The sequence below is a fragment of the Hypanus sabinus genome, unplaced genomic scaffold (genome assembly GCF_030144855.1).
Source record: "Hypanus sabinus isolate sHypSab1 unplaced genomic scaffold, sHypSab1.hap1 scaffold_1729, whole genome shotgun sequence".
NCBI classification, from domain to species: Eukaryota; Metazoa; Chordata; class Chondrichthyes; order Myliobatiformes; family Dasyatidae; genus Hypanus; species Hypanus sabinus.
In genome coordinates this window covers 1-70,866 of record NW_026779814.1, presented here as the reverse complement: position 1 = coordinate 70,866, position 70,866 = coordinate 1, and the positions used below count along the sequence as shown (strand labels likewise).

Here is a 70,866-nt window from a genome sequence, read left to right as displayed (position 1 = left end):
GAAACTTCCTCCAATAAGCCGAGGCCCGCTCATCGGTACGAGATCCACAATCGGCAGGGAGCGGGGCACTGCAGGAGCAGAAGGAAGTGCGATTGACAGGTGAGCTTGAATACATCCGCCGTTCTGCACATACTCATGGAGACTCTCGAAAGGCAATATACCTGACAGTAAATCAGGAGAAAGAAAATACAACTTCATGGCAAATAATACTCAGCCTGAGAATTTGCAGATTGTGCATAGATTTTACTGACTACATTTGTTCAAACTGAGAATGGATGGAGAAATACTAGTAGAATTGTGGCAGGTTTGACAATATCCTTAAATTCAAATAGAATGCATGACACGTCAAGAGTGAGGTGGTCAAGTCATTCACTGGCAGAGGTCAGGTTCCTGCCAAATGCCCCTTGTGTGCGCTGGAAAACATTGCTCTTGAAACTGTCCACGGCCCTCGCTAATTTCCCGAAGACACGGTCCCTCTTTAATCACAGGTCTCTGGAATATCGCTTTGGATCTTTTAAATTGTCTGAAGGAATAAGTGCAGTGTTACTGGAACACATGTCAACTGTCATTGTTTATTCCATCACTCACACCGCTCGGAATGTCTGGAACAAAAGAAAGAAAAGAATGAATGAATTTTCCCCTTTAATAAAGAAGTGATCTCCATTTCACCCGCCAGAACAAACTCCTTCCCTCAATTTCAGAAGCGAATGTGCTGCGTCAAATGTTACAAAATAAATGGAGTTCAATATGCATGCCTACTTTAAAAGCAACACAGATATTTTAAAAAATCCTATTTAAATAGCTCAAGCCATGTATCATGGAAAATAACATGGAAAAATCGCATCATATTTTGTTTTAAAGTACATAGGTTGCAATACTCCTTGAGGAGACAAATTAACGACACGGGAGCAGTAAGTAAAAATAGTTTAACGTAAGTGTTTGTGCAGCTGGTTATCACTAATGTCCCTGACGTGATAACCACGCTAATTGCCTCAGTTGAATTGCTCTCACCTCAATAAAAGTCTGCTAAACCGATCCCTAGTCCATCTGAGCAGCTGAAACGTTCCGTACAACTGAACGCAGTTCCTGACGGAATATGGGATATTCGACGATTTACTACATCGCGGCCATTTTCTATCCCACACTTGTAGCGGTTGCTGTCCCCGGTAAGATGCCAGAGCTGGTTACTTTATTTATGGTGCTGTCGTTACTCTGCTGCGGTATCCGCAATGTTACTGGGCACAGATGCTACCACCGGCTGAAACTTGTTTCCGGAATGGAGGGTTCAGGCATCTGATTGTTCTATTTCCATTTTGCATATTTTGGTAGAAGTGGTTTTTTATTTCTTTTGTCAATTACGTTGGTTCAGATATTGGCAATGTTTCATAATTTCACCTCGTTAGGCTTTCTCAAGTGATGATGGTCTCTGCTTTTCTAGGTCCGAGTTTCTGTCAGTGCAGACACTTCGAACTTATAACAACGTGGCAGCTTATTTAAATGACGGCCCAGTCTATTTTCAACACGCAGATCAGTTCTGTAAATGAGAACGAGTTTTGTACCTTTTGATTACACTTTCTCACCGCTGCAAACAATCCCTTCAGCTATTTCACCTTTAATAATGGAAATGGTGTTGTTGACAAGAGCGATCGAGTGCCCATCGGTCCGTGAGTCGTGGAATCGGATGCTTCGCTCTAAATTGGTCGCAAATCCACTGACTCTCACATCCGTCATTGTCCAAGCTGGAGTGCAGCGACCAGATCACACACATTGGATTCTCTCTTTCCACTTCCAAGCAGACTATACCACGGGGGAATTCAGAAAGTTGCTGCTGACCATATTTCTATTTTGTTTTCAAATTTCTTGCAGTTACCTGTTTAGAATGGCAACAGCGGATCTGACGGTGGTTATTGTTGTTGCTGTATGGAACAGACCAAAAGCATATACATTAATTACGTTTATATTTCCATTTTTTTCCAATTTATTGTAGTTAATTTAACGGCGATTGTGATCCTTTCTCGGGGAAAATGCGGACTCTCCAAATGCATCACCCGTTACCTGGTTGGAATGGCCACAGCGGATCTGATGGTGGTTATCATGTTTGCTTTAGTGGAACAGACCAACAATATCTACATTTATTCGAGATCCCTGCTCATCACTCCTATATGCGCTCTGACACTTGTATTTGCGGCCGTGACGCGGGACTCTTCTGTTTGGTTCACGGTCAGTTTTACCTTCGATCGCTTCATCGCAATATGTTGCCGAAAGCTGCGGGACCGATACTGCACCGAGAGAACTGCAACGGTGGTTATCGTGACCGTAGTTATACTGAGCTGCGGGAGATGTGCCCCGTTTTATTTTGCCATTGAACCTTACGTCATCATTGACAACATGCCGTGGCGGTGCACCGGCACATATGAATACGCTACTTCACCTGTGTGGAAGGGATACGAATTACTGGACTGTATTTTAACACCATTGCTACCAATCGGATTAATTATAGTGTTTAACGGGTTAACCGTACAGCATATCGTTGTGGCAAATAGAGTCCACAGAAGGCTTCGGTACAGCAGCGACAATCAGAAAGATGCTGAGGTAGAAAGACGCAGAAAATCGATTATTTTGCTGTTTTCTATATCTGCTAATTTCATATTATTTTGGCTGCCCTCTGTAGCCCATTCCCTAAAATGGCAAACGCAAAATTATTTTTATCAGGACAGATATTTGAGTTCCCCGGTATACATCCTACAGCAATTTGGTTTCATGTTGCAAATGCTCAGCCTGTGCACCAATACACTGACACAGAGGAAATTCAGAGAGGAGCTGAGGAATGGAATGAAGTATGTGTTTACATTAAATGGCCATCTGTGTAGATAACGCCCACGTCTAATGACAAATCAGCGGAGTTTTCAAATAAAGCCGTTTTACAATGAACAGTTTTGGCTAATATGTCATGAATTCAAACAATCATATACCTGGTCATCCGGAAATTGCAGAATTGGCGGAGATTGTATGCTTCATACAGTTCAGGTAGGTAGCAATACAAACGCTCAATGCTGCTGGCGTGATTGTTACATTGGTTGGAGTATGTTCCAATCTATCACAGACTCTCGACTGTCACAAGGGCAGGGATGGCTGCAGGACTTCCGGGTTTTATATGTTGAAAAATGGACAGGGTCGGGTAACAGAGTGTAAAGGAAGTGCGATGAGAAACCAGGGACAGTATCGCAGCTGCAGAAAGGGGGGACAACGTGGAGCGTTCGTTTGTTAATAGGTAGTGAGCGTAACACAGAAACATGAAGGGCGCGAACACCCTATATGTACATCTGTACATCGGCCCACCAGTTTAACAAAGAGACTGCAACGGGAACATGAGGAACCGATCGGGAGTGGAACTTGGACATGTACCATGTTATTGAAATGGAAAACTAAAACTCCCACAATATTATTTGGCACCTCCTCAGGGTAAAAGGTTTAGGTATGGCATAATTTCTCAGTTGTAACCAGGAAGGAGTCATGTTACTACATGAAGAAAGGCAGACTCGCAAACAGTCCATACCGTATCTAGTGTTAGAAAAGGGAACGGATCAGGTAACAAATCTCTCCGCGGTTCAGCATTTCAGAACGACAGATCCGAACTTCCCGACTTTCACCTTGCACAGGGATCGGTCAAGGGAGCGTGGAATGTGTTTAGTTGGGGGTCTGCGATGCATAGTGCTACCGGGCAGGAACTTGGGAACGTACATTGGGAAATGAAGTACTCAGGGAACTGAGCGACAGATACGTGGAGATTGTTTAGGGAGCACTGACATGGGGTACAGTATTGGCATGACTGTAATAGTCCGGTCCATGAAATCCGTATTCCGGTTCACTGTCCGGTCCACGTTCCTTTTTCCAGTGTTTCCGCTTTTCCCTTGTTCTGTAGGGTGCTCTAATTGAGGCACCTGATTCTCATTTTGGGCTGGCTACATAAAAAGCTCCTGGGTTCAGCTTTCTTAGCTGGACTGTTCCCTTCCCTTCCCTCTGAAGCCTTGCCTGCGTCCTCGCCTGTATCGCTGTCAAGTTCTACCGCCGGAGCAAGACCGGAGCCTTGCTGTGTATAGATACGGAATTGTCTGTCGTTGTTTGGAACTGTCTCTTTGTGTCCCCGCCTCCGCTGGGTAGGTCCGGCCGTTTGCCGCAACCTTTACTTGGGAACTGTCTCTCTGTGTTCTGTGTACGAGCCCCGGCCCTACGTCCCGCTCCCTAGGAGAGGTCTTGACTCTGTGTAGAGCCCCGGCCCCGTCCCCTTCCCAAGGAGGGGTCAAGGCTCAAGATCAAGGCTCTATGTACGTATCCTCCCAAGACCAAGGCTCAGTGTCCCTGTCCTCCCAAGACCAAGGCTCAGTGTTCTTGTCTTCCCAAGTCCAAGGCTTTGTGTTCCTGTCCTCCCAATACCAAGGCTCAGTGTCCCTGTCCTCCCAAGTCCAAGGATCTGTGTTCCTGTCCTCCCAAGTCCAAGGCTCAGTGTCCCTGTCCTCCCAAGTCCAAGGCTCTGTGTTCCTGTCCTCCCAAGTCCAAGGATCTGTGTTCCTGTCCTCCCAAGTCCAAGGCTCTGTGTTCCTGTCCTCCCAAGTCCAAGGCTCTGTGTTCCTGTCCTCCCAAGTCCAAGGCTCTGTGTTCCTGTCCTCCCAAGTCCAAGGCTCTGTGTTCCTGTCCTACCAAGACCAAGGCTCAGTGTTCTTGTCTTCCCAAGTCCAAGGCTCTGTGTTCCTGTCCTCCCAAGTCCAAGGCTCTGTGTTACTGTTTTCTCAAGACCAAGGCTCCGTGTTTCTGTCCACACAAGACCAAGTCAGGGCTTCGGGTTCTTGTCCTGTCCATGTGCCTCGTCCTTTGCCGGAGTTCCATGTCTATTCCTGCAACCAAGCCTCGAAGAACCCATGCCTTGTCCAGTCCTGTAGCCACGTCATTTCCTCGCCTAGTTCCAGAGTCCAACCCAAGTCAAGACCCAGGTTCCTGTTCCTTGTACAGCCTCTGGCTTGGAGTCCAGGCCCAGGCTCCTAGTTTCCAGTTCTTTGTCCAAGTCCCGCTTTCCTAGCTAAAGTCCTTGCCTATGTCTGTGTTCCTGTCCCAGATCCTTGTCTGTATCCAGTCCCGTCGCTTACTCTAATCTAGCCCAGTTCCCATACTTCAGTGTCTGTGTCTTGCATTTGGGTGCTGTCCCAGCGCTTCCCCCTCCCCCCCCGTATGACATTGTCTCACTGAGGCAGGGAAGGGATGATAGCGTTAAGTTACCCTGGGTGACAAGAATTTTCGAACAACTCGTCAAGAAAAAGAACGATACTTAACGTTTAGGGAGGATCGATCAGGTAGTGTTATGGCGAGTCACAATGTCGACAGAAAACAATTTAGCAATGGACTTCAGTGTCAAAAGGGGAGCAGGGAAGGCCTTGGCGAGATGCACTGTGAAGAACAGGAGGAGACTGGGGAGAGTGTGGGCAGATCAGAGGAAAAAGAGTAAAACTTGTGTCTGGAGTCCAAGGAGGCGGTGAGGCTCCTCACTGAATACATTGGTCAAAGGCAGGTATGCCAGAACATGCCGCCGCTCAGAAAGAGGATGCGCTGGAAACTTGGAAAACATTGTGATGGACGGTTCCCAGGTTCCGGAAGGGATATAATCCAGGTGATTTGGGAAAGTGAGCGAAGGAATTGCTAAGCTTCTGGACAGGATATTTGGGTCTTCGCTGGCCACGGAAGTAGAACTAGAAAATTGAAGCCCGGTAAATGTTATTCCTTTATTGACGAAAGATAATGAGGATACTTCTTGGAATTATAGACCCGTGAGTCTTACGTCAGTACAGGGTAGACTGTTGGAGAGGTTTACTGAAGAAGGAGTTTAGGAGAATTTGGGGAAACGTAGTCTGGCTGCGGAGAGACAACATGGCATATTCCCTTAATGAGCGAGATTGAATTATTTGAAAAAGTGAAAATAAAACAAACAGATGAATCAGAACAGTCGATGTGGGTGCATTAATTATGGTCAGATGTTTGATCAGTTCCCCATATTAGACTCATTGAGAAAGTCAGGAAGCATGGGATCGAAACTTGGCTGCGCTGATTCAGATTTGGTTTACTAACAGAAGGCAGATGATATAGTAGACAGAGTGAATTCTGGCTGGAGGACACTGGACAGCCGAGTTCCGCAAAGAGGGTCGAAATTGTGGTACACCTTACAATCTGAACCTATCTGAACTCTGCAGTTACAGTGCTCCGAGAAATAGGGCTAAGGGAAATAACAGATTTAATCTGAACATCCAGCAGCAGCTACTCACTCCATTCTACTACCTTATCGTGAAAGCCAAGCGACTGTACCTTCTCCAGCATCCTCCCCTACGGAACCTTGAGAAATTCCTTGCTGATGTCCCTGTAGACGGCATCCACTGCCTTGCCTTCCACACCATTCCTGGTAAATACTTCGTAAAGCTCTGTGAGATTGGTTAGACATGACCTACTACGCACTGGCCCATACTGACTATCGCTAATGTTCCTGTATGTCCAGGTACTTCCCGTCATACCCCATGACCAGGGTGGCCTGAACATCGAGGACAACACCTCATTTCATAGCTCCTGACGAGTCATTTTGCGAGCAGAACTATCGATATCATCCAGCTGTTGGCACTCACATTTATGGCCGATTGCTGTTAAATTCTCCTGGAGACACATTGAGAGTAATCTGGAAAGGGAAGGCGTCGCAGCTGTAAATAATTAATCGACTGTACTTAAATAGTGAGATACGGAACACTAGATAGAATATTGAACAGAGAATATTACAGCACAATGTAGCCCACCGTCTCACCAGATTCTGACAGACTTTCAACTTATTTAAGTTCAAGCACATTCCCCTCCCCCGCAACTGAAACAGAATCGGAACCAGATTTAATATCATCGGGATATGTGGTGAAGTCTGTTAACTTTACTGTACAGTACAGTGAAATGAAGAATGGATAAATTTGGAGAAAAACAAACCTGAGTTGCAGGTGGCGGAGGGGGAGTGTCTGTTCCTGAATCGCTGAGCCTGAGCTTTCCGGCTTCTGTATCTCCATCCCAATGGTAACACTGTGTAGAGGGCGGGACCTGTTGGTGGGCAATTTTTATGATGAACGCCACTGTTACAAGAATCACCCCCGGTAGTAATGATCAGTGAGGAACAGAGAATCTGTATTTACTGACAAGCAACTTTTATTATTTCAATTATAAAATACGTAGGTTCAGAAGTCATCTTCACTCCACGACACTCCATGAGCAGTCAATGAAGAGAAAAGGTATTACCCGGGAAAGGAGTCGACTCTGGCCAGAGAGACGAGGGACTGGGGTGAAAGAAACAGGGACAGAGATTGGTGAGGTAGCGAGAGAAAGAGGAGGGTAGAAACAGACCATGGGGTGGGAGGCGAGGGAAGTCGAGGGAACTGGTGTGGAGAGAGTTCGGGGGTTGGGGAAAGATTTTAGATGTGGAGAGGGTTCGGAGTCGTTTTGCGTCGGTAGAAAGCGGGAGGGGGATAGACGGGACAGAGAAACGCGGACGGAGAAGGGGCTTTGCAGAGACCGGGGTCCGAGACAGTGAGAAACAGATGGCTGAGGGAAAGTCCGGAAGAGGGCGAGGGGTTGCGGTAGGCACTGGGAGAGGCTGGGAAAGAGAGATCGGAGCAACGGAGAGATGAGGTAGAGAGAATGTGAGAAACGGGTGGGAGAAGAAAGAGACTGGGGCATGTAGAGAGACGGCGGCGGGAGTCTGAGAAGAGTAAAAGAGAAAAACTAAAATAAAATAAAACTCTTTTTAAAATATATTTTCCATGGTTAATTACTAAGAGATTGGGAAGTCAGTCTCCATTTGTTACTTGGAATATGTGTTTCTACATTTAACCGTTATTAAGGTACCCCTGATCTCTATGTATTGGTGTTAATATGTTTATTGGAAACTTAATAGAAAGATTGAAAAAGAAAGAGAGGAAAAGGAGAGAGAGTGCGAGAGAGAGGAGAGAGAGAGAGAGAGAGAGAGAGAGAGAGAGAGAGAGAGAGAGAGAGAGAGAGAGAGAAGGGTATCCGAGATTCTAGGAGAGGAGAAACGGCAGAGGGTGAGAGAAACTGAGTGGGACAGAGTGGGGGCGGGGTAGAGGGAGAATTGTATGACAGATCTGAGGCAGAGAGATGAGGCACAGACTTGGGACGGAGGGACACGGGGGAGAGTCTCGGAGAGAGACCGGTGAAGTAGAGAGAGATCGAGGGTTTAAAGAAAGACGACGGGGAGGGAGGCCGGGGAAGTCGAGGGATCTGGGATGAGGAGAGATATTTGGGAATCGGAATAAGGAGGGAGATTGGAAGAGAATTCGGAAGAGGAGACCCCGAGACGGAGGTATATAATGGGTAGGGTAGGAGTGACGGCGGATAAGAAGAGAAACTCGTGTGAAGGAGAGTCCGGGATTAGGGAGTAATTGGAGGGAGAGGGCGGTAAATTTAGGTACTGGTGACCGGAGGGGTTGAAGAGACTGGTAGATAAGAACAGACGGTAGTAAATGACTGGGCGTTGAGAGGGATAGTGTGGGATGAGGTAGGGAAGTGTGAGTCAGAGAATACTGTCCATAATTGCACCGAGCGATTAGTTCCTTCCTGCAGGGCATTCTGGGATTACAGCGCTTCCATTCTATAGTCCCTCTGAAACAAGCAAGGAGTTCATTCTCGCAGTCCTCTCCCACCCCGCCTGCTTGATTCCACTCCTTCCCGCCTCATATTCGCGATCCCCCTTTCCTTAACATGTCTTCGCAATCTTCACTCTTCCCTCCCCGTTTCTGTTCGCTCCTGTTACAAACGCGCAAAGTAGTATGATGAAATACTTATACTGAATCATGTGAATAATGGAACATTCTGGGTAGATTACAGTGTGGGACCGAACCGAACCCATCCGAGACGAAAAAACATGGACCCTGGAAAGCACTCGCGGAGACAACGCCTCGTATGCGCAGGGGGTCCAGTGGAGAAACCCCGCGCTATCAAGCAGCCGCATGCGCACCTGTCATATTATCGCAAACGATCTGACAGAGACGTTCACATCCTTCCCCTGCACTTCTTTCCATCTCCGCGACACCTCCTCTTCCCTCCGACCTGACCCTCGCTCCCTCTCTCCACAGGGATCACCCTCCCTGCATCCGAACCCTGCGCTGCTCGGACCGTACTCTTTCACTGCCTATCGGCGAGATACGAAGGTTCCCCAAGAGGATTAAGGGGGGACATAGCCAGCCTCTTATCCAGTATAGAGTCGCGGATGGTGCTCACTGCACCCTGGAGTCGGCATGTAATAGACCTCTGAGTGTCCTACAGGTACCTTCCCCCTTGGCCAGGATCTGCCCGGCTCCTGCTCGTTCATACCCTGGAGCATCCCAACCCCTTTCGTTCCCATCTACCTCTCTTCAATAGGGAGGCCCGGCGGTGCTTAGCCTTGTTTCCCGGCCCAAAACACCCTAACCTCTTGTGAGGCCTTACGGAGTAGTACAATACACGCTCCACTACGTATCTATAAAAGTTCGTTAAAGTTTTAGATGTCATGCCAAATCTTCGCAATCTCCGAAGGATATCGAGGCACTGGCGTGTTTCCTAGGTAACTGTATTTGCTTGCTGGGTCCTGGACAGGTCATGCAAATAATAATGCGAAGGAACTAGATCTCTGATCCTCGATGAGCACTGGCTCATGGATCTCTGCTTTCCTCCTCCTGAATTTGTAATCAGCTCCTTGATCAACCCCCTTCCCATATGCTGATTTGTTACCACTTTGGATATAATAAGATTTATTAATTTTCTGTTCAACCAACGAAAAATTGTCATGAGCCTTCGCGCTCAGTCATTATATTAGTTTTCTCCAATTGCCATTGATTTCCTTGTGTACGTACTAATGCGCACAGGCCACTCGGCCCCTCAAACCCGCTACTCCTGATTGAAACCTGATTTAAACTTTGCCTGTCATGTTTGCACTTTCCTCCCACATCCAGCACGCCCAGCACCATAGAGCTCTTCAGACCCGCGTTTATCAAACATTTGGCCCTTGAAAGTAATCGAAAACTTTCTTCCCATTTGGCCACTGCGAGAAATTATATGCACTCATAATCTACCCAGAATATATATATATATATATATACGTGTATTCATCTGAAATGAGACATTTTAAAATCCTAGCAGGCGTTGGCTATTCCCCAAGAATATTCTGAATTGTTGATGTTTTCGTGTCTTGCTCACTGGACCACACGAGCTCTCTCGGGGATATTTGGGAACCACGGCAATACCGAAAATCATGCAAGAATTCAGTAGGTCAGGCAGCATCCATGCATGGAAGCGAACAGTCGATGATTGAGTCTGACAACTTTCATGGTGAAGGGCGAAGAGGGCAGATGATTGAATTGATTTGTCAGGCGCGGGTTGTTGTTCTGTGAAACTCGGAGCTCAGGGTCTGTGTGTGAGCAGCTGCGTGTCCGAGCACGTTTGTTAGAACAGAGACCGACTTTCCACCTGATGTCGTCTAATCGGTTCGGCAAAACACTTACATTCAGATGTGAACAAAGTCGCTTTAATATTGCATTCCGGCATTCCTGCTGCAGAGACGAACAATTCATCCCCTAACGTAGTTTTTAATACCCTGTGTTAATTTATATTGGACTGCAATTATAACCATATAACCATATAACAATCACAGCACGGAAACAGGCCATCTCGGCCCTCCTAGTCCGTGCCGAACTCTTAATCTCACCTAGTCCCACCTACCCGCACTCAGCCCATAACCCTCCACTCCTTTCCTGTCCATATACCTATCCAATTTTACCTTAAATGACACAACTGAACTGGCCTCTACTACTTCTACAGGAAGCTCATTCCACACAGCTATCACTCCCTGCGTAAAGAAATAACCCCTCGAATGTCCCTTAAACTTTTGCCCCCTAACTCTCAAATCATGTCCTCCCGTTTGAATCTCCCCTACTGTCAATGGAAACAGCCTATTCACGTCAACTCTATCTATCCCTCTCAAAAATTTAAATACCTCGATCAAATCCCCCCTCAAACTTCTACGCTCCAATGAATAGAGACCCAACTTGTTCAACCTTTCTCTGGAACTTAAGTGCGGAAACCCAGGTAACATCCTAGTAAATCGTCTCTGCACTCTCTAATTTATTGATATCTTTCCTATAATTCGGTGACCAGAACTGTACACAATATTCCGAATTTGGCCTTACCAATGCCTTTTACAATTTTAACATTACATCCCAACTTCTGTACTCAATGCTCTGATTTATAAAGGCCAGCGTTCCAAAAGCCTTCTTCACCACCCTATCTACATGAGACTCCACCTTCAGGGAACTATGCATTGTTATTCCTAGATCTCTCTGTTCCACTGCATTCCTCAATGCCCTACCATTTACCCTGTATGTTCTATTTGGATTATTCCTGCCAAAATGTAGAACCTCACACTTCTCAGCATTAAACTCCATCTGCCAACGTTCAGCCCATTCTTCTAACCGGCATAAATCTCCCTGCCAGCTTTGAAAACCCACCTCATTATCCACAACACCTCCTACCTTAGTATCTTCGGTATACGTTCTAATCCAATTTACTACCCCATCATCCAGATCATTTATGTATATTACAGACAACATTGGGCCCAAAACAGATCCCTGAGGCACCCCGCTAGTCACCGGCCTCCATCCCGATTAGCAATTATCCACCACTACTCTCTGCCATCTTCCATCTAGCCACTGTTGAATTCATTTTATTACTCCAGCATCAATACCTAACAACTGAACCTACTTAACTAACCTTCCATGTGGAACTGTGTCAACGGCCTTGCTGAAGTCCATATAGACTACATCCACTGCCTTACCCTCGTCAACATTATTCGTAAATTCTTCAAAAGAATAAATAAGGTTTGTCAAACATGACCTTCCACTCACAAATCCATGCTGGCTACTCCTAATCAGATCCTGTCTATCCAGATAATTATAAATATTATCTCTAAGAATACTTTCCATTAATTTACCCACCACTGATGTCAAACTGACAGGCCTATCTGCAATTTCCTCAACCAAATATTCTTCACGATTCCTTTCAAGTAAATCAGCCCACTGCATCTCAATAGTAACATTCCTCAATATATAAAACAAACAACATCACCTAGATTGTGGACCCTGCACGTTTCCCAGTTACAATTGTCATTTACATTTTAAATACTGTAGATGTACGGGTGAGGACGAGGAATAGGCTACGTTTTATGGTAAGGGGACAGAGAAGATGAGGGTGAGTGTGGGGGATGAGGGAGGTGAGTGTGAGGGAAAGGGAGGGAGTAATTGAGAGCGTGAGTTTGTGGGTGAGGTTTAAGGTGAAGTTTGGAGTTAGGGGAAAGACAGGGAGAGGGCCACTAGGAGTACAACGGGAGGGTAAGAGTGTGTGTAGTAGAGTGAGGGTGAGGACGAAAGAGAGGGGCAAAGGAGGGATGAGGGGAAAGCTGACAGGATGTGTGAGTGGAAGGTTAATGATGCGGTTGAGGGTTATGCTTATGGTGAGAGGGAGAGTGGGGAAAAGAGGTCGAGTGAGGGTGAGATGGTGGGCGAGTGGGTGTGAACTAGGGCGAGTCTGAGGGCAGTGGACTGGTTGAGAATGGGGGTTTAGAGTGCTGTAGAGCGGAATGAAAAGTTGGAATATGAGTTGGAGGGTGTGGGGGAGGAGGAGTGAGAGAGCATGGGGTAGAGGTCCATGAGTGGGAGTTTGAGACTGGGTGATCCAGAATGGTAGGGAAAGGGTGCGGGAGGGCTGGGGAATGATGAGAGAGAGTGGGATAGGTTTGAGATTGAGTGTGATGAAGGGAGAGGGGAGAGTGTGATAGAGAGGGGGATCATAGGCGAAGATCTGTCCTTTATCATGGTCCTCACACTGATATTTCAACACTTTCAATGTTTTGGGTTTGCCTTCCCTGTCACATACCTAATCCCTCTAATATGTGCATTGTGTTCCCAATTAGCTTGTCAAAACTTATTGGTTAATTCGTCAGCCATTTTTCACCTTGTTGACAATAAAATTTTCCATTTTTCCCCTGAATTTCATTTCCAGATTGCCTCTTCTTCTTTAATGCATTTTTCCACATCCCAGGTCCCCCTAATGGCCACATTCCAATTCCCAGTCTCTTCTTTTTGAGGCAGATAATTTACGAAAATCATTCTCGTCTCCTTACAAATCTTTTACAATGGGGTATCCGGTCCTGACCTATCAAGGGTCCGACCCATTTTTCTTTAATCCGTTAATCTCTTACTGTGTCTCTTTGCACCCACTTCAGGATACTGACCTTCGTGCGGGGGATTTCCCTTCTTAACAACCAGTCTAAGGCAGAGTGCCCGAGACAGGAAAATTATCGTAAGCCTACTTCAAAACATATTTATACCAAAGTAAATCCCCTCGCTCTTCTTACACCAGGGCAAAACCTCAAGCCCATTCTTCTTATACCATTGTGAATCCTGAAGCCCACACTTATTATACCAGGGTGAATCTTCAAACCCATCGTTCTTATCTTAGTACTCGGGTAATCCTAATGGTTCTACAGGAGTCCGTCAGAGGATTTCCGGCCAGACCAAAGGGTCATCAGGGTGGACAACGAATGAAAGGGATCAAGATAAATCTTACGTTGTGGGCCTATCCGTCTCAGGTCATTGCCACCGAGCCGATCGCTGACGCTGTCTCACGGGGATGCCTCATTTTATACTCCTGGCTTGCTCACCAGATTGTTAAACCTTACTTCTAATTATTACCGGTTACCTGATGCAAGAACATACAGGACTACGGAGGATATAGCAACAGCTTTTTATTTAGTAGCTCGCTGCTAGAGAGAGCTCTGCTTGGGCACACACAGGGGCCCGTACCAGAGGTCACTCTGCAAATCAGAAATACAGAGTTTTTACACCATTTTTTGTCACGAGCATAGGAAATAATTTTTCCGGTACCCCCATTATCACATGTATCAGTGGTATTTCGAGGCAAAGACCACTTATCACCTTCAAAGGCAGTCAAATTCAGACAAACAGGCCAGGTGCACAATGAGATAATTCCTCATTTCCCTAACTGTAGTTTTGCATATTTGGAAACAAAGCATCACCATATCCTGCAGGTGCAAAAGCCGGCAGCGCGTAGCCTAACGTCTATTTGTACGTCAACAGAACAAACTAACCTTTTTTACCATCTCAAGGATGAATCCTCAGGGCATGACAAGGTGCCCCCTTGGCCCATGTGGGATCTTGTTAAATGCCTTGCAATCCCCATGTAAACAACATAAACTTCCTTGCCTTCATCAACTTTCCTGACATCATTTTCAATAAACTTGAGAAGATTGATTGGGCCCATCTAGTGAGGCCTTATAGGTAGATCGGAGGAATAAAATTTGTTTGAACATGTTGATGGGTCTGTCTTATAGACCACCCAAGAGTCTGTAGGATTTAGAGGAACAAATTAGTAGACGTCAGAGAATACTGCAAGAAACATAATTTGTTATAATTTGATTTTAACCTTCCACATACAGACTCGAACTCTCAGACTGTAGATGTACTCATGTAGTTGACAAATGTCTTCAGGAAAGTTTCATTAGTCAGTACATCAAAGTCCCAAAGACTCAAGTGTGACACTTAATCTCCCATTAGGGACTGAGACAAGACAGACGTAACAAAAGTTTGTGTAGGGAAACTGTTTGCATCTGGTGATCACAATTCCATCAGATTCAAACGAAGTATCGACAAAGATGGCTCTCCTCCGTGATATTGAGGCCCTGGTATAGAAAAAGAAACGTACAAAAAAGCTGGATAAGCTCAGCAGGTTGGACAGCATCCGCTGAAAGGAGCCGTCAATGTTTCGGGTTGAGACCCTTCATCAGGACTAAAGGAGGAGGGGGCAGGGGCCCTATAAAGAAGGTAGGGTGAGGGTGGAAAACCAATCAGAGGAAAGATTGGTTGATGTCTTGAGGAAAGATGTCTTGAACATCGGATTCTCCAACTTCCAGTAATTCCCTCCCTCTCCCTTTCCCCATCCCACCATCACTCTCTCCTCTTGTAGCTACCAATCACCTCTCATGACTCTGCCTTCTACTACCCATAGTGCGTTCCCCTTAGATTCCTTCTTCAACTCTCCTGCCTATCCCCTTCCTGATTCCCCTCCCAACCCTTTAATCTTTCCTCTGATTGGTTTTCCACCCTCCCCCCACCTTCTTGATAGGGCCCCTGCCCCCTCCTCCTTTAGTCCTGATGAAGGGTCTTGACTCGAAACATTGACTGCTTTCAACGGATGATGCCCGACCTGCTGTTTTTTTGTACGTCTTGATTAGACCACAGCATCTGCAGTGTACTTTGTGTTTAGAAAAAAATTAAATGCATAACAGGCGTAGGCAGGTAGGAAAAAATTGAGGTACTTATGGAGTCGAGAAAATGCAAGATAAGATTGAGGAAGGAAACCAGGATGGCTATAGGGTGGCATAAGGTTGTCCTAACAGACAAGGTGAGGGATTATACAGATGTTGTAAAAGCAAAAGGATTTCAGGGGACATAATTGATTGTCTGGATTATCAGAATGCCAATGTACGCATCGAGCCAAAACAGATAGAGGAGTTCTTCAGTGGATTTTTGCTTTTGTGTTCACTCGTGAAAATAAACTTTATAAGTGAGGCCACGGATGTTATACAAATTACGGATGAGCAAGTGTTTTGGGCAAATTGGGCAACTTCGAGTGTATAAATCCCCAGTGACTGAGAAGTTCAGCACACTTCAGCAAGATCAACCACGATGGGTCTTACACAATGAAGGGTTCGGTACTAAGGGGTGCGGTAGGACAAAGGCATCCGGAAATGCGGGTCCACCATTCATTGGCAGTGGCAGCACACCTAGATAAGCTAGTAAAGAAATCTTTGGCACATTGGCCTTCATAAATTAAAGTATTCAGTACAGGAGACTGCATGGTATAAGGGAGTTATGAGGCCTAATTTGGAGGATTTTTGCAGTTTACGTCACCTACCCAAGGTTGACAGAGTACAACGAAAATTTCCAAGGATGTCGCTGCGATTGATGGACCTCAGTTATAGGGAAAGATTGAATATGTTATGACTTAGTTCCTTGGAACGCAGAAGAATTGGGGGAGATTTGATGGAGATCTACAAAATTAAGAGGCGTATACACAGGGTAGATGGGATACTGAGGGTTAGGTCAGGGGATGGAGGGGAGAGAGGGTACCATTTTTAATCGGCGAACAACTCCGCCCTCCCCCATGCTCATTTCAATCAGTGCGTCCTTCCCTCCCTGTTGATTATTTTAATATATGTGACAATTTTCAGTGAGTGCATCACTCCCTCCCTCGGTAAAACCTCTGGCCATTTGGAATAAACGACTTTTAAGAGAAATAAATTCAACAAGTATTTCTGGCGAGGTGTGGAATGAAACCGTGGGTGAGGAGGGTTCTTGTGACAATGGTTGTCCAGATGGAAATGCAAACATCTCTCCCAGTTTTTTTTTCCAGTTAGTGGAAATATATAGCCGAACGTGTTTGGTTTAATTTCAGCTGAAATGCTGCTCCCTGGACCTGAACAGGCGAGGGACGCTTGAGATGAAACTCTATCCACGCTAGGCTGTCTTTCTTACACAGAGGGCGAAGCTCAGACCCTCCCAGAACCCGGACTGGATCAAATCCGCAGCCTGGGACTCACTGAGTTAAATAGAGAAACTCCGCCCCACTGGTTGCGATAAAAGAGAAAGGAGAGATCCACACGGAAATCCGGACAGAAAAGGTTAACGCAGCCTGTTTGTTTTCCTCTTTTGGGTTGCTACATTGACCCCACTCCCGCCTCCTCCCGCTGTCACACCCGTCCTGAGCCGGTGAGAGTTAGTGTGACCCGGACTGCGGCAGTCCCGCTCTACCCCGGCTCACCCGGCCCTGTCCATCTGTAATGAGTGACCACTCCCGCCTCCTCCCGCTGTCAGACCCGTCCTGAGCCAGTGAGAGTTAGTGTGACCCGGACTGCGGCAGTCCCGCTCTACCCCGGCTCACCCGGCCCTGTCCATCTGTAATGAGTGACCACTCCCGCCTCCTCCCGCTGTCAGACCCGTCCTGAGCCGGTGAGAGTTAGTGTGACCCGGACTGCGGCAGTCCCGCTCTACTCCGGCTCACCCGGCCCTGTCCATCTGTAATGAGTGACCACTCCCGCCTCCTCCCGCTGTCAGACCCGTCCTGAGCCGGTGAGAGTCAGTGTGACCCGGACTGCGGCAGTCCCGCTCTACCCCGGCTCACCCGGCCCTGTCCATCTGTAATGAGTGACCACTCCCGCCTCCTCCCGCTGTCAGACCCGTCCTGAGCCGGTGAGAGTTAGTGTGACCCGGACTGCGGCAGTCCCGCTCTACCCCGGCTCACCCGGCCCTGTCCATCTGTAATGAGTGACCACTCCCACCCCCTCCCGCTGTCAGACCCGTCCTGAGCCGGTGAGAGTTAGTGTGACCCGGACTGCGGCAGTCCCGCTCTACCACGGCTCACCCTGCCCTGTCCATCTGTAATGAGTGACCACTCCCACCTCCTCCCGCTGTCAGACCCGTCCTGAGCCGGTGAGAGTTAGTGTGACCCGGACTGCGGCAGTCCCGCTCTACCCCGGCTCACCCGGCCCTGTCCATCTGTAATGAGTGACCACTCCCGCCTCCTCCCGCTGTCAGACCCGTCCTGAGCCGGTGAGAGTTAGTGTGACCCGGACTGCGGCAGTCCCGCTCTACCCCGGCTCACCCGGCCCTGTCCATCTGTAATGAGTGACCACTCCCACCCCCTCCCGCTGTCAGACCCGTCCTGAGCCGGTGAGAGTTAGTGTGACACGGACTGCGGCAGTCCCGCTCTACCCCGGCTCACCCTGCCCTGTCCATCTGTAATGAGCGGCGGACATATCACAGCCGAGTGGCCTCGGGAGCAGCAGCTCAGACTCAACTCTCCGTACAGGGTGAGCACACCGGTGCAGGGTCATTGTTGGTCACCGGGGAAGTCAGACTGTGATTTGCTGGGACAACACTGAACGCCGTCCGGTTACAGCATCAGAGGTAAGTGTTGTCTATGATTCTGCACAACTATTCAGCGTTTAGAGCGAGGCTCGCCTTCGGTCGAGATCGGGAGTGAATTTTGTGGGAGAAGGGAGTCCTGACATGTTCATGTTAACGAGTCAATTATTGTCCAAATGGATTAAGAGAAACAATATCTTTGCCGTCAACCAGAAATACTCTCCTAGGTGATTTTTACAGAGTGTGAGCAGAAAGCATTTTTCACCCCGGTAGTGACATGTGAAATATCCCACGGGGCAGTGACCCATCACCGATCTCTCTCAAACAAGAGAAATTCAACAGATGCTGGAAATCTGAGCAACACACACAAAATGCTGGAGGAACTCTGCAGGCCGGGCAGCGTCTATGGAGAAAAGAACAGTCGACCCTCCAGACCCCAGCTAATGTACTTTACATCACGTCATCGGTTCTATCGCTCTTCCCTGTACCACAAAGAGTTAATCTTTCTTCGCGCTTGAATGACAGTGTTTTCACTGGAACACTAGAATATAGAAGGATGAGAGGGGATTGGATTGAAACATATGTGATTATGAAGGGATTGGACACGCTAGAGGCAGGAAACATGTTCCCGATGTTGGGGGAGTCCAGAACCAGAGGCCACAGTTTAAGGATAAGAGATAGGCCATTTAGAACAGAGTTGAGGAAAAACGTTTTCACCCAGAGAGTTATGGATCTACGGAATGCTCTGCCTCAGAAGCCAATAGAGGCCAATTCTCTGGGTGCTTTCAAGAAAGAGTTAGATAGAGCTCTTAAAGACAGCGGAGTCGAGGGATATGGGGAGAGGGCAGGAACGGGTTACTGATTGCAGGTGGTCAGCCATGATCACATTGAATGGCGGTGCTGGCTCGAAGGGCCGAACGGCCTACTCCTGCACCTATTTTCTATTGTCCATTGTCTATAAAACTGCTCCCTCTGTCACCGACAAACATTCCACTCTCAAAATCACTGAGATCACATTTCATCTCCATGGTAATGTTTGTTTGGAGACAGAACGTACCTTGTACAAAAGAACAGGATAGGGAGAGAACCGCTGATAAGGCTGTGGGTTTAGTTAATGATTATCACCAGGAGCTGACTGAACATTAACCAGGGTGTGTTCATTACTTACACAGTAACACAGCCTCACTGGGACAGGGTGGTAACCGAACCTGGAGCCGCTGTACAAGGTAAGAAGCTCTATGTATTGAAATATAAACATCACAAAGACTGTTAGCCACTTTTATGAACACGAATGGGGTTGATAACGTATTGTGTTGATCGATATCAGAACTGTACCGAATTGCTTTTAAATGAATTAATAATTCCCTTCATCTAATTGAATGCATCGACTTCCTGTACATGTCCCGGGGGAAACCGGTGTAGTTGGAGGTGTTATCGGAAACGCCGCACTTTCAACACAGCTCCGAATCATCAGCAGAGGCTCTGGAGGTGGGAGCTTCCCGCATCTCGGAACTGTCCCCGGGCTACTGCTTGCAACGGCAGGAAGCCGATCCGTCCACACTCGGGGCTTTACCGATCCCCGACCGAGGGAACTGAGGATTCGCTTTGCTTATTCCGTCACTGGCGGGATCGACACTATCTGTCTACCATTTACGATATTTCGGTAGGTAGCTGCAGGGAGAGGGCGAAATTATGAGAACTACCCTCTCTGCAGTTTATAGCGGGGGGTGGGGGCTGGGAGGGGTGTAGATGTGATGGTTTCATTATATAGTCGGTTGGGGAGACATGTTATGGGTCACCGCCTGCAGTGTTGTTTCCCTTCTGTCAGAAGTGAGTGGATAGGTGGGAGATCAAAAGAAGGTTTGACAGAGAGACACACACAAAATGGTGGTGGAATGAAGCAGGCCAGGCAGCATCTATAGTGAGAAGCACTGTCAACGTTTCGGGCCAAGAACTTTCTTTAGGACTAACTGAAAGGAAAGATAGTAAGAGATTTGAAAGTATGAGGGGAGTGGAAAACGCGAAATAATAGGAGAAGACCGGAGAGCATGGGGTGAAGCTGAGAGCCAGAAAGGTGATTGGCAGAAAGGATACAGAGGTAGAGAAGGGAAAGGATCGTGATGAGACTGGAAGCCAAGGGAGAAAGAAACGGGAGCACCAGAGGGAGATGAAGAACAGGCAGAGTAATGGGCAGAGAGAGAGAGAGAGAGAGAAAGGGAGGGGAAAATTAAAACTAAATATATCAGATTGAACTGAAAGCAGACACCGCCAGTTGACAATTGAGATGTTCTCTCTCTCTCTCTCTCTCTCTCTCTCTCTCTCTCTCTCTCTCTCTCTCTCTCTCTCTCTCTCTCTCTCTCTCTCTCTCTCTCTCTCTCTCTCTCCCTCCCTCCCTCTCTCTCTCTCTCTCCCTCTCCCTCTCCCTCTCTCTCGTCTGATTAGAATGGCCTCCTCAATATTCAGGAGAAGCAGATTATTACAATTAATTCTGTAATCTCTGCTGTGTAGTGGTCTTTGAAGGACAAGTGAGTGAGATGTTACAGATGAAGAAGCAGGAGTAAGGCGCAGAGATCACAGACAGACCTAGATCGGTCACAGTAAATTCAGCACGTGAATTTTATTAAATCTCTCATCAGCATCCTTTGGCTGACAAAACACATCCAGTGAATTTAATGTTAAGGGGATTTTCATCATTCAGTAAAAGGAAACAGCTCAGCTATTTGTAAAGTATGAGTGATAGCGAGGAAACACACCGACGGGAGTAAAGTAAACAGACCCATTAGTCATAATTTTATCTGATCGATCAGGTTACTTATTTCTCATAAGTGAACACTAATGTCAACGTGAAATATATTCTTATCTTGCTGTACTCGTTAGGCTGTGATTATCTCCAGCTTGTAATCTCGACACAGTTGCTGCCTTGCCCATTATTGTAATGGCCCCATTGTGGACAAATATTGAAGTTTGCTTTATCAAAGGGCTGACTCTGAGATCAGTGGAGCTCCAGACAATTGGGGCACAGTTAAATCTGGCGAAAGGGAATGTCCGGTGTTCAAAAGAAAATATTATTCCAAAATCATAACTTTTCCCCAGAGTTGACAGCGCCCGTCCTGCTGCTGAGCTTTTCCTATAAGCTCACGGGGATCTTTGTCCTCGCCTATCGCTGTGGTTTATAGTCTGAAAATAAATTGATCCCCAAATATACAATAAATTAATGACGAGAGAAGATCTGCAGAGGCTGGAAATTCAGGCAACAAACACAAAATGCTGAAGGAACTCCGTAGGTCAAACCGCATCTACAGAAAAGATACAGACCATGTTTCGGGCCAAGGCCCTTCAGCAAGACCGGACAAAAAAAGAGATGATAGGGTCAGAGCTAGAAGGAGGGGGAGGGGAGTGGAGGAAGAGACGGAAAATGACAGGTGAAACTGGAAGGGGGAGAGATGAAGTAAAGTGCTGGGAAATTGATTGGTGAGATGCAAGGCTGGAGAAGTGGGAATCTGATAGGAGAGGACAGAAGGCCATGGAAAAGGAAAAGTGGGGAGAAGCACCCAACGGAGACGATGGACAGGTAAGGAGATAAGGCCAGAGTGTGAAAGTGGGATGGGGAATGGTGAAGGGGGGGGGGGGTGTGCGTCATTACCTAAAGTTTGAGAAATCGATATTCATGCTATCAGGTTAAAGGCTACCCAGAGGGAATATAAGGTGTTTCTTCTCCAGTCTGAGTGTTTCCACATCACGGCAGCTGAGGAGGCCATATATTGAAATGTCAGGATGGGCATGGGAAGTGGAATTAAAATGGCCGGCCACTGGGAGATCCCGTGTTTTTTGGCGGACGGAGTGTAGGTATTCTGGGAAGCGGTGCTGCTGAAAGGTCTCGGCCCAAAATGTCCACTGTTTTCCATAGATGCCTCCTGGCCCTGGCCCGCTGAGTTCCTCCAGCATTCTGAGCGTGTTGCAATGAATCGGTGTGATGACACCGACTGAACAGAGCCGGGATGCGGGTCGCGGTTGCTCCCTGGAGCAGATCGAATTGTGGACAGATACTGGATGTGATCTGTGTCACCGTGCACTGAGGCACAATAGGAAGCCTGGACCGAACAGCACAATGGAATCATTTGCCTGAATCAGCTTTTGTGTCATATACTTAGTGCGCTGTGGAGCAGGGTGTGGAATTACATGCTCACTGATGTGAAACCCAGGTTTATATGTGTGTTATCAACTGAATCTTGCTCACGGTGTGTTCACTTACTGTTTGGAATCACTAAGTTCAGGTACTTGGATTCGCTGGAACAGAAACAGAAGCTCAGCAGCAAGTAACACAGAGACCGTACCGGGTGGGGAACGTTGTGGTGTTTCAATACGTCCCTCGTCATGAGAAGATTTCTAGTGTTTCTACCTATTCAATATTGCCTTTAAAACGGTGTGGCTTTACGGAAATGGATGTTTTTATTTCTGTGTGTGTGTTTTTAAGGAAAACAAGCATACATCTGGCAGTGATACTTAAAATAAAACTTGCTGTATTGAATTTCAGTGGGTGTTGATACAAATCTCAAAGTCTGCACTTCGTGGGCAGTTTAGTAAGTACTTCCTGTAACCAATAATGTAACCACTAAGTGTATGTTCATGGTCTTGGCATTGGCATCAACGTTTACGGGGAGAAGGCCAGGAACTGAGATTGAGATGGAGATTTAAAAAAGGATCAGCTATAATTGACTCGATGGGCCAGATGGCCTAATTACAACCATATGTTTTAAGGTCTTATGGTCTTCTGCTGCTGCAGCCTGTCCACTTCTAAGTTCAAAATGTTACGTGATCAGTGATGATTTTCTGCAAACTACTGTTGCAGCCTGTTATTATTATAGTTACTATCACCTTCCCGGCAGCTTGAATCAGTCTGGCCATTCTCCTCTTTCCCGTACAGAACTGCAACTCATTGGATGTTTCTTGTTTGTATTTCGCACCATTGCCTGTAAATTGAGACAGTTGTGGGTGACAATCCCAGAGATATTCAGACTACACCATCTGGAATAAACAATCATTCCACTGTCAAAGTCACCGAGCTCACATTTCTTCCCCACTCTGATGTTTCGAACAACAGCTGGACCTCTTGACCATTTCTGCATGTTTTTATTAACGTGACTGAGCTGGTCCCACGTGATTTCTTGATCAGCATTAAAGAGCTGGTATACAGATGCACTTCTTAAAATTGTCACAGAGTTTATTTCTGATTTCGAGAACCCACTCTCCCCCAACTCGGTATTATCATGAATGATATCTGGATCTATTTACTGATTCCCTGTTTCCTACAACTGCATGGCACAAGAGCGAACTAAAAATTGTCATGATGACAAGGGTGGGTTAATAGAAACATAGAAAACCTACAGCAAAATACAGGCCCTTTGGCCCACAAAGTTGTGCCGAACATGAACCTACCTTAGCAATTACTAGGCTTACCCATAGCCCTCTATTTTTAAAGGTCCATGTACCTATCCAAAAGTCTCCTAAAAGACCGTATCATATCACCCTCCACCTCTGTTGCCGACAGCCCATTCCACGCACTCAACAGTCTCTGCGTAAAAAAAAAAATCTACGACTGACATCTCCACTGTACGTACTGCCCATCACCTTAAACCTGTGTCCTTTTGTGGAAACCATTTCAGCCTTTGGAAAAAGCCTCTGACTATCCACACGATCAATGCCTCTCATTATCTGATACACCTCTATCAGGTCACCTCTCATCCTCCGGTGCTCCAAGGAGAAAAAGCTGAGTTCACTCAATCTCTTTTCACAAGACATGCTCCCCAATCCAGGTAAGATCCTTGTTATTCTCCTCTGTACCCTTTGTATGTCCTCCATGCAGAATATGACCCGTCTACAACCACTCTTTGCCTTTTGTGGCAAGCCAGTTCTGGATCCACAAAGCAATGTCCCCTTGGATCCCATGCCTCCTTACTTTCTCAATAAGCCTGAAACCCGTATACACTACAACTATCGCTCTTCCTTCATCAATGTGTTTCGTCATTTAATCTTAACATAAAATCCTGGAATCTATGCATAATAATCACGAAGAACAAATGTATTTGAACTTGGCACAGTATCGCACTTCCCTCTAACAGACGGGATATTGAGGCTGAAAAGAGAAACCAGAACTGTTTTATCGGTGACACACGGGCATCATGGAAATGGTCATGTGTAGCACACAGAAACTGAATTCACCTCGTCTTGGGAATTGTACTGTGAGACGATCAGGCTCAATTGCATTACTATTCAGAATTAATGTTGATCAATGAAGACGTAGAAGATGTGCTGTAGATCTGTTGTTTCAGTAGACAAATTGGACACAGTAGACACACTGTTCATACAGGAGCTGATATGCTTCAACACCAGCCCCTCAAAACACTTCAACTGTGGATGTAAGTGCCACTGGGCGATAGCCATTGAGGAATTTAACCACACTCCTCTTGGGTACCGGTATGGTTTAAGTTTAAGTTCGGAGATACAAGGAGTCAGTTACCCTGAGGTTGCAGGAGGAGAGTAACTTGGTGACTGTCAGCAGAAGGAAGCGAAATGAGCAGCCAGTGCAGACAAGCCCCGTGGACGTGCCCCTCAGTAATAAGTATACCACTTTCAGTATACACCGAGCGAGAAGGACGACCTAACAGCTGGAAGCACAACCTCTATTGTCTCTGGCTCGGAAGAGAACAGAAGTGAAGAGGTCTACAGTGGGTATAAAATATTCCATAGTCAGAGAAACAGAGATGAGATTCTGGATGTATGTTGCCTCCCAGGTGACAGGATCAGGGATGTTTCAGATCGGGTCCATGGCATTCTATAGGGGATGGGTGAGCAGCCGGATGTCTTGGTGTATATTGGCAGCAGTGACATGGTAGGAAAAATGAAGGAGTTCCTGGGAGATAATATAGGAAGCTAGATAGAAAGCTGAGAAACAGGACATACAGGGTAGTCATCTCTGAATTGCCTGCTGTGCCACGTGCTAGCGAGGACAAGCATAGAATGATTTGGCTGTGGCTGAAGTGCTGGTGCAGCAGGCAGAGGTTCAGGTATATGGACGATTGGGATCTCGTCTGGGCAATGTATGACTTGTACAAAAGGGATGAGTTACACGAGAAACCCAGTGGAACCAATATCCTTGCGGGCAGGTTTTCCAGAACAATTCAGGAGGGCGGATTTTGCAGGGGGATGGGAACTGCAGTTATAATGCTGCGAATGGGGTAGCAGGTTCACAAACAGAGTCGAGGTGCCGTGATACGGTTAGAAAAGGGAGGCTGGTGATGGCGCAAAATTGCAGTCAATGGGACGAGCTGCAATGTAAAAGACAGACAGAATAGGAAAGGGAGAGTACAAGACTGACGGTGTTACAGTTGAATACGAGCAGTAAATGGAATAATAGACGAACGCAACAAAGTTACAGATCGGCATGCATGACATTGTGGGTGTTACTGAATCGTGGCTGAAAGGATATTACAGCTGGGAGTTTAACATCGAAGGATCCACACCGTATCAAACGGAAAAGCAGGTCGGCAAAAAGGGTGGCGTGACTCTTGGTGAAAAATGAAATCAAATCATTAGAAAAATGTGACGTAGGGTAGGAAGGTTTTGAATCACTCTGGGTAGAGCTAGGAAATTGCAAGGGTGCAAAGACCCTGATGAGGATTATATAGACTTCCACTCAGTAGTAATGACATGGTCTGAAAATTACAACGGGAGATAGAAAATGTGAGTCAGAAGGGCAATATTACGATAGTAATGGGATATTTTAACATGGTAAAATCGGGTTGCTATGGTGTTTTATTAGCCCACTTGTCAGCCTTTCTGCCGACCTGCCTGTCCTTTGGATACAGTGTATATCCTTGGATGATGCGTGTTTTTTTTTTATTCTGTGTAACTTTGCGAGCAAAGACGGTGTATATCTGGCAGTGATATTTAAAATAAAAAATCCTGTAGTAAATCTCACTGGCAGTTGTTAAAATTATGGACGTCTACACTCAGTGGGCAATTCTTATCTACTTCCTGTACCTAATAATGTGGCCTCTGAGTGTACGTTCGGAGATTACCGCGGCTGTACCCCGTCCAACTCCATTGTCAAGGTCACTTAGACCACATTTATTCCAGATTCGGATGTTCCGCCTGAACAACAGCTGAACCCCTTGACCATATCTGCATGTTTTATCCTTTGAGTTGCTGCCCCGCAATGACAGATGCCTATTAATGAGCGGCTGTACAGTTGTATGTAACAACACGGCCACATAGTGCACTTACCATTTAGACGGGCCCTCAACTATCTCGAATTTGAATATGGGTGAGATTTGGTACTGATTTTTGCGATTTTCCTGTTTCCAACAACAGCTTGTCACTGACAAGGCAGTTTGGGGTAACCCGGAGAGAGAGACTGTCACTGTTCCTGCTGAGCTGCGCCGGTCTGCGGCTGCGCTGTAATTAAAATGCTCGCGTCACGGAACCTTTGTTGCAGCGCAGATGGGTTAAAATGCAGCTGGAAAAAAGTTCATGAAGTCTGAGAGCTTTTCTTTGTTGCACTATAATTTATCATATCCTTCCATTAATAGATAAAGGCAAAAGTATATATTTTTTGTCAGTCCATTCTAAATATTCACAGATGCGCATTACAAGAAGGAACATATCAGAGATGCAACGCTTTTTTCAGGCCGTGTGAAAATTTCTGGCTCAGAGCAATGGCTGATCAATGCAGTGGCAAAAACAGCAATTAGTGGGAATATTGGGGACCGGACGATGTTAGATTTTCTGCATATTAATCAAGATTGAATATGATAATTTATAGTGCTTCATTATGATACTTTATTTTGGTATCTTATTTTATATCATTAGGTAGCTTGTGATCATATTTCACCTTTTCTCTGCTTATTCCTTTTTTATTGCCTTCCTTTGATTATTAAAAGCTCACCGATACTCTAGCTTCAACTATTTTTTCTATCTAGGATGTCATCTTAAATCAGGATGTAGATAGCCCGACAATGGCAGGAGCTGCACTGAAACTGATGTTGGGTAATTATGCTAGCTAGATATCCGACCATTTGGTGGGTGAACAGTTAGGGCCGAACTCCATAAGATTAAGAGAGCTACAGAGAAGGAAAGTGTAGACTTCACGAGAGAGTAAAGAATTGGAAATTACGAATTCATTAAGCAATAACTAGGGAGAGTTAATGGGAAAAAAACTGTTTCTGTCAAGTACACATCTGACATGTGGAGGGTGTTTATAGTCCATCTGCACGGAGTATAGAACGGGTACGTCCCTGTATGAAGAAATGACGAGATTGGCAGCATCAGCGAACCTTAAATATCGTGAAAAGTGATGAATTTAGTCAATCAAGAAAAGGGAAAATATGCAGTCAGGAAGGTAGGATCAAACAGAGCCCTCGAAAATGTGTGTGGGTCCTTAATGAGTAACTTACATCAGTATTTACCAATGAGAAAGACATGGAGGATAGGGAGATCAGTGCAGAGAGTACAACTATAGACGGGCATTTTGAAGTAAAGGAGGAGACAGTGTTGGGTCTCTTAAAGTGCATTAACGTGTATAGGTCTCCAGGCTCTGATGAGATATACTCCAAATTACAGAGAGAGGCTAGTGAAGAGATTGCTGGGGTCCTGACCAAAATACTTGTGTCCTGCCTAGCCGCAAGCAAACTCCGGGAGAACTGGCGAGTACCTCATGTTGTTCCGTCATTCAAGACGTGATCCAGGGAATAATCCTGATGAACATTGAAGCTGCCGAGATACAGTCGGCTACGAACTAAGTGCTGATAAATGGGACCAGTGTAGACAGTGAGTGGATGGTCAGAACAGGTATGGCCGGCCAAAGGCTGTTCCCGTGTTTTGTGATCCACCGCTCCGAACACGCTAAATTAAAGATGGTGGCACCGCAAGGCATTGATTTCAAAACTCCACACTCCTCTCTAACCTGAAATAAAGCAGACTGAACCCCTTTGTCACCACTGGAAATAACTGTTTCTGTCAAGGTAATATACAGATTGGACACGTCAGCTAAACAACTGGTAATTGATGAAGTTCCTGTGTCTTCTATTAATGTTGCTTCCTTACAGCAAAACTAACCCTCTCACAGTGTCACAATCAGTGATTAAATCCGGCACCAAACACTGTGCCTTCATCCCTGCACATTGTAACTTGAAACATCTCACTGAGGGTCTGCTGGAGACACAACCCCTGCCCTCAACACATGCGATCACATCGCTCCTGCTTCTGACATTTCCAATTCTCTCAGAATAGTTTTCTGATTCAGTCTGAAGGTTATGGTACATTCAGCTCGTTTTCAGCCCTGACAAACCGTGTCTTCCCACAGCCATTTCCACCTCTTTCCTCCACCTCCAGGGAAGCTGCATTTCCATAACACCATAAGACCTGCAGCCAATCAGGCACTGATTTATCCATGCTAGAATCTTTCCTGTAATACCATGGGCTCGTTGCTTGTGAAACAGCCTCGAGTGTGCCACATTGTCACAGGCCTTTCGAAAATCCAAGTACCCAACATCAACGTATTCACCTCTCTCTATCCTGCTTGTTATTTCTGCAAATAGAAATAACCGAATATCCAGCTACTAATTCAATATGCCCGTAACACCCTTCGCCAAATAAGAGACCCCGTGAATTTAATGTTTCGAGTTTTTCCATCAGTCACTGATGAAAAACGGTTGATGTATGCGTAAAGTGAATGCGATGTCAGGCAAATTCACCAGCGTGAAATGGTCTAGACTTCATATGATGGCGCAGTGATCCTGAAATTTGTTTCCAGTAAGTGAAAAATAAACTGGAGGAGAAGGGCGTCCTTATTTGGCTGACGACTTTGACTGGTGGTTATCTCTGGGAGATGGTAATCTCGGAACAGCCGCTCCCCACTTGCCAATTACCTTAATGTTATAACTGCGGACAACTGTTAAAATTTGCTTTTAAAAGGTCCAATTTAAAATCAATGCAAGTCCAGGCTGAGGGGGCAAAGTAAAATCCCGAGAAAGGGAATGTCTACTGTTCAAAAAGAACATTATTCCAAATGCATAATATTTCATCAGAGTTGAGAGCGCAGTTCCTTCTGCTGTCTCGGTGCAATAAACCCGCAACGATCTTTGCCCTGGGTTGTCGCTGGAGTTTATAATCTGACAATAAACTGGTCACAAGGTGAATAATAAATCCAAGCGACAGCAACAACCGAACGGAACCAGGATGCGGATTAAGATTCCTTTCTGGAGGTGGTAAAATATCGCGCACTGAAGTATTAATTCTAGTTTGGTCCACAAGTTAGAAAGACTCATTGAAGCAAGGTGAGTCTTTCTGTGGTTTAACACAAGCGTTGTGGAACAGGGTGTGGCGTTACATGCTGAATAGACTGAAGTTCAGGTTTATGAGCGTGTTATCAACTGAACATTGCTCAGGGTGTGTTCACTTACTGTTAGGGACATAAAATCCAGATACTCGGGTTCGCTGAAACCAGACCCAGTGTTCAGCATCAGGTAGGAACATGGACTGTATTCGGCAGTGTTATGGCGTTTTGTAATGGAATGGAAGAATGGAAATATTTCTAATGTTTCTACCATATCAATAAAATGGAGGGTTATGGGGTAGTGTGGGTTTAGTACTTTTTTAAGGATTACATGTGTTGGCACAACATGGAGGGCTGAATGGTCTGTACTGTGCTGTAGTAGTGGTGTTCTTTCGTTCTATCAATATTATCATTGAAATCGCACGGCTTTGCGATCTGAGTGCTTGATTATTCTGTATATGTTGTATTTTATAGAGATGACGAGGTACTTCTGGCAGTGATATTTATATTAACAAATATTGTGGTCGTTCTCACTGGGTGTAGACAAAAACAGCAAATTCTACAGTCATTGGCGCTTTATTCTGAACCCCCTGTACCTAATAATGTGGCCACTGAGTGCATGTCTGGGGCCTTCTGCTGCTGTTCCCCGTCCATTTCAATGCCGACCACTGCACTGTATTCGCTGGCATTCGACTAAGACGGGGAGTTGATTGCATTCGCTGTTATTTAGGAGGTGAGGAGATTTTTTCCACTGGTGGTTAGATCCCTTAGTTGAGCCCTTGCTGGGGACATTGAGTATCACGCGGAGTCTAGACAGGAATGTGGAGAACACGTTTGCTACTGTAGGGCGAGCTGAAACAAGTGAAGATAGATGAGGCTATTTTTCTGAGCTGGAACTAGTGTGTCTTTGGATTTCACTTCCTCAAAGGGAAATAGAAACAGAAATTTCTTTCAATGTGTTTAATTCCGCCGAACACATTTCCGGGCAGACAAGGGAATGAAATCTTGCAGGCTGTCGCAGGGGAGTGTCACTGAGATCACAGTCCTGTTGTGATCATAGAGAATGGCGGAACAGGACTGAGGGGGCGAATATCCTGTTACTAATTCAACATACCAACAGCACACTCTGACAAATAACAGACCCGGTGTATTTAACGTTTGATGTTTTTTTTCTTCGATCTCAGACGAGGAACGGTAGATGTATTTGTAAAATAAGTGCGATGCCTGCCAAGTTCGCCAGTGGGATATGGTCATAATTTCATATGATTCTACGTTGACATGGTAACATGTTTCCAGTAAGTGAGCAATAAACTGAATGGGAATGGCGTTCATATCTCGCTGTTGACTTTGACCGGTTGTTATCTCTGGGAGATGGTTATCTCGGCACCGTTCCTCCCGGAACCGCCCATTACTGTAATGGTCCAACTGCGGACTTCTGTTAAAAATGGCTCTTTATAAACAGGGTGACCTTGAAGTCAGCTCCAGGCTGGGGGGGTGGGGGGAGTGGCACAGTAAAATCTAGAGAAAGGGAATGCCTCCTGTTCAAAAGAGAATAATATTCCATATCCATAATATTCCATCAGAGATGACAGCGCCCTTCCTTCTGCTGTCTCTGTGCAATAAACCCACAGCGATCTTTGCCCTGACCTGTCGCTGGAGTTTATAATCTGACAGTAAACTGGTCCCAAGGTGAACAATAAATCAAAGCAACGACACCAAAAGATCCGAATCAGGATACGGATTGTGATTCCTCTCCAGAGCAGATCAAATATTCCAGAGAGAGGAATTTACTGCACCGCTTGCACTGCAGTATTAATGCTGGTTCAGACCACTTGTAAGTGTGACTTGTTCATGGAATTAAGCTTTTATGTAGTTTAACACAAGCGTTGTGGAACAAGTTTGGCGTTACATGCTGAATAGGGTGAAGATCAGGTTTATGAGGTTGTTATCAACTGAAAATTGCTCAGGGTGTGTTCACTTACTGTTAGTATCCATAAAGTTCAGATGCTCGGATTCGCTGGAAGCAGAATCAGGAGTCCAGCACCAGGTAAGAACAGGGCCATAGGGGGAATTTTATGGTGTCTTATTACGCCCACTCGTCGCCCTAGTACTGCTATTGTTTCTAGCAGTTCAGTATTGTCCTTAGAATTGTGTGGATTAACGAATATCTGTGTTTCATTCTGTTTGTGTGTGTTTTTTAACAAAAACTTTATATATCTGGCAGTGATATTTAGGATAAAAAATCCTGTAATAAAAGTATGGAAGTCTACACTCAGGGGGCACGTTTTTATGTACCCCTGTACCTAATGATGTGACACTGAGTGAATGCTCGGGGTTCACAGCGGCTGTACCCCGTCCAAATCCAAGGTTATGTGTTATGTCCGTGCGCATGCTTACTTGATTTCTTGCCGCCTTCCTGTCAGATTTAATCAGCCTGACCAATCTCACTAAGCTCTCTCATTAACGGGGCCTTTAGAACTGCCGCTCAGTGCATATTTCTTTGGTTTGTTTCTGGACCATTTTTCCGTAAACCGAGAGATTTATACGTGAAAAGCCAAGTAACTGATGAGTTTCCGTAACACTCAGACCACCCGGTCTGGCACCAGCAATCACTCCATGGTCAACAGACAATAGGAGCAGGAGTAGGCCATCGGCCTTTAGAGCCAGCCTTGCCATTCAATGTGATCATGGCTGATCATCCACAATCAGCACCCCGTTCCTGCCTTCTCCCCATATTCTTTACCTCCGCTATGTTTAAGAGCTCTAGCTCTTTTTTAAAAGCATCCCGAGAATTGGCCTCCACTGCCTTCTGAGGAAGAACATTCTATAGATCCACAACTCTCTTGGTGAAAAGGTTTTTCCTCAACTCTGTTCTAAATGGCCACCCCTTATTCTTAAACTGTGGCCTCTGGTTCTGGACTCCCCCAACATCGGGAAATTTTTTCCTGCCTCTAGCTTGTGCAATCCCTTAATAATCTTATATGCTGCAATCAGACCCCCTCTCATCCTTTCTAAATTCCAATCACATTTATTTCCTATTCACATGGTTGGCCTGAATAACAGCTGAACTTGTTGACCATACCTGCAAGTGTTTATGCTTTGAGTTGCAGGCAGATGATTAACAGATTCGCATTAATGAGCTGGTATACAGTTGTACCTAACAAAGAGGCAATTTAGTGCATTTTCCATTTATACAAACCCTCACCCATCTCGAATATCAACACAGACATTATCTGGGCCTGATTATTGACCATTTGCATGTTTGCAACAACAGGTTGTCGCTGGCAAGGCACTTGACAAAGCACTGTTATAAGGTGGGGGTAACTTGGAGAGAGAGAGAGACCCATCACTCTAAATTGCGCGTTTTACTTTGTTGTACTGCATTTTTATCCTATCCTTTGATAAATAAAATCAAAAGAATGTTTCTTTCTTGTCAGTCTTCATTCTAAATATTCATAGATGCACATTACAAAAAAGAAGCATATCTACGTTGCTGCGCTTTTTTTCAGTCCGTGTGAACATTTCCGGCTCAGAGCATTGGTTGATCCATGTAGCGTCAAACATGGTAATCAGAGAGAACATTGGAGACTGGACCATGTTACATTCTATGCATATTAATCACGATTGAATATGGTACATTATCGTGCTTCTTGTTATAGACGAGATATTAAAAGTCAATAGGGTAGACAATGTTTCACCGGGAGCCTCTCTGCTGTCCAGGAAATAGTAATGAATAACGCAAGAAAAATTAATAATAATTTCGCCTTGTCCGAGGGAGCGTACTGTGAGGCAATGACGCTCAAGTGCTTAACAATACAGAACTAACGTTGAGCAGCGAATAACTAGAAGGTCCAGTTACTATAAATTCAAGAGCTTTTCATTCTAATTTCTCGAAATATCACTATTAATGCCCCGATTATCACTTTCATTACCTTTTCAGAACACTGGGTGTAGTACCTCCCCCATTATAGGTATGAGCAAGGAGGAGATCTGGGCCAAATGGCGCAATTAAACGTTCAGCATATCACGCCGCATCTTGGATAATCCCAGTTCTGTTGCTGGGTCTTCCACACTGTATTTTGACACTGATCCAATCTGATGTACCGAGTTTCCAGCACATTATGAGAGTGACACAGAAATATGGCATTGGGGTGAAAAGAAGAAGAGCGAGATGTATAACATGTATAGGCAACAGGGAGTACAAAAAGAGTAAGAAAATACTTAAGAAAGAAATCAGGAGGGTTAAAAGAAGACATGAGTTTGTTTTGGCAGTCAGGATGAAGGATAATCCAAAAAACTTCTACAGGTATATTAAGAGCAAAAGGATAGTAAGGGATAAAATTCGGCCTCTTGAAGATCAGAGTGTTCAGCTGTGTATGGAACGAAAAGAAATGGAAGAGATATGAAATCTTTTTATTTGCATCTGTATTTACAAAGGAAACTAGAATGGAGTCTATGGAGACAAGGCAAACAAGTAGGGAGATCATGGAACTTATACAGATTAAAGAGGAGGAGGTGCTTGCTGTCTTGAGGCAAATCAGAGTAGATAAATCTTCAGGACCTGACAGGGTACTCCTTCAGACCTTGAGGGATACTAGCGTTGAAATTGCAGGGGCCCTAGCAGAAACTTTTAAAATGTTGATATCCACGGGTCGGGGGCCGGAGGATTGGAGGATAGCTCATGTAGTTCCGTTGTTCAAAAAAAGACTCAAAAAGTAAGCCGGGAAATCTTAGGCCAGTAAGTTTGACATCAGTAGTAGGTAAGTTATTGGAAGGAATACTAAGAGATAGGATCTACAATTATTTGGATAGACAGGGACTTATTAAGGAGAGTCAACATGGCTTTGTGCGTCGTAGGTCATGGCAAACCAATCTATTATTTTTTTTTGAGGAAGTTACCAGGAAAGTGGATGAAGGGACGACAGTGGATGTTGTATACATGGACTTCAGTAAGGCCTTTGACAAGGCCCCGCATGGGAAGTTAGCTAGGAAGATTCTGTCGCTAGGTATACATGGAGAGGTAGTAAATTGGATTAGACATTGGCTCAATGGTAGAAGCCAGAGAGTGGTAGTGGAGGAATGCTACTCTGAGTGGAGACCTGTGACTAGTGGAGTGCCACAGGGGTCAGTGCTGGGTCCATTGTTATTTGTCATCTATATCAATTATCTGGATGATAATGTGGCGAACCGGATCCGCACATTTGCTGATGATACAAAGTTTGGAGGAGTAGTGGACAGTGAGGAAAGTTTTCGAAGCTTGCAGAGGGATTTGGACCAGTTGGAGGAATGGGCAGTAAAATGGCAGATAGAGCTTAATGCAGATAAGTGTGAGGTACTGCACTTCGAAAGGTCAAACCAAGGTAGAACATACAAGGTAAATGGTAGGACACTGAGGAGTGCAGTAGAACGGAAGGATCAGGGAATACAGATACATAATTCCCTAAAAGTGGCGTCACAAGCAAATAGGGTTGTAAAGAGAACTTTTGGTATATTGGCCTTTATAAATCGAAGTATTAAGTATAAGAGTTGGAATGTAATGGTGAGGTTGTATAAGACATTGGTGAGACTGAATTTGGAGTATTGTGTGCATTTTCGGACACTTAATTACAAGAAGGTTATCAATAAGATTGAAAAGTGCAGAGAAGGTTTACAAGGATGTTGCCGGGACTTGAGAAACTGAGTTACAGAGAAAGGTTGAATAGGTTTATTCCCTGGAGCGTCGGAGAATGAGGGGCGATTTGATAGAGGTGTATAAATTATGATGGGTATAGATAGAATGAATCCAAGCAGGCTGTTTCCACTGAGGCCAGGGGAGAAACAAAATACAGAGGTCATGGATTAAGGGTGAGGGGGGAAAAGTTTAAATGGAATATTAGGGGTGCTTCTTCACGCAGAGGGTACTCAGAGTTTGGAATGAGCTGCCAGATGAAGTGGTGAATGCGGTCTCACTTTTGACATTTAAGTAAAACTTGGACAGATATATGGATGAGAGGGGTTTGGGTTGATATGGCCCAGGTGCAGGTCAGTGGGACTAGGCAGAAAAATGGTTCGGCACAGCCAAGAAGGTTCAAAAGGTCTGTTTCCGTGTTGTAATGTTCTATTGTCCTTTGTCTGCTTCTTGTGTAATTCAGGGCGTCAACAGCAGGTGGAGCTTTCCAGCACTGGGACAAAAGTGCAAACAAGACGACGACAAGCAACCGCAAAGTACACTGCAGATAGTCTGGTCAAATAACACGTACAAACAAGCTGGATGAACTCAGCAGGTCGGGCAGCATCCGTTGAAAGGATCCGTTTCGGGCCGGTATCCTTGACAAGCAACAATCGTCAGTCACAATCAGAATGGCCAAAGGTATGATCAAAGGGATCTTTGAATTAAACTCTTGTCGCGTTTGTACACAGTAGTTCGGATGAAGAAACTTACACAGATGTTAACAGGGCAGAGAAAAGCTTCATAAAGCAGTGTCATTTATCCACACTGGTTCAGCGGCCTTGAGTAATTGATCAACCCAACTGTTCCAGCGCAGGGACCTGACACCGGTAATGGCTGAATGACTCCGATCACCAGGCAAAGTTTCAGCTGAGTGAAACAAATAGGGACTCCTGAATCAGGTGATCGTGAGGGAAACACAGACAAGAATGCGACAGCGGTCTTGTGGTTCAGGTAAATGTTCAGGTTCAGGGTCCGCTTCACTTTCAAACATGTACTGAGGTGTAAAGTATCTCCAACCTTCATTTATAACATTTAGAACCAGATAATACGAGCATTTCCTGGAATTCACAGATTGTGTTATAACAGGGCATTTCAGATTTTGTAAGGAAAGCTATCAACTCCCCCCTAGTTTTTATTGGCTGCTGCGCAAAGGAGAAGAGGGGTGTTTCCGAAATCTGTTTTCTGTAACAGAGCGGAGATCATTGCCGGTGTTGGGAATGGCTGAGGATCAGGAGGCAGCTCATTGTAGATACATTTGTGGTCTGGTTGGAGTTTTAATACCCCAGTGAATGTCTAGGCTGTGGAGAAATGGTGAATGTGAGTTTCTAAATTCTTCCCTCTTGAGATGATCTTCTACCTAAATTCCCAGGAACTTTGCTGGAAAACCCGGTAGAACCAATGACAAAATGTCTCTGTCACATGTAGACATTGTGATTGTGCTTAAATGTGTGATTACAGGTGGAATAAAACAGAGGTTACAGCCTGGAAACAGGTCCTTCTGCGCATATAATTCATTCTGATCTAAATGCCTGAGCTTGTCCCATTTTCCTGAAGTTTCCTGAATCCCGACTCGGTGCCTGAGTTGAAAGTGGAGTTCCTGCTCGATGTTCATGCCCTGTGTCCGCCCCTGATTATTTTATATTCATATATGTGTGTAAGGTCGCACTTCAGGTTCCTGAGCTCCAGGGCAAACTGTCCTAGCCGAACACACAAACTAACCCCCTAGCCCAGTCCCGTAGTGGTCATTCTCCACTACACACATTCCAGCTTAAACACCTCCTTCCTATAGTTTAGCAACTACAACTACACACAAAGCTCTCGAAGCGAGACTTTGCCAATGACTTGCATGGTTGTTACATGACGATCATCAGACAGGGGATAAGATGGGAACTGGGGAGCGGTCAGCATAGAACTCAAGGTAATGGTCATTCTGCGACCCAGGTGACTGGACGATGTGCCTCCCAAGGGAATGGTCAGTCTGTGGCCAAGGGGACTGGGCATCGTGTGATAAAGCAACTGGAGAATGTGTCATCCAGCAGACTGGACCATGTGTAATCCCGTTGCAGGTCTGTGTGTGACACAGACTACTGAACAGTAAGTGACCCAGGGAGATTTTAGCTTTTGGAAGATAATCGCAGTGATATTTCCCAGTATCGCCAGACATCGTTGCATTAAGATCCCTTGGTCATCCGTGTGTTCAGCTGCTGTGAAGTCACTGATCAGTTTTACTGTGTCTATCCTGTAATTTTACTGGGAGTGAATGTATCCAGTCACCAGCTTATTGTGATGGTCACCTGACAGGATGTACGGTTCACATTACCCAGCACAGTCCCACTCCAAATCCGATCAGCCAGAGTCTCAGCTCCATTGCAGTCTGAATCAGTTTTGTTCAGATCTAAATCATACTTGTATAACCTGCAATTCATCACTTATTTCAGGTAGGAAATCGAAAGGAGAACGGAAAGTACTGAAGAGGTTTTTACCAGGCGGATCATCGAGAGAAGATGATCGGGACATGGGAAGCAAGGTACCAAAGCAGGGTCAGACTGAAAGCAATGTCCCAATGGAATGCAGTCCAGCCGCAGCGGAAGTGGAGCAAAGTCAGCGCAGAGACAGTGACGTCAGAGACACTGATCAGGACCCTGGAACCAGCACAAGTGAGGCGACTGTCTGTCAGTTCGGAAGCTTATTAAACACGGAATTGTCAAGTCCACAACAAAGTGCGAGTGAGTGAAATATGAGGGTGAGGTGCTCAAAGAATGTGGCAGGGAGGAGGGTAAAGGTGAGGGCTTGTTGAAGGGTTGGTCAGATGAGTGTGGTGTGTGGTGTGGGTGTGGTGCATGTGGTGTAGTGGGCAGCCGTTACCCCACTGCAAGAAATGAACTACCTGCTCTGAGGATTTCCAGGATGTGTATTGGAGGAAATATAGCTGTCCAGATAAGGAGAGTATTTCCGGGATGGGAATCAAGGAAAATGTATTCGCCAGGATGGAGAGTGTATCTCTGTAAAGCGAATATCACCGACTGTCCTGACATTTATTGCCCATCCAAAACTGAAACAGGTGAGTGGGTGGGATGGGGGATGGACTGGTTTGCATTAAATGTGGTCCTTCTATTAACCTAATGACTAGGACTTTATTGGTTCGGTTTTAAGTCCAGTGTTGGAGATGGGGAATTAATCCATTTTTGTTTCTGTGAGCAGGTTCAAGTCATATTTTTTTTTGTTGAGTTGGGTGAGACAGTGGAGAGGAGGGATATCTGAGTTCAAGCCTACATTTTCCTTATTATATTCACAGATCCAGAGTTCACAATCTCTGACCTCCTGGCAGAGGGGGGCGAATATCGATTGTACCAACTGACAAAGTTCTATCGAGACCGACTCAAACAAGCAATTGAAGAAAAGGTTGAAAGACTCGGTTGGATGTTGACAAAGGAGGGACATTTCAGTAGAGAAGAGAATGAGGTGAGTGTAGTGTGTGTAATTGTTACAGAACTGTATAGTGTATAGTGACAAAAATTAATCTCCTTCACGTTCTATGAGTTCTAAATGGAAATGGAGACATTGATTTCTGACTTGTCTCTCGCAGATCTAGTTTCAGCTGTTAAGTTGAGGAGCAATGGGTCCTACAGGTTCAGTGTCACCTTTAATTCTCACACCTGCTGTGTTTATCAGTGTGAAACAAGAGCAGTGGCTGCAGATCTGGAATTTGACCAGACATTCAGTCTGAAACCAATTTCAAATCTTGTCTGAACCATCGGGCAGATTCACCTCATCTCATTAATCCAGGATGAATATTAAACTGGCAGATTGTAAATTGGGCCAACCGGATCCACTGCAGTACTTGACGGAGGAAAACCTGTTAACCACATCTTGTCTTGACTTCATGAGTTCCCAAACAATGTGTGGCTGACTTGCCATAGGCCTTGAAACAGGCCTTTTGGCCGGTCTATTCCAGGCCAGTCTGTAAAAACTACCTACCGGGCCATGGTGCTCTATACCCATATCAATCATGAATCTAACCGTTTGTACCGTTTGTGCTGCTAGCTAGTTTCACACTCTCACCACCCTCTGAGTCAACAAGTTTTACCTTTGCACCCCTTGAACTTTTCACCTTTCACCCTTTACTGATAACCTCTTGTTGTAGAACCTCTTTACCTCAGTACAAAATGCCTGCTTGCACTTATCCTATCCGTACCCCATGTAATTGTGTAAACTTCTATCTAATTCCCCTCAATCTTCCTCATCCCAATGAATAAAGTCCTAACCCGTTCACTCAATACTTATAACTTAGGTCTTCCAGTCCTGGCAACATCCTTGTAATGTTATTTTTTTCTGTACACTTTCAAACTTATTTCCATTTGTCCCGTAGATAGTTAAGCAGAACTGCACATAATATCCAAATTAGGCCTCACCAACTCCTTATACCCCATCATATCCCATCTACTCTACACGATATTTTCATTTAAGAAGGTTAATGCACTGAGAAAATTTCTTTCAGAGCATATCAACACTTGCCGCCACTTTCAATGGCTTATGGACCTGTATTCCCAGATCACTTTGTTCTGCCAGTCGCTGTGTATGATCTACCCTGCTTGTTCCATCCGAAGAGCAACATCTTGCAGCTGTCTGCATTAAATTGCATCGGCGCCTTTTAAGGCCATTCTCCAGTTGGTCCAGTCCCCACTGCAAGCCCTTGTAGTCTTCCTCTTTGTCCACTGCACCTTCCCAATGTTGGAGTCATCAGCAAATTTGCTGATGCTGTTAACCATAATTTCATCCAGATCATTGATATAGATGACAAACAACAACAGGCACAGCGCCGATCCCCGTGACACTACACGAGTTACAGGCGCCAATCAGAAATGCAACAGTCTATAGTGACACTGCAGATTCTTCCAAAAAATTTAGTGTCTAATCCAGTTTACTACTTTATCTTGAATGCTACGCAACTGAATCTTATAGACCAACCTCCTATACGGGACCTTGTCAAATACCGTACTGAAGTCCATGTAGACAATATCCACAACCTTGCCTTCATCAACTTTCCTGGTAACATTCTCGAAAATCTCTGAAATTTATTAGATTGGAAAGATCACACACAAAGCTGATATCTCATGACCACAAACATCAATAGTTTGATCTAAAAGGGCAGAAGAAAGCACAACACATAAAATGAATCTGCCAACTGACTGATATCTCATGATCCCAAAAATTAACAGGTTGTCCTGAAAGGGAAGGGGCAAACAAAAAAAAAATCTGCTAACTTGCTGAATATCTGACTAACGAGAGACAGGGACACACCATTTCAGGTCCCACTCCCTGATGCTCACAAACAGTGATGGTCTTGTCTTCGATCTGACCTACTCAGCCATGAGTGGTATTAGACAATCAAGTGCGTTACACCCGTGAGTGACTCTGTTCTCGTTGGGATTCATTGGCGCTGTCTGTAATGAATCAGACAGTCATTATGCAAAGGCAAGAGAGGTAATCTGTAAATGTGATGCTCAACTATACATTCATCATCTGGAGACGTCTGCTTTAAATTTTAAATTTTTTAACCTTTAAATCTCTTTCACAGCTTTACTCCTCAGACCTGGTAGCAGTAAAACTGAGGGATTATTTTACAGTACAGTGGACCGTCAGGGAATTATGCTGATTTATTCCATAATTGTTGTCCATTATTCATGTTATGGAAAACATTTCCAATTCCCTACTGGTAACTGTTCTAGGAGATCACTCATTCAAATTCGGGACATAGAACATAGAATAGTACAGCACAGTACAGGCCCTTCAGTCCACAATGTTGTGCCAACCCTTAAACGCTGCCTGACCCTTATACCCTGCCTCTCTTATTTCTCAGACCAATGTCCTAAGCCCATCCATATTCAGTTACCTTAATTCCATCATAGGTGTATGTTGCTTGAAGACTATTCAATGTTTAATTCATAATTCCTCAGTTAATCGGGAAGCCCATGCCTGCATTCAGGAAGTCATTAGCATTTTACGGTATGAATGCCAGGCATGAACCACCTCCATTTAAAAGACAGCCGCACTGATATTCCTTAATGCTCTTCATCCCACCCCTCCGTTCTTTTATCATTTCGCATTTCCCACTCCCCCTCCTACTTTCAAATCTCTTAGAATCTTTCCTTTCAGTTAGTCCTGATGTATGGTCTTGGCCCGAAACGTCGACAGCGCTTCTCCATATAGATGCTGCCTGGCCTGCCGCGTTCCACCAGCATTTTGCGTGTGTTGCTTGAATTTCCAGCATCTGAAGATTTCCTCATGTTTGTTCCTTAATGTTCTGTTGTCTTTACACATCATAAGACCATAAGGCATCGGAGCACAAATAGGCCATCAGGCCCATAGATTCTGCTCCGTCATTACATCATGGGTGATTTACTATCCCTCGCAACTCCATTCTCCTGACTTCTCGCAGTGAACTTTGCTGACCTGACTAGTCAAGAATTTACCAACCTCTGTTTTAAATATACCCAGTGACCTGGTCTCCGCAGCTGTCAGTGACAATGAATTCGACAGATTCACTACACCTTGGCTAAAGAATCTCCTCATCTCTGTTCTAAATGGACGTCCATCTAATCTGAGGCTTTTCCATTTGGTTCTAGACTCCCCCACTTAGAAACATAATCTCCAAGTCCTCTCAATGCCTTTCGACATTCCACAGGTTACAATTAGATTCCGCTCATCCTTCCACACTCCAGCCAGTACAGGCGCATCCAGGAATCATTTTCATCAAAATCAGGTTTAATATCACTGGTTCTGTCAGTTTTGATTCTTCTCTGGATTTTTCAAAATACCATCAAGTATTTTCACTGATCAGGGGACTAAAACCGTTCACAATAGGCAAGTACGGTCTAGCCAGTGCTTGTTCATATATTCTAATCCACTCGAAATGAATGCTAACAGTGTTTTTTGCCTTTCCTAACACCGACTCAAGCTGCAAGGAATCCAGCACTAGGTCTCCAGAGACTCTTTACAACTCTGATATCTGAATTTTCTCCCAGATTCAAAAATAGTCTATGTCTTCATTAGTTCTGATGAAGTGTATTGTTACGTACTCGTGACACGTGACAGTGGCACCCTTGTCACGTGACTGGGGTCGAAGCTATACTGGACTTGAGGTAATGGTCTTGTGATGGTGGAGTGATGTCATTTTCCCGCCAGTAGAGATCATGTGACATGTTTTTTTACAGGGTATAAAAGGAAGAGCACACCCTGTGAGGAGGGGCATTTCATGGCTGGGTTTGCCCTGTTGACTTCATGCCACTGCGTGATTTAATATTATGACGCAGTTTAGTTGAAAGATGAATTTTTATTTAATGCCTAAAGTTTACAAGTTCATTGCCAGCAGTTTCTTTACAATACTGCTAGTTAAGAATCAGTGGAGAGTGGAGATCGGAGTTCGGGAGATAGAAGATCGAGGAGAATCGATTGCGACGGTGAAACGGGTTCGACCTTGTTGAATCCTTATTCGGAAGGATTTCGTTGACTTTTCTCGTGTTAATCTCTGCGGGATAGCAGAAAAGATTGAGGACTGTGCCTTTAAGCCGTTACGTTTCGTAAATTCTTCGTGGGATGTTCGACGCCGGGGATCGAAGCAAAACGACGTGAAGGAGAATTTAAATCATCTTAACAAGTCTCTCCCTTAAATGGACTGTGAGCATTTTGAACTTGTGGTCATCCTACTTTCGAGAACTGATTTTGCAACATCGCTTTAAGAACTGTTTGAGCCGCATCGCTTTAAGAACTTTTTACCCTGCCGCACAGCAGCTGATTTCCGGTTACGTTAGAGTCTGTTTACTTTTGGAGGGTTTGTTTTCAGTGTTTAATAAACGTGTTATTTGTTATATAAACCCTAGCCTAACTCATATATTTATTGTTCCCTGAATACGTAATAGTATGGCTATGAACCTCCCTATACTACATTCCAATTGCCACTGATTTGTCCATTTTCCATCGGTCCATGTCCTCCCGTGAAATCCCTGCTTCCTCAACACTTCCTGTCCTTCCCCATATCTTCGTAACGTGCAAAACCTTGACCATAATGTTTCAAATGATTGACATAACGGAAAAAGAAACTTTCCCAAAACCAGCCACGGCAGAACACCACTGGTCAGCAAAATCCAACAAGAAAAAGCCCTATTTGATCCCATTCTGTGCTTCCTGATATCCAGACAAAATCTTGAGAAAACATGGATCCTCTATCCATGTTAGTGTCTTTCTTGTCCTACTGTCGGCCCTGGTCTTGTGAAACAGCGTCATGTACGGTATCTAGTCAAAGGTCCTCGGCAAGTCTTAAGTAAACAACTTGCACTGACTCGCTGCTGTCGACCCAACATGCTATTCTCTCAAAACATTCCGTCCGGTCGGTCAGGCAAGATTCCCTTCCATGGATTTTGGCCTTTTTTTACCATGTGCATCCAAATACCTCAGAAACCTTGTCCTCAGTTATCGACTGCTGACATCTTCCAAAACGCTGATCAGACTAACTGACCTATAATCTAAAATGGTCGGTCCTCCGGAACCATTCCGTAATCTAGTGATTCTTGAGCGATTATTACTAATGTCTCCACAATCCCTTCAGTCTGCTCTTTCAGAAGCAATCGGGTGCAGTTTATCGGGTCTTGTAGCTTTAGTTTTTTTGTTTGTTGGGTAGTAGAGTTGGTCTCTTGACGGTGTGTCTGGGTAGTCTTGTCTGGTGGGTTTGGAGTTCGTTTCTGGAGAAAGCGCTAAAATGGTAGCACGATATTAACACGCAGCAGCCTCTCCGGCTCTGGATTTGGGGAGTACAAACGTTATGTAGATTTTCTGGTGTCGTCTTTTTTGTTGTCTGCTTTCGTGATATCATTCTGGAGGAACGTTGTCTCATTTTTTAACTACATTGCATTTGTGGTTTGTAAATAACAATATAAACTGAACTGAACTGAACTGACTCATCTATCTTCAGAACTTTCAGCTTTCATTGTTTCCTTTTATAGAAAGTCACTGAACTGACAGAGAAGGGAAACCGGACAGAGAGTTCCATACTCTTCCTCAGTTTGGTGATGGGCAAAGGATCCCGGGTCCGGAGGGCGATGTGGGAATGCTTTGTGACATGGAGGACTGAGTTACCGAAGCTGGACAGAATACTGAGGGAAATACAGGAACTCGGTATGTTAAAACCACGCACTAAACACAAAGGCACATTGAAATAAACATTTTAGTTACATTGATTATTTTAGCTCTGTTTCCATGGATGTGTTTTTTTAATTATTTAAACAGGTCCTGATCCACAGGAATACATGAACATCGCCCAGGGGTTATCTGAGTTACCCACTCAACTGATAGGTGAGTGATGAAACGCACAGTTTAAACCACATCTTAAATAATAGTCTGGGACTTTGCAAAACCAGGGAATCAAAATTCACCAGTAATCATTCGCTGAAATCTGAAATCTGCAGATGCTGGAAATTGAAGCAACACACACATAATGCTGATGGAACGCAGCAGGCCAGGCAGCATCTATAGGGAGAAGTACAATCCGCTATTGACTTCCACAGAGTTTGTCTGGCATTTCCTTTTCACCTGTTACTGCATCAACAACATCATTTTTCAGTGGTCCGATATCTTTTTTCTAATTCTTTAAGTATCTGGGAAAGAACAAAAATACCTTGGTATTCTTTCTTATATTTTTAAGCATATCCTTGCATTTCCCTCACAGTCATGTATATCTAGGAGCATCTATGACATAGTTGCCTCTGACATGACCCAGGCAGTAAATACCAGGCACCCACAACTATGTGGAAAAAAAACCTACCGACAATTGCTGTGTGTTTACCCCATCTCACCTTAACCAAAGGCCCTCTGGTATTAGACACCAGTCTTATGTAAAAATAAACTAACAGAATAAAGGCTGACGACCTAAACTTGAACACCTCTGTCAGATCTCTATTCTCCCACCAGAGTAAACAAAGTTTATCAAACCTCTACTTGTAGCACATGCAACAGAATCCAGGCAACATCCTGATGAACCTGTTCTGCACCCTCTCCAATCCTTCCAAGAGCTGGACAATCAGAAGTGAATACAATAATCCAGATGCTCCCTAAAACCATAAGACCTAAGAGTAAAATTAAGCCAATCGGCTCAGTGAATTTGCTCGGCAAATCCTCTCAACCCCATTATTCTGCCTTCTCCCAGTAATCGTTGATGCTTTTCCTAATCAGGAACATATCGACCTGAGTAATGACTTTTCTTCCGCAGCTGTCTATGACAATAATTTCACAGATTCATCACCCGCCAGCGAAAGAAATTTCTCCCAGTGTGGGTCCCCGGCAGCCAGGACAATTCCCCACAGTACTCAAGCATGTTAATTTTCTGTATGAGCCTCCAATGTCAGATCTTGTCGAACACCCAACTAATATCCAAGCTGACAATATCCATGTGTAACTTCATTCATCACCTTTGTCACCTCAATCAGGTTAGCAAGATTCCACTACCACCGCCCAAAGTCTCTTTGTTGAATCCAACCTTCCTCAAATATTCTCTCTTTCATACTCCAAAGGGGCAGAGGATATAAAAGGATGAATGTATGTACCACCACCCTCAAGGACATCTTTAATTCTGCTGTTATAAGACTATTGAATGGTCACCTACTATGTTATTATTGACTCTTAAAAATACTAAGATAATTTTATATATAAAATTGCAACATCGTGCATCTCGTAACTAATTACCACGCACTTAGGTAACCACAGTAGATATACAGAAGAGCAATAAGAATACAGTTTGGATATGATCCGATTTAAGGAACAACTAATAATAGATTATGTATCCATTGAGCACTGGGGAGAGCAGAAATCGTTGGATGTTATATTGGCTATCAAAAACCATTAGATTCTGTCTCTCACATGGTTAACAGATTCCAATATTATATAAGATGCATTCAATACTTGTGAAATTTCTACAACATCTAATGAAGTACAATAAACACCCTATTAACAACCACAACTGTTACCAAAATAAATAGAGACATTGTCCAGAGTGACACATTAGACCCACTATGGTTTTGTCTGGCGTTATATCTAAACTTGAATTTCCTGAACAGAAAAAAAATCAGCTGTCAATTCGGAAAAATAAAACAAACGATTTACAGTTTGCCACAGCTATACATGGATGATTGGTAATTAGTTGGTCTTGCATCAGTAAAGCTAAAACAATTAATTCAAATAATGGAACTAATTTCCAAAGAAACCATGTATAGCTATGCACGTCTGTGTGATTCTATAAAATAGGAAATTAAATAACTTGTGCAGAAATAGAAATAAAAAAGAGATTAGTGAGTCACTCTGGATGGGTTCAATGTCCATTCGGAAACTGGATGGCAGAGGAGAAGTTGTTCCTGAATTGTTGAGTGTGCGCCTTACTCCGATCCTGTACAGTAGTCCCCATGAACCAGACTGTGATGCAGCCAGTTGCAATGTTCTGCAAGTTACACCTGTAGAAATATTCGAGTGATTTTTGAAACTCCTGATGAAATATAGCCACTTTCTTTGTAGCTGCATCCATATATTAGATCCAGGTCAGATACTTGGAGATATTGATACCCAGTAATTTGAAATTGCCCACACTCTCCACTTCAGATACCTCTGTGAGGACTGGTGTATTGTGTTCGCTCATCTTACCCTTTCTGAAATCCACAATTAGCTGCAACGGTATATTTTCATCAACGCAAGCAGGATTCAACACTCCGTACAAGCATATGCAATTCTGATAAGAGGTACACATCACTGAACGTAAATGAAAGCATAACCAATAAAAATGAAGAAACGATCATAACAGACCTTGGAAGAGTGGAAGAGCCTGACTCCCCACGGAAGACATATCCACGATCTGAGCGATGTTGACAAGGAAGCGTTGAGCGCCTGGCTCAGAGTTGGAGACCTCTTCCTAGAAACAGAAGGGATCATTATAGTAATACAGGACCAGGTGGTTAACACATCTAGTTATCAATAATAAGGAATAAAGGCCAACAGGTTCAAGATGATAAATGCTGAAAATTACAAGAGAAGCCAGAAACAATTGAACACATTACAGGATCCAGCAGTAGTTTTACTCAATCTGATGACTGCACGATGAAGTGCTTGACAACTTTAACAAAAATTTCGCTTAAACTACAACTCATGAAAGACACCATCCCTCACTATAAATACAAGCATACTCCACTTTTAGAGTTAGCGTCCGACAAATCCACCGTGACCGATCCATTATTACAGATAGGACAATTCATAATAATTGTCCGGCTATAATTGTACAGGATTAACTAGCACAAACAACTTTTTAAATAGATAGAGCCATTCCAAACACACATAACATACAGAAATCAATTAAAGAAAAACTTTAGAAATATGCTGAATTAAAAGAGGAAATTGAAAAACTGTGAAACATGAGCACGGTACACATTGTTCCGATGATACTATCAAGAACTGGTATCTTCCAAAAAGCACTACACGATAATATTACAGAACAAGCTCCACACAGCAATGCTTATGTAAATCTTCCAAAAGTCACAATAGTATACGCTACGAGAGTAATCTGAAATTACCTATCAATTGAGAAATTAGTGTGCTTGGATATGTCCCTACCTCAGGATTTGCCAGTTTGAGTTAAGAAAAAATAAAAAGTAATACTAAGTTACTTATAAAACATTTTTTCATCGGGATGATGTCGTTCAAACTGCGTTACAATGGGATAAAGGGCAAAGTAGAAAATAAAAGACAAGATATCATCAATTATAAGAAAGATTCAAATTTTTAAAACGTTTTACGCTGGAGTTTAAAAGTGACTACCAGAGTCTACATCCCTTGCACAGTACTTGCAGAAATCTTGGTCTCTCTAGTTATATATATCTGCTTCAGAATTTTGTGCAGTAATGTCATTTCAATTGTTGAATTCTACAGTTCTGGAGAATTGTTCAAAAACAAAAAAAAGTCTGACCTGCCTTTGATCCTTCGGCCTTGTACCTTACTGTCTTCCTGCACTACATTATCTCAGCAACTGCAACACTGTTTCCCTGCACTATCCTATTCTGTTTTTCTTTGTAGGACCTTATTACACCGATGTGATGATATTATCTATGTGGATCGCATGCATAACAGTTTTCATTGTACTTTGGTACATGTGACTATAATAAAAAAAAAATTACCAAGTTATTGTTGTCAATAACACAGAGCTGCTTGGTTGCTTAAGATAGTTATACCCAGGGGTGGTAGTGAGGATAGACTCTCATAACTTATTAAATGTTCCCAATGGCGTGCGACTCAAATTGCCTCTGACAATCAGGTACAGCTCCTGGCTTTCACGTGTGACTTAGCTAATAAGCTTGGCAGAGGCGTTTCTTCCGATAGGAGAAAGGGCAAATGCGGGTTACGGCCACACGACAACCAATCATTTCGGGCAGTTGGAGCTCATCAGCTGTGATTGGCAGTTCATCTAGAAGAAGGAAAACGGTGATCTCACTCTGTACCCCCTCATAGTAACTGTACCCCTCATGGCGAAGACTTTGGGAGTAAACCCAGTGAGAAAAAAATCTGGAACTGGAGCCCCTGGGGCGGCCTTAGGTTGCATTGAATGTGGTCTGGCAACACCCGTGACACTTCTGGTGCCAAGTTGTATCGGCCTCTGCAGCTCCTTTGCGCTCATCATCTGCTAGTGATGCAAACAACGCTTTTCAGTACCTGTGCTTGTAACGCTGTGTGTCAGGCACAGTGGTCAGCAGCACTGGGGCTCCACAGGGGACTGTCCTGTCTCCCTTTCTCTTCACAATCTACACCTCGGACTTCAACTATAACACAGAGTCTTGCCATCTTCAGAAGTTTTCTGATGACTCTGCCACAGTTAGATGCATCAGCAGGGGAGATGAGGCTTAGTACAGGGCTACCGTGGGAAACATTGTCACATGGTGCGAGCAGAAACATCTGCAGCTTAATGTGAAATAGACTAAGGAGCTGGTGGTGGACCTGAGGAGGGCTAAGGTACAGGTGATCCCTGTTTCCATCCAAGGGTTCAGTGTGAACCTGGTGGAGGATTACAAATACCTGGGGATAGGAATTGACAATAAACTAGACTGGTCAAAGAACACTGAGGCTGTCTACAGAAGGGTCAGAGCCATCTCTATTTCCTGAGAAGACTGAGGTCCTTTAACATCTGCCAAACGATGCCGAGGATGTTCTACGAGTCTGTGGTGGCTGCTATCATGTTTGCTATTGTATGCTGGGACAGCAGGCTGAGCGTAGCAGACACCAACTGAATCAACAAACTCATTCGTAAGGCCGGTGATGTTGTGGGGGTGGAACTGGACTCTCTGACGGTGGTGTCTGAATACAGGAAGCTGCCCAAGCTGCATGCCATCTTGGACAATGACTCCCATCCACTCCATAATGTACTGGTTAGGCACAGGAGTACATTCAGCCAGAGACTCATTCCACTGAGATGTAACACTGAGCATCATAGGAAGTCATTCCTACCTGTGGCCATCAAACATTACAACTCCTTCCTTGGATTGTCAGACACCGTGAGCCAATAGGCTGGTCCTGGACTTATTTCCACTTGATTACCACATGAGTAACTTAATATTATTATATTATTTATGGTTCTATATTGCAATATTTTCACTATTCCTTTTTGGTACAGCTGTAACGAAACCCAATTTCCCTTGGAATCAATAAAGTATGTCTGCCTGTCTTTTAAATATAGACAACTGTTGTTGTAACGGATGTACAATCAGGATTGTGATAGGATATCAGGGGAATGTTTTTTTCAAAATTAATTACTATCAGAATATGAGAACTGGACAATTTCTGGGACATCCCTTGCTCTCAGGTCCAGAGTCTGTGAACAGAATTTTACTTTCTCTCCTAATATACATGAAAGCATGGAATTCATTCATGTAATCTCAAACACTCAATGCTAAAATGCAGTTATGAAATTCTTTGTTAGTTGAGCCATTTAACATTTTGACAATGTTCTCTGTTTCCATGGAAGATGTTCAACAGAAACACAAGGAGACTCTGCGGGAACAAACTGAAACACTGAGAGTGAACACGATCCTGATGAGGGAGAAGGTGAAGGTTTTCCAGCTGGTTGATCGATACGCTGAGCTCACGGTCATTTCTACTGTTCGAGATCGGACACTGGTGGAACATGAGCTGCTGGCAAGAGGCAGAGACCACGAGGAGTGGACAGAGAAACATCTCCGCCAAGAGCTGGAAAAAATCCGGACTGATCAGCTGTTCCAGAGCAGCTTTTCCCGGGGTAAATGCAAATCTAGGAATTCAGCAGCAGTGGCTGGAGTCCCGGGGATCGGGAAAACCACAATGATACAAAAGATTGTTTATGACTGGGCCACAGGAAAAATATACCATCAATTCCAGTTTGTCTTCTGCTTCAAATTCCGGGATTTAAACTCCTTTAACTGCAGAATAAACCTGAACGAACTGATTCTGGATCAGTATCCGTACTTTGGGAAATTCCTGAGAGAGGTCTGGAACAACCCAGAGGGTTTGCTCTTCATATTTGATGGTTTGGACGAATTCAATGACAAAATTGATTTTTCTGACAGTGGTGGAGACACAGAACCTCAGTACACATGCACAGATCCTGAATTCAAGTGCAAGGTGTCTGACATTGTGTACAGTTTAATCCAGGGCAAGCTGCTCCCAGGGTGTTCAGTGCTGGTGACCACCCGTCCCACTGCGTTGCATTTATTGGAGAAGGCAGAGATTCGTATCTGGGCTGAAATCCTGGGATTTGTTGGTGAGGAACGGAAGGAATATTTCTTCAGGCATTTTAAAGATCAGATGGTGGCTGCAGCTGTTTTCCAACACGTGAAGGAGAACGAGATCCTGTACACCATGAGCTACAACCCCTCCTACTGCTGGATCCTCGCTCTGGCACTGGGCCCCTTCTTCACACAAAGAGTCAGGGACCCACAGCGAGTTCCCAAGACAATCACCCAACTGTACTCCTACTATATTTACAACATCCTGAAAAACCACGGCCGTGAGATTGAGAACCCCCGTGATGTGTTACTCAGGGTTGGTCAGATGGCCTTCAGAGGAGTGTCTGAGAGGAAGATTGTGTTTACAGATGGAGATTTGATCAAGTACAATCTGCAGCCTTCCCAGTTCCTGTCCGGGTTCCTGATGGAGCTTTTGGAGAGAGAGGATTCTGCCCAGAGCGTGGTGTACACATTCCCACACCTCACCATCCAAGAGTTTGCAGCTGCAGTCGCACAATTCCTGAATCCACACCCCTGGGATATCCTGAAATTCCTCACTGAAGCCCACAGCACGACAGATGGGCGATTTGAGGTATTTCTCCGTTTTGTTGCTGGTCTCTCCTCCCCAATGACTGCTCGGGGTCTGGAGGAGTTTCTGGGTCCATTTCCTCATGAAACAACCTGCCGGGTGATTGACTGGGTGAAGGAGGAGGTTAAACGCCAAAGTGGAAACACATGGAGTGGATTTGGTAAAAGGCGCCTCCTGAACACACTGCACTACCTATTTGAGTCTCAGAATCGTGGACTGGCTCAGGCCACATTGGGATCTGTGGAAAAACTTTCATTCAGTGGAATGACACTGAGCCCGATTGACTGCGCGGTCCTGTCTCATGTCATCGGACTCTGTGATACAATAAAACACCTCGACCTGTGGGACTGCCGCATTCAGTGTGAAGGAATCCAGCGGCTTGGTCCCGGGCTGCACAAGTGCCAGGAGTTGAGGTAACATGATTTATCTCTCACTGTGAACTGTGAAACTGTTCCATTGTGGTGATTCAATGTAGAGGGATTTGGGTGAAGCTGTAGTAAATCAGATGGTGAAGAATTGTGACAAATGCCCAGGGGATCGATCAGTAATTCCCCAAGGACAGGAGGGTTCTGTGGTTCCTTGTGAAGCGATGTTGGAGACTTCATCAGATCAGTGAACAACGGCCATTGGTTTATTGGTAGTAAATCACAGGAATGGCCGTGTTTCTGACTGCCTGTGACACGTCCATTGACAATGTTCCTTCTCACTGTTACTGACACCCAGACCGACAATGACTGCAGCAGGTGGGTCAGAGATTCACACCCCCTTCCCGGTGAGGGTCAAGAGACTGTCAGCAGACTGTCCCAGTGAGAAGTAAAGAAATACCATTGTGAGATTGTCCTCCCCTGCCCTTCCCCGTGTGTGACTTTGCTCACTTCCAGATACGCAGAGAGCGAGGGCGCATCTCCTCTGGGCCTCTGTTCAGACCCAACACACACGTACAAAAAAATTCTGTATCTCTCGTCTTGTAGGATTATCCTTAACCTTGGAATCCTCCTGTGGGACCTCTCATCCCAAACCCCTTTTCATTCTTTGAGATCTCGTCCGCATCCCCATTCCTCCTGTGGGCTCTCTATTACTCTTTCCTCATCCTCCTGTGGGGTATCATTTCCACATCCACCCGCTTCCTGTGGAATCTCTCTTCCCCATCCCCCTTCCTTCTGTAGGATTTATCTTCCCCATCTCTTCCTGCTGATGGGTCTCTGTTTCCTCCTGTGGGATTACTGTCCCCCGTCGACTTTTTCCTGTCGGATCTCTCTTTGGCATGCCCAATCCGCCTGTGGAATTACTCTTCCCAATCTCACATCCTCCTGTGGGATCTCTCTTCCACATCCCTCTTCCTAAAGGTCGATCGCTCAATCCCTTCCCCCTTCATCATGTTTAATCTTTCTCTCTCTATCTCCATCCCCCCTTCCTCCTGTGGGATCTCTCTTCCATGCCCCCTTCCTCCTGTGGGATCGCTCTTCCCATCCCCCTTCCTCCTGTGGGATCTTGCTTCCCCATCGCCCTTTATCCTTTGAGATCTCTCTTCCCCCATCCCCCTTTCGCCTGTGGGAACTCTCCTCCCCATATCCTTTCATAGAATCATAAAATCATAGAACACTACAGCACAGAAAACAAGTCAGTCCGCCCTTCTGCTCTGTGCTGAAACTTTATTCAGCTAGTCCCATTGACCTGCATCCAGTCCATAGCCCTCCAGACCTCTCCCACCCATGTATCTATGCAATTTACTCTTAAAACATAAGTGAGCCTGCATTTGCCACGTCAGATGACAGTCCGTTCAACACTCTCACCACTCCGTGAGTGAAGTTCCTCCTAATGCTCCCCCTAAACCTTTCCCCTTTCACCCTGAAGCCATGACCTCTCGCATTTATCTCTCCTAATCTATGTGGAAAGAGCCTATTCGCATTTCCCCTGTCTATACCCTCATAATTTTGTAAACCTCTATCAAATCTCTCCTCCTTCTTCTACGCTGCAAGGAATAAAGTCCTAACCTGTCCAATCTTTCCTTGTAACTCAAGTCCTGAAGACCCAGCAACATCCTGGTAAATCTTCTCTCCTTGCCTCGCCTTGCCTCTACCTGGAGCCTTGCCTCGCCTCGCCTGTGCCTGGAGCCTTGCCTGTGTCTGGATCCTCGCCCTGTTTGGATCTGTCTGTCCGCGTCAATGCCTTCCGTAGTTAGGTCCGGCCGTTTTGCCGCTACCAAGCGTTACGAACTGTCTCGTCATATTCAGCGCTCCATGTAATGAGTCCCGGCCCTACATCCTGTATCCAAGGAGGTGTCCCCGCTCGGTTTTCCATGTTCCTCTCTCTTCCTTGACCAAGGGATTTGTGTTCCTGTTCTCCCTGTGTTCCCGGCATGACCATGTGCCTCGCCCAGCATTGGAGCACCTTGCCCAGCTCGGTGCTGGGATTTCCTCGTCCTGTGCTTGGGTTCCCTTGTCCTGTCCAGGAGTCTCAAGTTCAGTCCTGTTGCCTCTCCTCGTCCTGTAGCCACGTCTTGTCCTCGCCTGGTTCTGGAGTCCGAGCCCGAGTCAAGACCCAGGTTCTGGATCGTTCTCTAGTCACTGGGTCGGAGTCGAACTAGTTCCCAGTTCCATGTCCTGGTTCTACTATACTTATCAAGTCCTAGCCCAGGCCCGGAATCCTTGTCTCGTCCGGGGCCTGTGTCATGTCCAGCGTCCTTTCTTCTTCACTTCCCTTGCTTCCTTTTCACGTCTAGCCCTGTTCCTGGTAGTTCAGTGTCTGTGTCTTGTACGTGGGTCCACTCCAAGGCACTCCACCCCCATGACAGTAACCTCCTCGAAAAACTCTACAAGATTTGTTAAACATGATGTGCCACGCACAAAGCCATGCTGACTATTTTTAATCAGCCCTTGGCTGTCCAAATCCTTGTATATCCGAACTCTCAGAACACGTTCCAATAATTTACCTGCTACTGATGTCAGGTTCACCGGCCTGTAATTAACTGGTGTACTTTTGGAGCCTTTTTTAAACAACGGAACAACATGAGCTACCCTCCAATCCTCTGGCACCGCACCCGTGGCTGAGGACATTTTAAATATTTCTGCCAGGGCGCCTGCAATTTCTACATTCGTCTCTCTCAAGGTCCGAGGAAATATCATGTCAAGCCCGGGGGATTTATCTACCTTTATTCACTATAAGACAGCAATCACCTCCTCCTCTTTAATCTCCATATGTTCCATGACTCTACTGTTTGTTTGCCTTAAGTCCATATCCACTATGCCAGTTTCCTGAGTAAACACTGACGCAAAAAAAACTGTTTAAGATCTCCTCCATCTCGTGAGGCTCCACACAGAGACGACCACTCTGATCTTCTAGGGGACCAATTTTGTCCTTTACTGTCCTTTTACTCTTAATATACTTGTAGAAACCCTTCGGGTTTACCTTCACATTATCCGCCAAAGCAACCTCATGTCTTCTTTTTGCCTTGCTGATTTAATTCTTCAGTATTTTCTTACATTTTCTGTAGTCTTCAAGTACCTCAGTTATTCCTTGTTGCCTATACCTGCAAAACACCTACTTAACCAGATCACCAATATCCCTTGAAAACCAAGGTTCCCTATGCCTGTTAACTTTGCCTTTACTCCTGGCAGGAACATGCAAACTCTGAACTCTCAAAATTTCACCCTTGAAGGAGTTCAAGATGAGGCTGCATACAGGGCTACGGTGGGAAACTTTGTCGCATGGTGTGAGCAGAATCATCCGCAGCTTAATGTGAAAAAGACTAAGGAGCTGGTGGTGGACCTGAGGAGGGCTAAGGCACCGGTGACCCCTGTTTCCATACAAGGGGTCAGTGTGAACGTGGTGAAAGATTACAAATACCTGGGGATACGAATTGACAATAAACTTGACTGGTCAAATAACACTGAGGTTATCAACAAGAAGGCTCAGAGCTGTCTCTACTTTCTGAGGAGAATGAGGTCCTTTAACATCTACCGGACGATGCTGAGGATGTTCTACGAGTCTGTGGTGGCCAGTACTATCATGTTTGCTGTTGTGTGCTGGGGCAGCAGGCTGAGGGTAGCAGACACCAACAGAATCAACAAACTTATTTGTAAGGCCAGTGATGTTTGGGGGTGGTACTGGGCTTTCTGACGGTTGTGTCTGAAAAGAGGATGCTGTCCAAGTTGCATGCCATCTTGGACAATGTCTCCCGTCCTGTCCATAATGTACTGGTTAGGCACAGTAGTACATTCAGTCAGAGACTCTTTCCACGAGATGCAACACTGCACGTTATTGAAAGTTATTCCTGCCTGTGGCCATCAAACTTTACAACTCCATCGGAGTGTCAGACACCATGAGCCAATAGGCTGGTCCTGGACTTATTTCCACTTGGCATGATTAATTCATTATTATTTAATTATTTATGGTTTATTCTGCAATATTTCTTCACTATTCATGGTTGGTGCAGCTGTAACGAAACCCTATTTCCCTCGGGATCAAAAAAGTATGTCTGTCTGTCTGTCTGTCTGTCTGTTCCACTTACTGAACATATCCTCGCCAGAAAACAACTTATCCCAATCCACTCTGACTAGATCCTTTCTCATTGCTGCCAAATTGGCCCTTCTCCAATTTAGAATCTAAACTCGAATACCTATACTTATTCATAATTAACTTGAAACTAATGACATGATGGTCACTGGACTCAAAATATTTGCCTGCACAGACTTCTGCAACCTGACCTGTCTGGTTCCCTAATAGGAGATCAGGTACTGCACCCTCTCTCGTTGCTAACTCAATATATTGATTTAGAAAACTTTCCTGAACACATTTGACAAACTCCACGCCATCTAACCCTTTCTCAGAGTGGGAGACCCCGTCAATATGTGGAAAGTTAAAATCCCCTACGAATACAACTTCATGTTTCTTACATTTGTCTGCTATTTCTCTACAGATTTGCTCCTCCGATTCTCTCTGACTATTGGGCGGTCTATAATACAACCCTATTCGTGTGGTCACACCTTTCCCGTTCCTCAGCTCCACCCATATGGCCTCTGTAGACGAACCCTCCGGGCTGTCCCGTCTACGCACAGCTGTGATATTCTCCCTGACTGGTAATGCCACTCCTCCCCCTTTCGTCCCTAACCCCTATCACGTCTGAAACAACGGAACCTCGGGACATGAAGCTGCCAGTCCTGACCCTCCTGCAAACCAAGTCTTACTAATCGCAATAATGTCGTAATCCCACGTGACATTCCACTACCTAAACTCATCTGCCTTACGTACTCCTTGCATTGAAATAGATGCACCTGAAAACATTTCTATCACGTACAGACCTTTCATTTCTGTCTATACAAGCCATCCTCGCATGACCCTTATCCTCCTCCACCTCACTATCTGCTCTAACACTCTGGTTCCCCTCCCTCGCAATCTTGTTTAAAACCCCCGGAGCAGAACTTGCTAACTTACCGGCAAGGATGTTAGTCCCCTCTAGTTCAGGTGCAAACTGTCCAATTCGAACTGGTCCCACCTCCCCTGGAAGAAAGCCCAATTGTCCAGAAACATGAACCCCTCCCTCATGCACCATCCCCTCACCCACGTATTTAACTGCATTATCTTCCTAATTCTAGCCTCACTAGCACTTGGCATGGGTAGCAATCCACCTGTGGGATCTCTCTTTCCAATCCTCCTTTCATCCTCTGGGCTGTCTGTCCTAATACACCTTCCTCCTGTGGTATCTCTCTTCCTCCTGTGGGATCTCACTTACTCACCCTCTTTCCCCCTGTGGTATCTTTCTTCCTCCTGTGGGATCTCACTTACTCACCCCCTTTTCCCCTGTGGGAACTCTCTTCCCCATACCCCTTACTCCTCTGGGATCCCTCTTCCCCATCCCCCTTGCTCCTGTCGGATATCTCTTCTATATTCCCCTTCCTTCTGTAAGATCTCTGTTCCCCATCCCCCTTCCTCCTGTGGGCTCTCCTCCCAATCCCACTTCCTCCGGTGGGATCTCTCTTCCCCAACCCCCCTCCTCCTGTGGGATCTCTCTTCCGTATTCCCATTGTTTTGTCCTCTCTTTTCCCCATCTCACATCCTCCTGTGGGATCCCACTTCCCTTTAGCTTAGTTGGGTCTCTTTCACTGTATCCCACTGATATTTCTGCAATCACAAATCTCCCTCACTGAGGAACTTTCTCCAATTCAACCAAGCTCCGTCTGCCCCTCACACATCAGGAACACTTTTCTAACCATCGGGGAATGGGACAGAATATGTGGAGTTTACAGGGTCACACCGACAGACTAAATTATTGACATTCGGTGAATACCCTGGAGCTCGGCAGTGAGGGAAATTGACAGTGATGGGAACTCCAATCAGTGATTTACTGAAAGGTTTATTGATTCCTGAAATATCAGAGTGAGAGAAATTCCCTCAGACCCATGGTTTGAATCACTTTGTTCATCAATTTCTCTGTTTGTGTTTAGGCTTGGGCTGAATGACTTGGGAGATTCAGGAGTGAAACTGGTGTCTGCGGCTCTGAGGAACCCGGAATGTAAAATACAGAAACTGGGGTAAGTACCAGACTGTGGGAGATTGTGTTTACAGTCTCTGGGTCTCTGACACTGATCATCAAAGTGATCAGTAATTGTGTTACTGATAAACATTGGGGATTTATCCCGTCCCCTGACTCTCTGTGTCCTTCACCCTCACTCTCTCTCATTTCCAGTTTGGACAATGTCGGTCTCACATATTCTGCTGCCGAGGATCTCGCCTCCGCTCTCAGTACAAACCGATCACTGACGGAGCTGGACCTAAGTCATAATAAACTGGGAGATTCAGGAGTGAAACTGGTGTCTGCGGCTCTGAGGAACTCGGAGTGTAAAATACAGAAACTGTGGTAAGTACCAGAGTGTGGGAGATTGTGTTTACAGTCACTGGGTGTCTGACACTGAACATTAATGTGATCAGTAATTGTGTTATTGATAAACACTGGGGATTTTTACCGTCTCTCTGTGTTCTTCACCCTCACTGTCTCTCATGTCCAGGCTGCGGGATGTCGGTCTCACAGATTCTGGTGCTGAGGATCTCGTCTCCGCTCTCAGAATAAACCCGTCACTAACGTGGATCAACCTGGGAACAAACTCGCTTACGGACCGATCTGTCCCCGCTCTCCGCCGTCTCATACTGACCCTCCCGAGTCCGGAGCTGATCCGGTGAGTGTTTGTGTTAATGTTCAATGTGATAAAATATCAGCGGATCCGCGGGTGATATTTGTCTGAGTGTTGTTGAAACATTAACCCCGGTCCCCTGTTACTGACACTGTTGTGTAATCTGTTTATTTCATTTTTATTCTCCCATCTTTTTCAGGCTCGACGGGAATCAGTTCAGTGAGAACGGGAGGAAGGAACTGGGATCTCTGCAGGTACCGAGACCCGGACTGAGAGTGATATGTGAACAGCTGAATGAGTGAACATCCCCGGCCACTGGATGGCGACATTTTGGCCAATTCCACGCCCTCCCCTTTAACTCCCATCCTCCCCTTTAACTCCACGCTCACCTTGAATGGACGCGCGCCGGGAGTAATTCTTTCAACAGAACCGGCTCCAGACTATCGCTCAGTGACATCGGAAGCCGTCCCCCGGTGACGTATTTCCGCCTGTTGTATTGCGGCGCAGCTTCCTCTGGATGTGCGGGTTCGAGGGTCAGTCTGGGACACCGGTGTCCCAGGTTGGGATTATCCAGGGTGAGAATCCTTTTACTCCCTTTGCTGAGAGTGCATTCTGAAGTCTGACCGATATAATGATGTTAAATAGTCAAATACCTCGGTATTGACCCTGGTCTGCAGCGATCTCGGACACAGACGTGAAATGTCATCCCACGCCGGGAGACTCATAGCGTCCGGTTCCCAGTGTCCAGATAACACGCAGGAAGTTATACAGGGCACGGTTCCCGGTCTCCATATCCCAAACTGGGAATTTTGCCAGACACGGTTCCCGATCTCTGTCTCCACACCGAGAGTTTTACCGCGCACGGTGTCGGGTCTCTGTATCGACATCGGGAATAATACCGCACACGTTTCCTGGTGTCTGTATCTTCCTCTCTCCACGACACTCGGAGTGATGACGCACAGGATCCGGAGATGAGGATGTCGGATCGGCCTCTATTGTTTGCGATATATTTATTATTTGTGATAAACATTCTGCGCAATTGAGTGGAGGGTGGTCGAGAGTGTCTGTCCTGCGAGGGGCTCCTGACTGAAAACGGTGAATAAGGAGGGAATGACAGAAGGATTTAGAATGGTCACTAGGGAGGGAGTGAAAGGTTGACTGAAAATAGTCTCCGGGGGGAAAGTGATGGGCTGAGTGACAATGGGCCCAGGGAGGGTGTGATGGGCAGAGTTAAGATGTCCGTGGTCACCTTGTTTCTCAGGGCCGGCAGGGAGGGAGTGATACACTGACAAGAGAGTGGGAGAGACAGGCAGAGTTAAAATGACCGACAGGGTGGGAATGACGCACCGATTGAAAATTATCAACAGGGTGGGGGGAGTTCTGTGCTGATTAAATATAGGATTCTGGATTAAAACCAGAATATAAAATTAATACCAGGGAGAGAGTGACACGCCAATATAACATTGTCAATAGGGAGGCAGTGAGGCGCGCTTTGAAAATGATCTCCGGGGAGGGAGGAAGGGATACACCGAGAGAAAATGGACGCTAGGAGGTGACAAATCAGAGGGAGAGGCGGCCTGATCTGAAATAGTCCCTGATTCCTTTGTTACAATAGCCGACGGGGAGAGAGTGATAGACAGACAACAGAGCGGGAGAGACGTACCGGGTAAAATGGTCGAAATGGAGTTAGTGGCACATTGAGAAGACAGACGGGGTAATGGGTCAATGTGCAGACCTAATGGGAGAGAGTGACGATCTGAAATAAAATTGCCGTTGCTTCGATTAAGATGTCTGACGGGGCAGTTTAGGGTTTGTGATACCTTGTTTAACATGAGCGCCGAGAAGGAAGTCAGTGAGACTCCGATTGACAACGGCCGTCAGCATCGTTAATTTTGTTGTGGAGAAGGGAGAGATGTGGTGACCGCATTCGGCCGGGTTGAAACGGGACCAAGGAGGGAGCGACGCCTTGGTTAAAGTGCGCGGCAGAGAAGGAGTGAAGGACACGTTGACTTCAAATGTCCGACGCTTCACTTGAAATGGCCGCTGGGGAGGGAGTGACGGCTTTGGTAGAAGTGAGCACAAGAGAGGGCGGGACGCGCTGATTTAAAATGGGCGAATCCTTGGTTAATGTGGCCGCCAGGGATGGAGTGAGACACTGACTTACAATGGCCACTGTCACACTCAGAATCTATGGCGAAGGAACGTGCGGTGCCCATGGATACAATCCCGGGATCGAGTGTGTTATTGATTGTAATAACAACATTTTAGTTTGTGTTTTATATCGTTTTGCGTATTGTATATATGCTTTAATTCTGATGATGTCATTGAATAAACTAAGGTATATATCTCAGTTATTTACACATATATACATGTGGGCTTTGAGGAGGAGGGATGAGAGGTTTGGGAGGAAGAGGAATGATGGGACGAGGAGTGGACTGATGAGACGGTGAGCGTGGCGAAGTCACTGACTCAATAGGGGACGGAAAGGCGAGGGGCGGAAGTTCCTGTCACAAACTGGTGGCCGACATGGAGAAGATAAAGACGGGGTGAGGAGGAGTGAAACGATAGGAACTGATGGGATGGGGTGGGAGGGGAAGTAATTGGAGGAGGAGGGAGGTGAAGTGATGGGACATGGAGAGAGCGGAAGTGATGGGATGGGGAGGGAGAGGATGCAATAGGACGGGATGGAGTGGGTAGGAATAGGATGGGAAGTGACTTTTTCAATAGCGGAGGAAGGATGAGTGGTGTCATTTCCTTCGCAAATAAGACGAGCTGCAAGAAAGGGAGTCGTGGACGGGGGGGGGGGGGAGAAGCGGGAGGAGGGCTCGGGTCGCGGTCAGGGCTGATGGGACGGAGAGTTGAGTGTCGCGACTGAGGGAGAGGGGAGCGATTCCCATCAGACAAATGTTCACCCTTCAGGATGTGGTGGATGACGGGAGAGAGGACAGAGAGGGGAGGCGAAAATTGACATCGCAAAATGGCAGGCAAACAGCACAAGGAGCACAACATTAGGGTGGCGGGGAGAGGAACGTCAAGGGAGGGAGGGAAGGGCTTTGCGAATGAGAGTGATACACTTCGTGGTGGAGGAATTGGAAGGGAAGTTTACACCTTGTCACAAAATGGCTCTCCGCAGAAGGCGAGTTTGGAGAGCGATGGGCGGGGGCTGTGGAAGGAGAGGAGGGACGAAGAGCTGAGATTGAATATACAGGGAAGGAAGTGAGTGGAAGGTGAGGAAAAGGGTGTGACTCATTCTACGATGCTGAGAGGTCGGTTGCCAATTGTAACCATCACAAAATGGCCGCCAGCCAGTGTGAGACGGGCGGTGACAGAGTGGAGAGCGAGGGAACAGAGAGCGAAGTGTTTCAGGAGTGATGGGACAGAGCGACTCGGAACAGGGGAGCTGTAACTGGGCGGCACCATGTGCAGGAATGTGGCTAGGGGAAAAGGTTGATACCGTTAAACCGCACAGTCCCACCACCGTCTCCAAAATCCCGTCTCGATGATTTTTCACTGCTCTCCTCAGTTCGCTCAGCTCGAATCATTCAGGCTGTCCCGTGGAGTAGGGAGCGTGTCGTCAATGGGGCCCGACACAGGCAGGAGTGGGCACGAGATTGCCGGAGAAGATGGAGGCGAGGACTGTCAATGCGGGCTGGTTATCGTGGATCACCACTATTCTCTGCGGGTGGGGCGGGAGGTAACAGGTTGAGGAGGAGAGGGGAGAAAGAAAAGGTGCGGAGAGGAGACGAGATGAGTAAAACCATAACAACACACACAAAATGCTGGTGGAAAGCAGCAGGACAGGAGGCATCTATAGGGAGAAGCACTGTTAAACGTCCTGACGAACGGTCTCAGCCCGAAACGTCGAGAGTGCTTCTGCAGATTTCCTCGTGTTTGCTGAGTAAAACCATCATCGCTCCTCCGTCTTCCATTCCGCACTCCCTCAGCCTCTCTCACCCTCACTCCCCTCTTTCCCCCCTCTGTTCCCTTTTCTCTCTTCATCTCTTCCCCCTCTCCCTCACACTATCCTTCACACCCTCACTGCCTTTTTCCCTTTCTCTCCCTTGTTCCCGACACTCTCTCTACCCCTCCTGCTCTTCTGTTCACACCCGTCTCTTCCTACCCTCTTTTACTCTCCAGGCCCGCAGTCTCTCTATCCCCACACCCCCCTTCTCTGTCTCTATATCCTCGGTCTCATCCCAAATCTCTCCCTCACCTCGGCTGATCTCTCATATACGATTTTTCTCCCTCTCCTCCTGGTCTGTCTCCCGTCTTGGACTCTCCCTCTCCCTCACTGGCCTTTCTCCCAGTCTCACTCTCCTCTCTCCCAAATCGTTCTCTCTCCACCCTCCCAGATTCCCTCTCTCCAGCAGTCTCTTTCAAAGTTAAAACACATTGATTATTAACTATATCTATGTCACCACATACAGTTCTGAGATTCATTTTCTTGCAGGCATACACAGAATACCAACATCACATAATAATCATAATAGAATCAATGAAATATATCTGCTGATGGCAATTGGTCAGGCTTTTCTTCCTCCAGTCTCCGGCCTCCGGACATCGTTCCCTTCTCCACTCTCTCCTCATCCCCGACTTTCTGCCACCGACTCTCAGTCCCTCTCCAGACTCATTACCCCAGATCTCTTTCTTTCTCGTCTGTCTCCCGTCTCTATCTCTGCCGTCTCCCCTTTCCCCATCACCAAGACTTGGTGATGTTGACGTGTGGTGGCGGGATAAATCTCTCTCTCTCTCTCTCTCTCTCTCTCTCTCTCTCTCTCTCTCTCTCTCTCTCTCTCTCTCTCTCTCTCTCTCTCTCTCTCTCTCTCTCTCTCTCTCTCTCTCTCTCTCTCTCGCCATTCTCCCTCTTCCCGCAGTCCTTTTCTCTCAATCCCAAACCTCAGACTCTCTTTCTTCCACGGAAGGGCGAGGAGAGAGAGAGAAGTATTGTAGAACTGCAGTCATTCTGTCCTGTGCACCTCCATCACTGTGTGGTTTGGAGCCGCCACCAAGCAGGATAGAACCAGACTGCAGCGCACAGTGAGGACTGCCGAGCGCTTCATTGGAGCCTCCCTGTCCTCTATTGTGGACCTGTACTCTTCCAGGTTGAAGAAGAGGGCGGGGAACATCATAAAGGACACCTTCCATTCTGCGCACGGACTGTTTGAACAGCTTCCGTCTGGTAGGCGCTTCATATCCCTCCAGACTAAGACTAATAAGTACAGGAGAAGTTTTTTTTCCCTACTGCGGTCACTTTGCTGAACAGTTAACTGCCGGTTAACTGTCGGCTAACTATTACTTGGATTGCACTACCTGTATGTATAATCTATATTTTCATTTATATTTATCCTCTGTTATGAGCTGAGAGACGACATCTGCCGGAAGTAAATTCCTTGTATGTGCACAGATACTTGGCGATTAAAGTCTTATTCTGATTCTGATAAAGAAACATTTAGAGGCAGTAGAAAAAAAAGAGAGGGACAGTCAGAGAGCCAGAAAATACGGGGGAGAAACAGAAAAAATAAACATAAAGCAAATCCGAAAGGGAGAGAGTGAAAGAGACAGAGATAGAAAGACACAGAGAAATCAAGTGAATGGGGGAGGGGGCAGAGAGAGAGAAAGAGTAAGAGTAAAAAAGAGAGTGATAGATAAAGAGAGAGACAGTGAACGTCCGGATCAGTGTCAATCGGAGACGAGATTCGGACGGAACAGCGACGCGTGAAAGGCTCCATTCAGAGCAGCAGAAACTCGCACCGCAGCTCGGGAACAGGAGGAACTGGCGAACGGAGCGAGAATAGGAAACCTCAGGCCCTCCCCTTGTGCTGCCTTGTGTTCGGGTCAGAGAGAATGGAACTTCCCAATCCCCTGTCTGAGTGTGTGTAGCTCCCTCACTATCTTCTCTCCCCTGTCCACCCGCCTCAACTACTCCATCTCCCCCATCCTCCCCACCCGTCACCATCCTCACACAGCAGTATGTCAGTAAATCTCCAGAAAAGCTCAATACTGACCACCATTAGAACAGTCGGATAGTTCTGAGCAATTGAGATATGTGTGTGCCCGGACCTCTGGTTTTATCAGCTTGAGCCGAGAAAAGCAAAATAATACATATTGACGTGTATAACACACATATCACATAATATCCCGGTCTGAAACCGATTTGGAAAGGATAATAAGGTCAGAAATTAGGAATTTTAGAAAGCAGCATGTACACATGAACCTATTAAGATATTAGTACCACCTAGGAAAGAAGGATGGACAGAATAAGACATAAATACTCCACAGAACAGTTAGGTAAAACTTCCAAGGACATATTTTCATCAACGAAAACAATATTAACCACTCCAATGAACTGATATGAAGCACATGAAACAGAAATTAAATGAAAATGAAAAATGAAGGAAGTATCACGACAGTAGAAACTGTTAACCAGTGGATTAGCATGAACTCCAGACCCGGCAACATCCTTGTAAATTTGCTCAAAAATGTATCACACTACTTCAGCGTGACATCCCATCTCCTGTACTTAACTCTTTGATACATGGAGGCCAATGTGCTCAAAGCTTTCTTTACGACCCTATCTACCTGTGACGCCACTTTCGACAAATGATGGACCTGTATTCCCAGCTCCCTTTGTTCTACCGCACTCCTCGGCGCCCGACCGTTCAACCTCCCCGGGTCAGTTCTACCGAAGAGCAACACCTCGCATTTGTCTGCGTTAAATTCCTTCAGACATTTTCAGCTCATTTCTCCAGCTGGTGCGGATCCCGATGTAAGTCATTGCAACCTTCCTCGCTGTCCATTACACCTCCAATCAGGTTGTCACCCGCAGAATTCCAGTAAACCACATTATCATTCAGATGGCTGTTAGAGACGAGAAACAGAAACGTACCTCGCACTGCTCAATGCGGCACTGTAGGAGTCACAGGCCTCCAGTCAGAGATGCGACAATCTCCCTCCACTCTCCGGCTTCCACTACAAAGCCGATGTCTGATCCCATTTACTACCTCATCGTGAATGCCGAGAGACTGAACCTTCGTGACCAGCCTCCCGTGCGGGAGCTTCTCATCTGGTTACTGACACGGACACGATCACGGGGCAAACATCTTTCACCAAAATTTTGCTTTAAAGGGCAAACTCATAGAAGGTGCCATACATTACTATAAATACAATCCTCGTCCTGTTTTAGAGTCAGAGGCCTACAATAACATGACAAGCGATCCATCATTGAGGGAATGTCAATCCATAATACCTAGGACAGCACACCAGGGCACCCGGTCGTGCGCAGGAAATAGAGGTGAGAATATGTGTGTAATTCGGAGATAGGTATACGAATAATAATCGTTATAATAGCAATAATAATAGAAGTAGTAGCAATACTTGAAGAATTACTCCAAAGTATTGCCAAGACCGTCGAAGTGTCACCAATGTAGATTTGGTCAAATGTGCTATGTGCCTCGGGGACCGCATTGAGAAGTGAAATGAAGATGATACTGAAAGTCAGGCCGTTACACTCGATCACTTGTGAGGGGACCAGACGTTTCACGTTGCTCCTGTTCGGTGAGGAATTTGTTTGGGACCATTGACCATCACTCCACTAGTTACCAGATTGTTAGAGAGAAGAGAGAGAACAGACATTTCAGTCAAAAATTTAATAGGTGTGAACCCGACTTTCGGTGGCATAAGGAAGGAGCAATGGGATCAGCACGCACGAAACAGCGCCCCCTAACGCCTTCACTGGCGTCCTGGGGGATGTTAACCAGGCCAGTCTGACAAAATCCCCAAGCAATTACCAACAACAGATCGCTTGCAGTACCAGAGGAAACCACACACTGGACCACTCTTACACCACCATCTACCGTGAGGGTCCACTCCCTGACTTCGGGAAGTCTGATCACCTGGCTGTACTTCTGCTGCCTGAGTATAGGCCGAGACTGAAGACCGCAGCACAAGTAGTGAGGACCAAGAACGTTTGGTCCAGGGAAGCGCAGGAGCGCCCAGAGGACGGCTTTGAATCGGAGGGCTGGACTATATCCAGCAATTCATCTTCCTAACTGGATGAGTATGGTACATTTGTTGGCGACTTCATTAAAACCTGTGTGGATGAGTATGTTCCTACAGAATTACTGTACAATCCCAAACCAAAGGCCGTGGATGAACCAGAGTACGTCGTCTGCTGAAGTCTAGATCTGTGGCATTTAATTCTGGCGACCTGGGTCTGTACCAGAAAACCGGGTATGATTTGCGGAGGGCGAAGCGACAATTTCGAAGGAGGTTGGAGGGGACAACGGATGTACGACAACTCCGACAGGGTTTGCAAGACATAACTTCCTACAAAGCGAAACCCGGAAGTATGAATGGCAGCGACATTTCACTGCCAAATATACCCAACGCCTTCTCTGAGCGCATTGAAAGGGAGAATATAACTACAGCTGTGAAGATCCTTGTTGCACCCGGTGACGCTGTGATCTTCGTCTCAGAGGCCGACGTTAGGCTGTCTTCAAAGAGAGTGAATCCTCGCAAGGGGAAAGGTTCGATGGAATTCCTGGTAAGGTTGTGAAAGTCTGTGTCAACCAACTGGTGGGCGTAGTCAAGGACATTTTCAACCTCTCACTGCTACGGGCGGAAATTCCCACTGCTTCAATAAACCAACAACAACAAATATACCATTGCCTAAGAAGAATAATATGAGCTGCCTTAATGACTATCGCCCGGTAGCACTCACATCGAGAGTGATGAAAAGCTTTGAGAGGTTGGTCATGACCAGGGTTATCTCCTGCCTCAGCAAGTATCTGGACCCACTGCAATTTGCCTATTGCCACAACATGTCAACGTCAGATGCAATCGGAATGGCTCTTCATACGGCTTTAGACCACCTGGACAATACAAACACCTGTGCAGGATGCTGTTTGGTGACAATAGCTCAGCATTCACACCATCATTCCGCAATCCTGATTAAGAAGTTACAGAACCCGGGCCTCTGTGCCTCCGTCTGCAATTGGATTCTCGACTTCCTAACTGGAAGACGAAAACCTGCGCGGAATGGTGAAAATATCTCCTCCACGCTGAAAATCAACTTTGGTGCACCTCTGGGCTGTGTGCTTCGCCCACTGCTCTACTCTCTGTACACCCATGACTGTGTGGTTAGACGTAATTCAAATACCATCCATAACTTTACTGATGATGCAACCATTGTTGGTAGAATATGAGATGGAGACGAGAGGGCGCACGGGAACGGATATACCAACTAGTGGAGTGACGTCTCAGCAACAACCTGGCACTCAACGTCAGTAAGACGAAAGAGCTGATTGTGGACTTCAGGAACGGCGAGACAAAGGATCAGATACCGATCCTCACAGAGGGATCAGAAGTGGAGAGAGGACTAGTTTCAAGTTCCTGGGTGTCTGTTTATCTGAGGACCTAACCTGGTCCCAACATATCGATGCAGCAATAAAGACGGCAAGACAGAGACTATACATCATTTTTAGTTTGAGGAGATTTGGTATGGAGGGTTGTTGAGGGTGGTGGAATGCGGTGCTACTGCACAGGACCGAAAGAAGCTGCAGAGTGTCGGAAATTTAGGCAGCTCCATCTTGGGTAATAGCCTCTAAACTTCCCAGGACATCATCTTGGAAAGTGTCAGCGTCCATTATTTAGGACCCCTATAACCCAGGGCATACCTTCTTCCCATTGCTACCATCAGGGAGGAGGTACCGGAGCCTGAAGCACACACTCAGCGATTCAGGAACAGCTTCTTCCCTTCTGTCATCCGATTCCTAAATGGACATTGAGCAGGTGCTTACTATCTCACATTTTTATCATGTATTATTTCTGTTTTGCAAGTTTTTTAAATTCACTCTACACCCAATGTAATTAGTTTACTTATTTATCTACTTTTGCTATGTTATGGTTTGCTTTGACCTGCTGCTGCTAAGTTAACAAATTTCACGGCACATGCCGGTGTTAATAAACGTGATTTTGATCATGAGAATATCTGTTTGCGTCCGATACTGCAACGCTCCGCGGAGAACGAAGGACATGTCAAGACACAGATAAACTCATGATTCTTCACTGGAACCAAGAAAGAGGTCAGTTTGTGCCACTGGACACGGAGTCCTGAGGTCAAAAGAGTGGAACTGTCCCAATGCAAAAGGTTTTGCAATTCAGAAACTGTCCCCCATATGTTTCATGGACATTCTACTGTATTATGATGATATGAAAATTGGCCATGAAACACTTGAAAAGGAGCAGAAAGACGGACGGCAAAGAATAATAATGCTCTTCGCTCGCTCTCTCTCTCTCTCTCTCTCTCTCTCTCTCTCTCTCCTCTCCCCCTCTCTCTCTCTCTCCCTCTCTCTCTCTCTCTCTCTCTCTCCCTCTCTCTCTCTCTCTTTTTATCTCTCGCTCTCTGTCTCTCTCTCACTTTCCCCTCTCTCCTTCTCTCCCTCCCTCTGTCAGTCTCTTACTGTCTCTCTCTGCCTCTCTATCTGACTGTCTCTCTCTCAGTCTCTCTCTCTCTCTCCTCCCCCGGCTCTTCCGCTTCTGTCCCCTCTCTCGCTCTCACTTTCTCTCTCTTTAAGCCAAATACTGTGTACGGAGTTCTATGTTCTATGTACTCATACCAGCCTGCTTTTCAATCACAATATTCAAAATTCAACTTTTGAAACATATAGCGCTTTTCTTTAAATGAGCTTACTGATAGAATCTGCACGTTTTGTTCTAACCTTATCTTCGAATTTTACTCTCAGTTTTTTTGCGAAATCTACTGAATATTTTATAAATAAATTGTGAATATATAAAACTTCATACATCGGTATTACTTGACAACACCTCCCCACACCTGCTACTCAGGTACTATGCAAAAAGAGTTAACTGCATGTGTCATTTCATTAAATGCCGATATCGTCATTTCCACGGAGCGTTTCAGCGTCACAAGGGAGTTTCCCTCTCCTATTAATAAGCATCTGAATCACTGAGCTCTCACTGAACAGCCGCTCCGGCACTCACAGTGATTCGCCGATCCACACAGCGGGACAGAGAGTGCACGCTGCAGAAGGGAGGTTTGCTGGTTCCGGAATGGATCAGAGTCCGGGAACAGCAGAGTGGAGAGTGACAGAAATTCCGAAGAATGTCTTCTGGGCTGCTCAGTTTATCATTGCTAATTATGAATGGATGGCCCTAGACCTTCGAATTACGTATGCATTAAAAAATCATTCAATTGACCTACTTCCCCGTCCTCGCGATCATTGCTCTTCCCGGTAAGTCTCTCTCCAAAGCTCAACTATGAAACACTATTAAACTGTTTTCTGATGTTTATCGCCCATTTGAAATCATTGCTGCTGTCGCACACTGCGGCTAAGACATTTTGATAGATTCAAATTCTGTAGCGATGCTGTTCCCTGTGACTCCCGGCACTGCGCAGGACGATGATGTAACCGGTAAAATCTGTCCAAACGTTGCACACATAATGTCATGACCTTTGATATTTTGCCTCTGAAACGTTGCTTCTTTCCTGTCGCTTCTTCTCCCTCGAGAACATCAGCTGCCGAATCAAGTTGCTTTCAGACCTTGTGTTTACAAAGCAAATTAATTTTCCAAATCCAAATATTTGGAAGTATAATCCAAATCCGTAATATTCTCGCAGCCAACTGCCCTGTCGACTGAGCGCCAGCCACAAATCTACAAACTAGCCACAAATCGGACTGATTCTTAACAGAAATCGCTTCCTGATGTGCGTCACTTTAATATTATTTTTCTCCTCCTCGCAGTGAACCTGGTGACGATTTTAATCCTGTCCAGAGGAAAGTGCGGTCTCTCCAGAGTTGTCACTCGCTACCTGGTTGCCATGGCAGCGGCGGATCTTATGGTCGTTGTCCTGGACCTGATATTGAGCAAGATTCCGTATACTTACGCGCCAATGGAACTTATCCTCTGGCCTATAGATGCACCACTGTGTAAAATCCACGCCGCCCTGCTTTACGCCGTCACCGATTGTTCGGTCTGGTTCACCGTCACTTTCACCTTTGACCGGTTTGTGGCCATTTGTTGCCAGGAGCTAAAAACAAAATATTGCACCGGAAAACCGCGGCTGTGATTCTGGGGACAGTGACTGTGATCAGCTGTTTAACGAACATTTACTGGTATTTTCGGCTCTCAGGGCATTATACATGGATAATTGCACCATTTATTTGTATGGAAACCGTGTATTACTTGTCTTTTTCTGTATCAATGCAATAGACTTATTTTATTACCTTCTCACCCCTGTAATCCCATTCCTGCTGG

General features: G+C 45.6%; 1 protein-coding gene across 1 annotated transcript; it reads left to right on the top strand.

The window, feature by feature from the left end:
- Window positions 1-37,732: 37,732 nt before the first annotated feature.
- LOC132387311 (NACHT, LRR and PYD domains-containing protein 3-like) lies at window positions 37,733-59,658 on the top strand. The gene is made up of 10 exons (XM_059959669.1): window positions 37,733-37,824; window positions 38,394-38,560; window positions 44,098-44,269; window positions 44,381-44,446; window positions 50,139-50,358; window positions 50,716-51,391; window positions 55,122-55,153; window positions 58,149-58,319; window positions 58,468-58,635; window positions 58,790-59,658. The coding sequence occupies exons 2-10, from the start codon at window positions 38,519-38,521 to the stop codon at window positions 58,890-58,892; spliced, it is 1,650 nt and encodes a 549-aa protein (XP_059815652.1). The 5' UTR covers window positions 37,733-37,824; window positions 38,394-38,518; the 3' UTR covers window positions 58,893-59,658.
- The last annotated feature ends 11,208 nt before the right edge of the window (window positions 59,659-70,866 follow it).

What these genes read in the sequence shown, in the direction of transcription:
- LOC132387311 (XM_059959669.1), top strand. Translation starts at nt 38,519, where the DNA reads ATGTTGACAAAGGAGGGACATTTCAGTAGAGAAGAGAATGAG. An exon ending in TTGCAGCTGCAGTCGCACAA is followed by an intron (nt 51,392 to 55,121) that starts TTCCTGAATCCA and finishes TCACCCTTGAAG; the next exon opens with GAGTTCAAGATGAGGCTGCA. An exon ending in TGTAAAATACAGAAACTGTG is followed by an intron (nt 58,320 to 58,467) that starts GTAAGTACCAGA and finishes TCTCATGTCCAG; the next exon opens with GCTGCGGGATGTCGGTCTCA.